The sequence below is a fragment of the Nanorana parkeri genome, unplaced genomic scaffold, assembly GCF_000935625.1.
Source record: "Nanorana parkeri isolate BGI_ZX_2015 unplaced genomic scaffold, ASM93562v1 scaffold565, whole genome shotgun sequence".
Lineage (NCBI taxonomy): Eukaryota > Metazoa > Chordata > Amphibia > Anura > Dicroglossidae > Nanorana > Nanorana parkeri.
The window spans coordinates 412,591-477,903 of NW_017306833.1; the positions used below are offsets into that span (position 1 = coordinate 412,591).

The 65,313-nt window shown below is 44.6% G+C and overlaps 1 protein-coding gene across 1 annotated transcript; it reads left to right on the top strand.

Annotated features, from left to right (window-relative positions):
* The first annotated feature begins 26,122 nt into the window (after window positions 1-26,122).
* LOC108791659 (protein-lysine 6-oxidase-like) lies at window positions 26,123-57,297 on the top strand. Its single transcript, XM_018562200.1, has 8 exons — window positions 26,123-26,276; window positions 34,146-34,254; window positions 37,429-37,566; window positions 37,653-37,809; window positions 51,620-51,715; window positions 51,834-51,949; window positions 52,689-52,745; window positions 57,027-57,297. Exons 1-8 carry the CDS (start codon window positions 26,123-26,125, stop codon window positions 57,295-57,297), a joined length of 1,098 nt encoding a protein of 365 aa, XP_018417702.1.
* The last annotated feature ends 8,016 nt before the right edge of the window (window positions 57,298-65,313 follow it).

Here is a 65,313-nt window from a genome sequence, read left to right on the forward strand (position 1 = left end):
TCCTTTTCCAATACTTGAGTATTTTGTACTTCCCACCATGGAACAGAACACTATCGGGGAAATTTATCAAAGCAATTGCGACAGTTGAAAAAATGTTCATGTTTTGACCAGCTTGGACAATTTTTTCCAATTGCACGTGTTTTGCGTCTGTTTTGCACCTGTTTTGCGAAAGTTCGCAATTGTTTACATCTGCACTTGTCCTGCAGCTGTCTGAACTGGAGCATCACCTAAAAAAACAGTCGCTACTTAATCACTTGCTGATTGGGCTGTTAAACCCGTTTCAAACCCGTTTCATGTCCAGGCCATTTTTCAGTATTCAGCGCTGCGGTACTTTGACTGACGTTTATTCCGTCATGCAACGCTGTACTGAAATTAATTTTATACCCTTTTATAGGGATAGATAGAGCTTTCTTTTGGTGGTATTTAATCACCACTGGAGTTTTTATTTTTTACTATATAATGAAAAAAGTAGCGAAAATTTTGAAAAAAACCCTGTTTTCCGTAAGTTATGTTATAAAACATTTATCAGCACCCACTTTTTTGGTAAAATATTAAATATGGGGTCACGTCGGGTAAATAGACACCAAACATGTCAAGCCATAAAATTGCCTGCGCCCACAAAATCGCAAAAACCTACCATGCCTAAAATTGGCCATAGGTGACACTTTAACAGCTTTTGCATCAGTTTAGTGTCATCAGGGACTAATGGCTCTAAAATTATTTATGAGTGGGAAATCATCTTGAAATGTAAACAGCTGTAAAATTGTCAGTTTGTGTTGTCACTCCGCCACTGGTTGGCAACAATAAACTACAATTTTGCTGACATTCGCGGCGCCATCCGCAGTCACTGCGAGCACCCCCCACTACAAGGGACATATCGGTAAGGAGTGTGACAAGGATAGTACTTACCGCCCATATACAAGCCCCTCCCGCACTCCCCACCTGCATAGACATTCTTGTGTCACAGACATTTTTTCTCCACAATATTTTTTAAATAGTGGGCCAATTCACCAAGAGATGAATTGCCCGGGAACTGGTAGGAGAATCTCTAAATCTAGACCAATATAGGCAATTTGGAAAGTGAGCTAAATGGCAGAATGCATGGCAGACCTCAGACCAGAACCAATACATGTCACAACTCAGGCCGAAACCAATACAAGGTAGACCTCAGTTTAGAACCAATACAAGACCTCAGACCAGATCCAATGTACGGCAGATTGGGCATTTAGAATGACACATACACAGCAACATCTCCTGGATCAGCCATCACACACAGTCTGATCCCCATGGGATGTCACCCGCACACGCACATTACTGGGCAGTTCCTTCCATTCCAGCACAGGTGCTCAACTTTAGCAGGTCCAGCAGGTGAGTGCAGCAGATAGGGAGGGTCTCAGCAGGGGCAGATGCGGAGGTCTCTCCAGGGGCAGATTTTTTATCTGTTGTCGGTATTATATAAGTTAGGTGATTATATATGCTGATAAACTATGTTTCCATAAACATATAAAAACTGAGCTATGGAGTTCAGCATGGGTGAAATTATCAGCAAGTCTCTTTTCAGTCCTCAGAGCAATAGGCAGGAGTAGACCAAATGTTTGAGCTTCTGGCAGTCATAGAACAGGCAGTAATGCTGAAGTCTGCTCTCAGTCTGTACACAACCACCACAGCGTGACCACCCCCTCCTCCCGCACTATCTCTGTGCTCTTTTCAACCGCGGCTGTGTTAAAGCGGCGACGGCAATGTCTGTTGGACCCGGGAGGCGGGGGACACTGCCCCTGCCACTTTAACACAGCCGCATCTACTAGTTTGGCTGCGGCTCAAAAAAGCAAGGAGATGGCACACACAGCTGCCTCTCTTTGAGTGGTGACTCTAGGAACAATATATGTGCACATAAGATACCACAGTCAAATCTGGGGGGCACTAATAATTATCATTGCATGTCGCAACCGCAGGTCGGCTGAGAGCTGTTTTAATTGCGGATGGCATCTGCGCCCCGCGGTTGCGACATGCAGTCCAACACCGCCCACATTCCTGAATACCACAAAAGCCGGGCGCCGTTGCCACCCGCAATTAAATCAGCTCTCAGCGCCCGGCAGGTGCGGAATACAGCAGGGGCTGACTGGCAACTTTTAGCCCAGGGGCAAGTACAACCCAGAGGCCCATGGTGCAGCAACTTGGCCCCCCACCCTGCCTCTTCTCCCGCCTTCTCCCCTGCCTGCCACTTTTGCCATCCATGTAACGCTAGTGTGAATGGTCGGGTGATGTGAGGACTCACTAGTAAGTCCATGAAAGGGGTGACTGGCTGGGGGATGGTGCTCTCCTCCCACTGGGCTCCCTACATAGTTCTGGCCTTACTCCGCTCCATGTCCGGTACTCATGCACTCTCACCCACTGTAGACCACTGTTGGCTGTCCATGCATCTGGGCTGTGAGCTGTGGGAGGATAGTGGGAGGGGCCGAACAGTGTCAAAATCAGTGTTCTATAATTTTTCTCGACCCTATACATTTTCTCGACTGTGTCACTTACGGTGGGGCCACGTCATCCAAATCAGATGTTTTCATGACCCCCTTTCTTCATGACATGCGCACCTGGAAGAGACGTGGTAGAGAAATGTATGGGTTGAGGAAAATTATAGCACACTGGTAGTGGAGGGATGCCTCGTCAGTGCTATGCACGTGCATGACTGCTGTGACTCTGGTAGTTTTGCCACTAACTCCAAGCTGTAGAGGGACTACAAATCTCAGCACATTATACAGCAATGCAGAATACCACCAACAGCTATAGAGGGCTATATATCTCAGAAATACATTGTACAGCAATGCAGAATGGCATTGGCTATAGAGAACTACAATTCCAAGCAATACATTACACAACAATGCAGAATACCATCAGCTGCAGAGGACTATAAATCCCAGCAATGCATTATACAGCAATGCAGAATGACATTAGCTATAGAGCAGGATTTTCTTAGGCTTTATCATGCAACTTTACCGTTGGAGGCCTTAAGCATGATTTTCTTCTTCATAGATCTGATCAAGATGGCTCTCCTTCATCTGATGAAAAAACAAATGTCTTCTTTAAATAAATTATTAAACATCATAAAGCAACCTGAATATAGTGTTACTGATCACAGGATTAATTCCCATCCAAGTTTTAAAGGAAAATGTGTAACATTTTGCAGATTCACCTGTCAATGTTTTCTTGTTATCATCCTCAGGCTGATATTCTTTCTAAATAACTAGGCTGCCCTTTTATCTGTGGTAGAATTTGTTTATAATAATTCCAGATATTCATCCATAAACCAGTCTCCATCAGTTATAGCTTCTACCCAGCCTAAGTGCATTTCAGAATCTTCTTTGCCTATTGTTCATGATCAACTTACTTTCCTAAAGACCAGTACCAAGAAGTTGCAACATATGATTAAGCAAGCTACAGCCAAGATGAAATCCAACTTCTATGAATCAAGAAGTATTAATTTGAAGTGGAAGTGTGCTTTGAGTGTGCAGGGCAAAGCAACATGTTTACTTTAAAACCGACCCTTGCAGCTGCCTATACTTAGCGTACCTTCACTCTTTAAAGTGACATTAAAGCCAAAAAATGTTTCCCCTCCCCCCCATGTAAATGTTAGCACTTACCCCAAATGATGTCTCTTATTGTGATCTTCCTCTTCTTTCCCCATGTTTTCATGTGTCCCTCCAGCGGTGTGACGTCACTCCTATCCAGCGCTGACTGCTCTGTCTCTCCGATCCAGCGGTGTCTGCAGGCGGGTGCACGCGTCCATAGACTTACCTTGCGTCTCTGCTCGTCTCCCGGCCGAGAATCGGAACTGCGCATGCGCCCGCCCCAAGATCCTTTGCGGCCGTACGATCACTTCCTGATTATCGGCGCGGGATCGAGCAGCGATAACGAGGTAAGTTTAAAACCAGTTCAAGCGGGTTTTTTTTTTTAAACTTCTTGCCTATATCTACTGCTTGCTAGCAGTAGATATAGTAAAAAAAAACGGAGCGTTTAGAACCCCTTTAAGTCATGACTTGCACAAGGCTGTGGACTCTCCCCACCCCAATGTGACAGTGATGGATGCCTAAGTTTCCAGTCTCCAAGCACTGGTGCATGGGAGGATATGCAGTAAATTGCATTCTCCCCCATACTTGGCAATACTGGTATTTAATTTTTCTTATCTGGGTGAACACAAGAGTGACGGAGTGAAAGGGAAATAAGTATAAGCATCTACTGGTTAAGCACATGTTCAGTTTAAAATTCAAATCTGGTGACTAGCTTGTTACCATGAATACTAATCTGAAGCTACCTGGAAGATGTACTCAAAGGTTACTCCTTCCTAGTGTAAAGAGTGAAATTAACCTTGTTGCCTATAAACCTTTTCTGCCTAGATCTTACAGAATGCATCCACTATGTCATGTATCTTTATTGAAAGCAGCAACTCCTAACTCCAGATTAGGGGTGGCCAACAGTACTATGTAAAAAGAAAGGGGTTTACCTTAAAGGGTTTCTAAACCCTCTGTTTTTTTTGCCTATATCTACTGCAAGCAAGCAGTAGATATAGGCAAAACGTTTTTTGTCTTTTTAAACCCTGCTTTAACAGCAGTTTAAATTTACCCTGTTTTCGCCGCGCACTCCCACCCGAGAATCAGAAACTGTTCAGGCGACCGCAAAGCATCTTGGGGCGGGCGAATGCGCAGTTTGGATTTTCGGCCGGGAGACGAGCAGAGACGCAAGGTAAGTCTATGGGCGCTTGCACCCTTATGCAGACACCGTGGGATCAGCAATGCCTGCAAGCAGAGAGGAGTCAGCGCTGGATCGGACAGCTGCCGCAGAGCTGGACGGACAGATGAAAACATCAGGAAAGTGGTCATTGTTAAGAAACCTTTCCTTCATTTTGTGCTGCAGTGTCTTTTTGTAGCGACATTTAGAAATGTCTTGAAGATGTAATAGGCATTTTGTGAGTTTTGTAATTACAGAGCAGACCATATTCAAAAGGAGACTGAGCATCCCCGGAAGATGTGCAATAGTGTGCCTTCTTTGTTGTTGTGGTACCAGCAAATGTCCAAGGAGTTGGGGAAGAGTTTATGCAGTTTTTCTGGAACGTGATATCAATTGGCTAGAAGTTCATAACTATTTCTTGGATCCTATTGGCGATGGATGCCTTTGCCTTATGAAGTTAAAAACATATTCTCTTCGGTGTTTAGTGAAGGACAGCTCCAAGTCTTTTTACCAAAGTGTTATGTAATGTGGGGTATAGTCTTCGGAGGGTTGTGTAAGGAGAGCACATCTTTGGGAGGGGGTATGGCACCTTTCGTGTTGGAAGCATGAGCAGAGCTTTGACGATGCAGTGGGATTTAAGAGACTTAAGACTAGTAGCAAGAAGTTGTAACATATGACTTAGCAAGCAAGAAAGTTATCTCTCAGTTATGCTCCTCTGCTCAGTGGGCAGGTGCAATAGCCAGCCTGCTATTGGCTTTTGCAATTTGAAATAGACGGGGGCGCCGTGGGGGGTGAATGGTCAAGGCTGCGCCCTAGTTAGCAGTGTGCCCTAGACAGCAGTGCTCCCTAGGCGGCCACCTAGTTTGCCTAGTGGCAGCACCGGCCCTGAGGGCAAAGCAGCATTTTAAAACCACCTCCCCTTCCCCCTGCAGCTGCCTAAACTTACATTACCTTCACTCTCTAAGCTCTAAGTCATGACTTGTGCAAGGTTGAGAACTCTTCCCACCCCCATGTGACAGTGCTGGATGCACTGTGAAGTCTCCAAGCACCGGCGTATGGGAGGAGATAGGGTAAATTGCATTCTCCCCATACTTGGAAATACTGGGTATTTAACTGTACTTCCCTAGGTGAACAGAAGTGTGGGAGAATAAAAGGAAGAATAAGTAGGGATGCAGCGATATATCGGCCGCTGAAACACGTCGGCCGAAAATGGCACTTTTGGCTAAATCCCAGGTTTTTTTCTTCCCCGCTGGTCGCCGCTAGGTGTCCCAGTGGGGAGGAGAGAAAGTGACAGCCAGCCGAGCACTGCGGGAGGAGAGTGCTGTGAGCGGCCGGTGTCTCTCCTCCCACACCGCTCAGCCTCCTAGGACAGTCCAGCAGAGCTGTGTGTGGGCGGAGACAGCCCGCGCTGTCACAGGAGGCTGAGCTCTGCGTGATCACTGAGTGTTTCTATATAATTGAGGACATAGTATGATTACTGTGTCCTCAATTATGAATGAATGGGAAGTGATCTATATCCCCTCCTGTTCATTCATAGTTGTAGTTATAGTAAACACACAATGGTCTCAAGAACAGGAACATTCATAGAGGATTCCTGTATAAGCATCAGAATGGTCAAGGCACAGGTTTATTTTAAAATTTAAATAACGTGACTGGCTTTCTACTATAATTACCAATCTGAATTTACCTGGAAGATGGTTATTCCTTCCCAGCGTAGTGGGATGCAGTGGGATTAGGATCCCCATTCCCTGGCTGCTGTGGTTCTGTGCTTGATTAGCTTTAATAGAGTGCAGGGGTGACATTAGGGGTCTACTAGATCTCCATAAAGTAGCCTTGCCAGCCCCCTAATATGAAAGAAGTAAAGCACTCCTGAACCATAATAGGCTACATGCCCTCAACAGGGGGCAATGGCAGCTAAGCCTCCCCCAGACAAGGTACCTTGTCCCCAAGGCTTAATCCCCAGATCCTCCCAAAAGGAGTTGGGGGGACATACTAGAATCTGGAAGCCACCTTTATGATAAGGATAACGGTCTGGTATAAATTTTAAAGGAGGAGCCCCACGCTGTTTTACTAACTTTGTGTGGGGTTCCCCCTCAAAATCCATTCCAGACTCTTTTAGCGGGACCCCACATTTTTAAGGGCTTTTTTTTATTCAGAACAAGTGGTCCAGTACGGTTCAGGAGTGGGGGAGCTTCATGCTCTTACTACCCTCCCCTTTCCTGGCCACCCATGCCTGGATAAGGGTTTGGTATATGCAAAAAAACATAAAAAATGGCGTGGCTCCCCATCAAAATCAATGCCAGACTGAAGAACACGCCTCAACAATACCCAAACAACCATTAGTCAACTAAAATGGGCGCTCCCTTATCCTGCAAGAGGTACATTTCCCCACTTTACCCTGGCCTGAAGTCTGGGGGTGAGATGGTGGTCCTGGCAGTTATGTCAAAATCTTTCAAACACCTAAAGACTTGTGACGGAATAATGCCTTCATACAGGAAAATGAGCGCTGGTCCATGGAAAGACCGGTGCTCTGGGGATTTGTGCTGTTTCTGGGTCCCTCGGTGTCCGAGGCAGACCCTGAACAGCAAATCAGGGGGTCCCAGCTCTGTGATCATTGTGATAGCCAATCGCAGTGATCACAGTGCTGTTACAGCCACTAATCCGCCTTGCAGCTCACTGTGTTGTGGAGCTGCAAGCCGGATCAGTGTGTTACAAAGTGACACCCAAGACGGATGATGGAAAAGAGGCCGGTTACCTGTTCTGCCATGAAGGTTGGAACAGACAACAGTGTGGGGCATATGCCAGTGGTGCTCTTCCCTGGTGCCAGTGCTTTTGCTGGGAAAACCACATCCTCGGCTCTGGCTTGCAGTTGGGTGGGAGGATGACCAGTCTCCCAGACTGCTGATCTGCCGCAGTGAAGGGTGGAAGTCTTCCTTCTCTCCCAGGATCCCAAACTGCCATTAGGGAGCGAGGACAACTTGCTCCTCTCCCTGAGTCTGGAACTGCCGCTGGGCAGATAGGCCTCCTGCTCTCCCTGGATCCCAAACTGCTGCTGCTGGGGGGGGACGTTACAGCTTCCTCCTCTCTTTGGATCCCAAACTGCCACTGGGGAGGGAGGATGACCACCTCCTCTCCCAGACTGATGATCTGTTGTTGTGGAGGGAGGACGGCTTCCTCCTCTCCCTGGATTCCAAACTGCCACTGGGGAGAGAAGCCGGCTACCTCTTCTTCCTGGAACTCCATCTGTCAGTGGCAAGATAGCAGGTTGCCTGGGGTCCCTATGCCAGGGTGTTGGGGATCTGGGCCGACTGCCCAGCATCCCTGTACTCCAGGTGTGGAGACCATGGTCCCATCCACACCTCCCAGGCCAACATCTTCAGGTGTCAAGTCCATTAGATCAGAGTCAGAATTAAGTAAAAGGACCACTTTCACACAGTGCCAGATTATCCACCTTAAAGTGACATTAAACCCTCAGATTTTTTAACATAAACCAATACTGTAATGTGTGCCTTACTGTAATCCACGGTTGTTTCCCTTGTCTTTGCTGCTCTTCCTTTTAAATCCTCATGTCTTCTCATGCTCTGCAGAACTTCCCTTTTCAGCTCAGGGCCTCTTCCTGTAGTGCTGGCTCAGATTACAAGCCTATACAAACCTATACACAGACACCGTGTATCCATTCCTGAGACAAGGCAGTCTGCTGCAAAACAGAAGTTCTGCAGAGCATGAGAACAGATACAGATTTAAAAGCAAAGAGAAGGTAAACAACCATGGATTACGTAAGGCACACATTACACTATTGTTTTATGTTAAAAAATCTGAGGGTTTAATGTCACTTTAAGGTACCATTCTTGGTAGACCAGCCATGTGTAGTCGGGCACTAGGGCCAGTGCTTCTAATGGCTGCAATATCTCCCATCGCTTGGCTCGAATGTCCAAGAACCAATAACCTTCAGGACTTCCAAAGTAATTTCTCTCCTCAAATGCCTCCCACAATAAGCCGGGACCGCTGAAGTCCTCACCTTCCGGGAAATGGTGCATTTCCGTCCTCGACTGTCACCGATCTGCAAACCAATATAATGCTCGATACAGATCCTTGAGCTCAACCTCTCTTTTCACTAGACATTTCCGTTCGGCTATCTCTTCATCTGTGGGCTGTCCTTCCAGTAAGTGGAGCCGCCAATTTACCTTGCCCGTGGAGCGCTGTTCTGGGGTGGGCAGAACTCTGCCTCGGCAGCTGTACCAATTCTGAAGAGTATCTTCCACATTTCTAGCCGAATCAGGGCTCTCCATTCCAGCACGTCCTGGGCAGAACCAGGTTCGTTCAACTGGGTCAGCACTTTCTGCATTCTCCATCGAAACTCCTCTTCCATGGCTGCAGGCAACTGTGGTGCTTCTCCTCTGTCCACAGGAAACTTGGTCTTGGTGGTGATTTGAACTGCCCGTATGGAGGAAGCAGATCCCACCGCTTGCCACCAATTGTGACAGACCGCCTGGTACCCTGACTGGGTACCTCTATCAGAATTCAGCTTCCACCACTCTGGAACCAGATGATAGGGAATACAGCAAAAACTACACCTAATTATCAGGCACAACTAGCATATTAGGGTAGAACCAAGAACTGCCTTTATTGAAAACCAGCACAGTATTTATACAGTTCTGGTGGTCTAATCACATAATGCAATCAGGCATTAACACAACGCTAGCAGCAGTCCCCTGCTCAGTGGCTTAATCATAGAATAGGGAGATAAAAGCCACATATGATAGGATTATCTACTGAGTGTCTATCGTATACCCTGTTTCCCCGAAAATAAGACCTAGCCCGAAAATAAGACCTAGCCCGAAAATAAGACCTAGCCCGAAAATAAGACCTAGTACTATTTTTGGGAATTGCTAAAATACAAGACCTACCCCGAAAATAAGACCTAGTTGTGACTAGACATGTGCGATTCGGTTCGTTTTGAACTAATTATCGGAAATTCGGAGATTTGGATGCATCCGAATTACAGCTAAGACGAATGCAAACTAATCCGAAATTCCCGATTTCCCGAAATTCGTTATTGGACGAATTTCGTTGCAGCAAAACGACATTAGGAAAAAAAATGACAACATTTTCCCTCTACAACATTTCCATGGTTAAAGTACAGAGGCAGTAGTGTAGTGGTTAGAGGACAGGTTTGCCATTGTCAAGGCATTTTTTTTTCTTTGCTTTTGAATTGGCATTCTCCTAACATTCCTACCAGACCTAAAGGGTCTGGTATGAATTGGGGGGAAACATCAGGCTTTTTTTTTTTCATCGCGCGAGCGGGAAATGGCCGTTTTTTAAAAAAAGGCAGCGATGCCTGTTACCATACATCGCTTGTATGGTGTGCCGATCGGTCTCCCCCTCCACTGCCCCCCCCCCCGCCGTTGTCCCGCTGATCCCGGGCTCCACTGTGCCCGCTGAGAGCCCGGGATCAGCATGTCGCCTGTGTCACAGGGGATCAGAGGGAGCTCGGTACACGAGCTCCCTCCGGTCCCCTCTCCTCTGCAAGAATGCGAAAGTGTTGTGTAATACATAACTTCCACATTCTTGTGTCACTCTCCAGCTTCAGAAGCTGGAAAGACGCTGATGGAGCAGATCTCTGCTTCATCAGCTTCTTTTGGGGGGTCCTAGGTGCCATTAGGGGTCTTGGAGAGACCCCTGATGTCTCCATAAAGAGGACCTGTCACATATTTTGCTATCACATAGGGGAGTCTAATTAGCCCCCGTATGTGATAGCAATAAAGTTTAGTGGGGGGAAAAAAAGGAAAAAAAATGTAAGCCCCAACCCCCCCCCAAAAAAAATTTAGGTTACACATAAAAAAAGAATAAAAAATAAAAATAAAGTCCCTACCCATACATACACGCATGCAAACATGCGTCGGGGGGGCATACGTGCAAAAAAGACGATTGCACCCATTACGACGCACATGTTACATATCGCCGCGAACGTTGGAGTGAGAGCAATAAATCTAGGGCCATCAATCACTGATAACACTAAACTGATGAGCGGTAAAAGCTTTTAAAGCGTACTATTCATATCAAATGCTTCTATGGTTAAAGTACAGAGGCAATAGTGTAGTGGTTAGAGGACAGGTTTGCCATTGATAAGGTCACAGGTTCTAATCCAGGGCAGGTTAAGGAATAACGTTTTTTTGTTTTCTTTCTTTGCTTTTGAATTCGTCCAATAACGAATTTCGTCCGAAACTAATTTAATTTCGGACCCGAAAAACGAAACTAAACTAAATGAATTTTTTTTTGTTTCAAGACGAAACTAAACAAATTTTTTTTGTTGTTTCAAAACTAAACGAAACTAAACAAATTTTTTGCTGGTGCACATGTCTAGTTGTGACCATTACCAGGGACGGTGGTGGCATAAGGCGGAACTTGGAAGAGCCACGGGAGAAGCAGGAGAGAATCACGGGTGCCAACGAAGCCAGCAATAGAGGAAACGAGTGTAACGTTATCGGCGTCTTGCGTTCCACCCTGGAGCGCAGCGCCTATACATCTATGACGACGGTCGCGGCTTGCGCTCCAGAGTGGAACGCAACGGCCCCAAGAACGGCACTAGACTCCGCCCCTTTCTGAGTCAGAGCCGTTATATACCCGGAAGGAGCAAAGCAGCGGCGTTCCACTAATGGAGTGTGCGCCATGCTAGCTCCCCCACGACGAAGGTCACAATCTACTGGGACTTACAAGATCAGGAAAGGAGAGATCCTTCCACAGGAACAGGCTATCACCTCTGGCTTAACTGGCTCAATCCTCTACAAAAAACCGCAAGTACCATAGTCAGCAAGGCTGACCAAAATAGACTTTGCTCACGCTTCCACTGGCAACTGGTAAACTAGGTATGATACCTAGCACTCTCAGTAACGGAGTTATAATCATTGATACTGTTTGAATACCTGCCATATCATTGCTGCTGATTGAATACTTACCATATCATTGATGTTGATTGAATACTTGCCACATCATTGATGCTGATCTAATACCCGCCATATCATTGACGCTGATTGAATACTTACCACTGTTTAGGGACTCAGACACTACGAGGTCTGGTAACCACCCGTAGTTAAAGCGAACCAATAGCAACTCTTAAGTGTAAAATCACGGTGTATGATGTTAGTAACTCCAAACTCTCCGTATTAAGATTGAGAGAGACGCCTGGAGTTTAGACTGAATAGCTGTTAACAGCATCACCCTACTCCTAGTCTCTTGTACCTCCTCTTGTACAGGTTAATGTTACACACCTCTGCCGTTGAGATCCTAACAGCGCAACTAGGAGCGTTACAACGAGGTGGCATCAGAGGGAACAGAGCCGCACAAGCCGATGCCTCCTCTATAGCGCCGGCTCCTGTCACAGGCGGAGTGATACCAAATGTACTCCGCCTGTGAGGAATCGATAGTGAAATTGCGCTTCGCTCATTCTGGCCAGCAATTGGTTAGCAAATTGCTCTTGGAAAGGTACGGCACCCCTGATTGCCCTGATCACCATATTTTTGTACATGAATAAGTGTGGATAGTTGTACATTAAAAAAAAAATAAGACCTACCCCGAAAATAAGACAGTTTGTTTTTTTGAGCCAACAAAATATAAGACAGTGTCTTATTTTCGGGGAAACACGGTATTAATTTATTCAGTTACATCTAGTGTCAAGTTAATCCCATTGTTAATTCAATCAGACAAATGGACAAATAGACTTGACTAACGGACTAGCAAGTTTAATGGAAGTCCAGAGTCTGGTCCATGACAGGATACTGGAGTATAGGAAAACACAGTCTCAGCTTCCCATGTATCCCCCACATAATTAGGAAATAGGTCTCTGGAGTCCTCTTCATCCATGGAGCGTAAATAAAGGATCCCACACAGCCCAAAGCACCATGGCAAGCCCTTCTCCTAATCAATAGAACCCCCTCCACAGCCAAGGTCCATAGTCAGTGGGAAGGAGGCATCCCTGCAGTCCCCTCCAAATAGCAGAGTAACGGAGGCTTCCGTCACAATGATCAGCTTCTTCCTCTCAGTCCATTGTGCTCCACTTGCAGACCAAGTCCTAGCTGTTGTGCTTACCAAGACTGGAGGAGTATGGTAGCCGGTGTGAAACAGTCGGGCTGAGCAAGTCCTGACCATTTCAGGGTGCAGTGTCAGTGTTTTAGAGAAACAGCAAGATGGTAGGCTCTTTTTCTTATGGTGGGAGAGTTGTTTGGCTACAAAGGGGTAGGAGTGATAAAGATAAAGGTAGAAGGATATGGAAGCTCTGCAGGGTGACGAACAGATGTGGTTGTTGGGGTCCTGGGGGAGGTAGCTGATGTGGTTGGAGAGGGCAGCACTTTTTGGGGGAAATACTGCACATAGTCCCAATTGGCCACCAAAATGTCTCACTGCTGTGCTCTTGGTTACAGTATTTGGAGGAGGGGGAAGGGAGCAGCGGATATCTTTTTTTTTTATCGCAGTGCTGATAACAAGAACTGTGCATCCTTATGTCTGATGGACCATGTATATGGTCAATACAAAGAAAACTTTTAAAGAATGTATATTGCTATTTGTTGTCCACCTAGTTTAAGAATTGTTTATTTTAAGCCCACATACTAATATGATTGCTCATTTGCAGCCCACATATTGTCATGAATGTGACATACACACTTTTACCTTATGTGCAGAGATTTTCCAACTCACTGGACAACAATCTAAGCACCAGCAGACTGAGGGTAGCCATCACTAGGACAGGTCAACTGAGTTAACCCTTAACACACACACACAAGCAGTAGCTGCCTCTGTGAGTTTTAATTGAAACACTATTCACAGCAGGTGAATCTGGGAAAATGGAATTACCACCTCAATTCTGGCCCCCTTCCCCTTCCCTATATACTTACTTTTTTGCAAACCATTCTTCCCCTCCGCCGTTATGGGTGTACCATCCTACCCCATACTACCGTGTGGCACAGCCCTGCGCTCTGGATTTTGATTTTCACTCCTGACCAAGAAGCAAGAAGTTCTTCTTATTGGTCAGTGCAGTCACCAATGAGTGCTCGCCATTCAGGAGTGAAATTCAAAATCCATAGTGCAGGACAGTGTACACGGCAGTACAGGGTACAGGTAGTACACCCATACTGGCAGAGGGAAAAGAAAGTTCACCAAAAGGTAAGTATAGCAGAGCGGGGGCCAGATTAGAAGAGGTAATTCGATTTTCCCAGATTCACCTGGGAAAGTGGACTTACCCTTTAAAAAATGTCTATCACTTGCTGTCTTGCCCAGGCAGGAACATAACAGAGTTTACATTATGGTAGCCTCTTCAGAGAAGCAACATTTCTAAATTTTTAGCTAGTGCATTTCAGAGATTGAGCCCAATGATTTTTAAATATCGTTTAATGAAAAATGCAACAAATATTTACAAGAAGGGTATTTGAAAACATAACAGTAAAATAAAAAGGTATAAAAGGTATTGTCCACCTGGACTTTGGTATAGTGCAGGGTTCAGAGCACTTGAAGTCCAATCTGATGTTGCAAGAGTCACAGGCCCTCATAAAATGACTCTTAGTAATTCCTAATAGTTCAGTGTGTAAAATGAGAGCTCCCACTGCTTGTGCAGAAACCTTTTCTTGTCCCCTGGGCAGAGTGATCTAGAGTTTCCCCACCCAATCATAACATTTGAGGGGTGTGCTGTAGGGGGGGTTGGAGTGTTTTATAACACCGAAAACACCCTTATGTCATTTGTCCTGGGTAAGTCTATATTTCCACAGGACAAGGCTTCACAGTCAGTAAACTAGACCAAACATCATGTATGTGATGTGTATTTTACTTAGGGTGTCTAATGTGTCTTGCCTTCTGGTTATTGTGAGTTGTAATTGGTATCAAAACTGAGTTGTATCCTCTTCTACATTAATGGAGCCACGTTTTTGGAAGGTTACTTCATTAGAGTAAAAATGATGGAATATGTATTAAATTTGGCTCTGGGGAGTTCAGCTATAGGCCAATACCCCAGCATCACAGCTGTATATTCCTAAACTGCACACCAGACCAATTACAATATGACTATTTACGACAGGGCCTCATCATAAATATTTTGAAAGGACCTAAGCTAATTAAGGCTTTATGATACCTCTGCATTCCTTCTAATTGGACTCATACATTTTGTTAAATGTTCCAACTTCCATGGTTTCACAGACAGATTTTAATTTGACCATCTTGTTACCGACTCTTGAATTTTGGGGAAATGAGGAAGGCATTATGTTCCGTACCACAACCCCATTTTCCTCGCACTGTTTGTGGGGGAGTTTCAGACCTCACGATCATTGCAATAAATGCCAGAGTATTGTCAGTCAGTGTTTGCTCATTTGTTTAGAAGATCACATTCCTATGGAAAAATTTTCTCGGTCAGGGCATTATATCTGAAATAATTTCAAATTAGCCAATAAGGAATCAGTATACAAGCTAGCTTTAAAATGGTTAACCTGAAACAAAAATTTTTAACCAGAAACATTTGTAGATGTAAAGAATATTTATCACTATCCTTTAGAGCAGTGGTTCTCAACTCATGGGTCGCGACCCAAAAGTGGGTCGCGACACCTTCTGCAGTGGGTTGCTGCGTCCTTCCTGGAGAGGCGGAATAATATCGAGAGGAGAATGAGCTGGTCCCTCCTCTTAGGGGCGGAGCTAAGAGGGACATCTCTTAGCTCCGCCCCCTGGTCGCCAAGACGAGGAAGAGGGCCATGGGCCTGAAGGAGAGGGAAGGTAAGTTTGGAGTGGGAGGGGGTGCTGGGAAGAGAGAGAGAGAGAGAGAGAGTGTGTGTGTGTGTGTGTTTTGCTGGGACTTGTAGTCCTGCATAGCTGGTGGTAATCTGCATTGCTATATGATGATTATACAGCAAAGCAGAATAGCACCATCTATGTAGGACTACAAGTCCCAGCAATGCATTATAGGGTGGGGTTTGGATGCTGGTGGTATTCTGCATACCTTACTTTTATTATAATGTATTGCTGGGACTTGTAGTCCCGCATAGCTGGTGGTATTGTGCATTGCTGTATGAAGATTATGTAGCAATGCAGAATAGCTCCATCTATGTAGGACTACAAGTCCCAGCAATGCATTATATTTTTTAGTAGGGATACACCAGTGTTAATAGTTAGTGTTGCCTTCCCAGAGACCATGGAAGCTGAGAGAAGTAGGCAGGCTGGCAGGGAGAGGTTTGCAGTTTTGTTAATAATGTGTGGTGAACAGATAAAAACAGATCATAATGTCCATGCTGCTAGCTCTTCCCCTGTCAGTGCAGAAGCTGGGAAAGGGGGGGGGGCATTAGCAGGGGCTCTGCTCTGCTGCTCATTTTCCGCCCAGATCACTTGTAGCAGCCTGCTTGTGTGGCGTACCATCACCACCACCCCCCCGCACCTCCACCCTACCATCTGCCTGTGCCTGCAAATAAACACGTGCACATGGGGCATGCGTGTGTACTTAAAGGACGATTGTGCCATACAGGTTAGGTATCACTGCGAATGTGAAACTATTTTTGGGTCGCGACTTAATGACCAAGGACAAATGTGGGTCCTGAGGTTACACAGGTTGAGAACCACTGCTTTAGAGAACCTTGGTCAATGAAATGGCTAAGTGATCCCTAATCTGATTTAAAGCCCTCTGCTGCCACCTTATGGTAAATAGTAAAAGGAAACTTGGTAGAAAAAAACTATTAAACACTGTTTAAAGCAGGGGCCTCAGAGTACCTGCCCACGGGCCAATTCCAGCTGGTGAACTGGTACCATGCGGCCCACAGCCAGCTGACAAGTCAGGTATGCAGTCTGTGAGAGCAGTCTGTTAGGGGAGCAGCTACATGGTCTGCATCTTTGTCATATGAAGACCAAAAAGTTGCTCTTGGCGAATGTGTGTGCGTGTAAATGTGTGAATCTGTTGGTCTTTTATGTTTAAAATTAGGGATGCACCGATACCAATACTAGTATAGGTATCTGTGCCGATACTGAGATACTCGTACTCGCCTAAATGCTCCAGATACCAGAACGTACAGTATCAGGAGGCCCGGCGGCAAGTCCTTACATGCCACCCGGCTTCCTGATTGGTCAGGAAGAACACAGAAACATTAACACACATACCAACATCACTCACAGAAATCCTGACAACACACACACAAACCATCACAAAAAATATACTGACATTGCATACAATGAAACCATAACAAACACATATACTGGCATTATAACATTATAAACACACTGAGACATTAATATTGGTACCATATATAGTTACATTTTATTTTGAAGTATAACATTTTATAACATTTGGCAAGCGGCCCAAATGGGAGAAGCAATATTAGCAATATCTTTTCTTTTGAGCTGTTCCTACATGAAACATATCAGTAAAGGAGGAGTGAAAGGAGCTTACTGATGATCTTTTTAAAAGGAACACAAACGTGTCTGACCTTAACTTCAACCTTAAGGTCCATTTCCAAACGTAATAAAAAAATTCAAATTAAGGGTGAAGAGAACACTGGTTGAATGTGATTGAAATATGGTGGCGAGAGAACTGTGAGAAGTACTATAAAGGAACTTTTTTCACTGTGGAGAGCAAAATGGGAGGTTTCCTTCACTCCTCTTTCAAAGAGGGGCGTCATGCATTTCCATGGTGCGGGACGGACTGACCGACATTACCATAGCAACATATAATGCGCACAAAGCGTGATATTACAGATCCTTAAACAGAAAGCATTCCAGTTTTAGGTGTATTTTGGCAACGTAACACATGCTATGAATTTTGCAGTTGACGTTTCAGATTGGGTAAGATTTCATTTTATGCACTTTATTCCATAAACCAGGGGTGAGCAATTAATTTTCTCAAGGGGCCACCGGGACTGTGGTGGAGGGCCGAAACAATAGGTTGAACTTAATTCTTCTCAATTAACGCACGATACAGCGCAACTGACCTACTGTGCAGTACATTGTGGCAGATTTGTTGTATTCCATTCATTTGACAGACACCCCAAATGCACCTCCCAGCTGCAATGTGATGGACTGTGCCACAATACCATGTATTGCAGTGCGGTTGAAAAAAAGTAGTGCATGCAGCGCAATGCACCTTCCACACTGTAATGCAGGTAGGTTTTATGTGCAGCACCATGCGTTAAACACACAGAACCATGCTATTAACGCACGGCATAGTTGTGAGTGGGCCCTGAATGAAGCCTTATTGTCTCCTCATAGTATGCCTGCTTATTTTTTTTTCTTGACAGGCCACAGGTGGGTGGAGATGCAGGAGAGTACGGAAACCCAGCATTACGGACATCCTCCTGTAATGCTGGGGGTGGGAAAACATTTGTCACTGGTTGTTAGGACCACCCAGTGATCCTAGAAATCCATGACTGCAGAGGAGGACCCCTGACATCATTGTTTGCTAGGACACCAGCAGTCCTAGCAACCAATGACTGAAGAGGAACGTGGTCTGGACACGGACCGATCACCGACCTGTGCTGGGCTATGGCTTTCAGTGGGTGCACCAGCCCTGGAGGCCGGTGCATCGACTGTCCGCCAGCCATAACAAAGCGCAGGTCAGCGATCGGTCCGGACCTCGGGTCAGACAGGGAAATGCCGTAAAATGCCCAGGTCTGCCGCAATTGGTGGTGGGGTCTGCTTCTTTGTATATAAAGCGCTACATTTGTGATTTTTTTATATGTTATTGATAAACAAATACTGTTGGAATGTAGGGGTGGGCTTCTGTTTGTTGTTATGCAAGATTGTTGTTCCACAGGCGAACCCAAAACAGCACAGCCTGCCTAATACCTATACCTTGTTGTTTTTGCAGGATAGTGTTTATTAGGAGCCTTAAGCTGAAAACTGGCTTCATTTTTGCTTTTGTCAGTAATTGTGCTAACAGGTGCCTTCTTCAAAAGCATGAGGCTACACAAAAACAAACTCTAGGTGGCTATATGCCCAACTGACTCCCGACAGGCAGATGTTAAACAAACTGAATTAAAGGAGAACTATGGGGTCAGGGCTTTTCCCATAGTTCTCCTTAGGGTAACGGGAGGACACAAACTAGCATCCTCCCGTCACCCTAAGCTCAGTAAACCGCGAGCTGTAGCTCGCGGTATACTGAGACGCCGCAGCTGAAGCGGATCCCGACAATTATGTCTGGATCCGCCCAGCTGCGTGACTGACAGCTGGCTCTGCCTATCTAGAGGCAGAGCCAGCTGTACCCGCCCTCTCCCCCGTCCGTTCCGCCAGTCAGCGCTGGCAGATCGGAGCGGGGAGGGGGGAATCCAGCCCCTCCCCTGTCACGGCAGAGAGCCGTGACAGGATCGAGAGGATCGAGAGGATCGAGAGGTGAGCAAACGCCGGTATGTGTTCGCTCACTTCCCGATCTACTGAGTCGGCTAGAACTATGAGGTGAGTGAAAAGCACTCACCTCATAGTTCTCCTTTAAGAAATAAAGCAAACTATTTAGTATTTGCTCCTGAAGTACTGTATTTTCAAAATTATATTGCCTTAAAAAGTTTATCATCAAGATTTTTAGTTAGTTATGAATAGACAAAAATATATCTTCAAGTATATAAATGTAATACTGTTAAAGGCAAACTAGGTGGTTTGGAAAGCTTGGTCTCATGCTCTTCAGCATATGTGGTGTTTGAATGTGTATTCAGAGTTCAATTCTCTGCATAAAGAAATAGTTGTGCACCTGGTGTGGACATGCCACAAGTCACACAAAAGGCAGTATAAAAGATCCCCTCAGTTTCCTTTTCTCAGCTAATATACACTGCAAGAGTTAGCATGGTTGTGAGAAAGAACACAGGGGAGTACAACGGATTCTTGGTGTAAAGTATTTGTGTATGGAAAGTGTTAACATTCAAATTGAAAGGTGAGGAAACAGAGAAAAATATTCTGCTTAAGACTGTAGGTAACTGGATAAAATGCATATTAAAATGCAGGTACTTTGTCAGTGCCTGAACTGTATTTAAACATAGACAGCTATGTTCCATTAAAACACACACACATGAAAAAGTGTAGAACAAATTGCATATTTCATTGTATATTTCATATGTGAAAATGAAAACATTGTTCGAGATACAGACAATCAATAGTGGTACTGGTACCACAAACACCTTGTATAATTGTTCAGCATGCTGGACTCCAGCACCTTTGAAAAGCCTCTGCACAGGCTGGATTTTTCACAAAAGGTCCACAGAAAATGGCCACTGTTCCTGGACCTGATGGTCTGCACATATGCACTCATATACAACCACATGAGCCTATTCCTCTGTTCACAAGATTCTGCAGAAATCCCACAAGGAAGATTGGGCTTCCATTTTCGGCATTTGGTAGTGTCTCTCATTAACATCATAAATCTACCTCTATGCCCTGGACCATTGCCTGCTCACCAAGAACATTTCTCATGACTCATTGGAAGCAAGATGAGGACAAGGGGCATTGCCCTCTAGCATGTTGCTTTTAACTGAAGTAGAGGGCAAATCTGTATATATTTTTTATATTACTAGTAAAGTGTGGCTGTTTCCAGATCAGCTCATTTGGAATGGTGTTTTTTTATTTACGTGTGATTAATTATGCTGCTTATGTAAAGTTCTATAATAATTCTGGGCAACTTTGGAAAAACACCAATCATTTTAACGACTTGAAAACTGGGTGTTTACACCCCCTTCCAGGCCATTTTTCAGTATTCAGCTCTGCAGTACTTTGACTGACATTTATTCTGTCATGCAACGCTGTACTGAAATACATTTTATACCATTTTTGGGTGGCACATAGAGCTTTCTTTTGGTGGTATTTAATCACCATTGCGGTTTTTATTTTTTACTACATAATGAAAAAAGTACCAAACATTTTGGAAAAAAAACTGTTCTCCCTACATTATGTTATAAAACATTTATTACTACCCAAATTTTTGGTAAAATATAAAAGACGGGTCACGTCGGGTAAATAGACACCAAACACAGGTCAAGCTTTAAAATTGCGTGTGCCTGCGAAATTGCAAAAAACTACCATACCCAAAATTTGCCATAGGCGATGCTTTAAAAGCTGTTTCCGCTCTTCAGTTTAGTGTTATCAGTAATTGATGGCCCTAGACTTATTGCTCGCACTTGGACGTTCGTGGCCATATGTAACATGTGCGGCGCAATGGGTGCAATTGTCGTTTTTGCACGTAGGCGCACTCATGTTTGCATGTGTATTTGGGGGCGGGGGACTTACACAAAATTAAATTAAATTAAAAAGTCACATTTTTTAAACCTTTTTTTTTTCACTTAACTGTACTGCTTTTACATAGGGGGGTAACAAGCCCCCTGTGTGATAACCAATTTACAGCGACAAGTCCTCTTTATAGAGACATCAGGGGTCTTTAAGGCTCTTAATGTCACCTAGGAACCCCCAGAGAAACTGATGAAGCAGAGACCTACAGGTCTCCTTTTGATCTCCGGTCACAGAGCTGCTGTGCCAGTCCCGGGCCCGCATCGGGTACAGCGGAGCTCGAGATTGCTAGAACTCGACATCTACAATCGCTGGAATGCCTGTATGTAAACAGTCATCGCTGGCTGTTTACATTTCAAGCAGATTACACGCGTTTCAAGCAGATTAGCGGCGTGCATGAGCGTTGAAAACGCCCACCCACATCCAAGAAGCCTCTGTCTGGCTGTTTAATTACAACGGGCTGACAGCAGGTGGTTAATTACAGGCCTGGGAGATATGAAACAGTGTGATTCTAACGGCACCAGTGACACTACTTGCTGGTATCATATCATTTAAATGTGTATACATTTTTTTTTATTTTTACAGTATTGCTTTACTTTATTATAGCAACAGCAACACCCCTTTCTGATAAATTATTATAAAATTTTTTTGTAGTTTTGGATGCAACACCTGATTTTTTTAACCAGCAGTAATAGGCATGAATTGACTGGTGAGAGTAAAAAGTGCACCAAAACACTTCTGGGGAGCTGGGTTTGTTTTCATCACATCACCGGCTCCTGATTCAGGAAGCGTGCAACGTCTTTCAAAGAGGTGACTGGAAAGCTGAGCCATGATGATGTAGGAACTTGTAGCATGATCCCTCTGGTGTTCACACTGCATGGTAAAAAAAAAACAGGCAGTGGAGGCACAGTACCAAGATGCTGAGGAGGCCTTCCTTCTGTCTCAGGACCAGCAGAATCCTTTGCCTACCACCCTCATCCTTGTGAGGCAGAGGCAGCAGGAATATGGGAAGGAGGAGGAGTGGTGTGTCAATGGTAAAGAAAAGGAGTAGGATTGTAGTACTGATGGTGAGTAGGAAGAGATTTTGGGCCCCTCCAGGGGACATTTCCCCTCTCCACATACAAAAGGAAAATGGGGTCTACTGCCACCATCCAAGTGGGAACACATAGTGCCCCACTCTGGGGTAGTGTGGCCTTGGTTTTCTACCTGTGCTGAAACTAGCAAAGCTGCCCTTTGTGTGTGACACATCATCGCACAATTCTGCGGAACAGAGGTTGCTCCAAAGCATCCCCTATTTCCTCCCCTACCCCTTTGCCATAGCTGTTATTATATATATTTAATCTGGTGGCTTTTTTTTCCACTGCAGTGGAGGCATAGCTGCAAGGGGAAAACCAAAGGTCACCTGCCGGCTGGCAGTACTCCCATGAGGTAGCGTTGGTTATGCCACTTCCAGTTGGTTCATAACACAGGCAAACCTCCTCATTGTGTGCTGCCCTTTTTTAAATGTAAAAGAAAATGTTCTTACTTCTCTGAAACAAGAAAGAATGGGCTGAAACATAACCTTTGATAGGGCTGAGAGACAAATATTGACTTGAGTCAGACCAAATAAGCAGCTTTAGTAGGCCTTGAGAGAGGGGGATCGTGGAGGTTTTAAGAAAGAAATCACAATTATAGTATATTATTTTAAAGAAAAGGGGCATACATATTGTGTTTGACTCCATTGTTTAAGCATTTTCTCTAGGACACATTTTGAACAGCACTCACACCAGCCAGCTTTTAAAAATAAATAAATAAATTCAACAGTACAGTGTATTTAAAAAGAAATCATACTTTTTTTTCCGATTCTTTCATTTTCTTAACATATCTGAAAGAAACAAAAAAATAAAACAAGGGGAGTATAGTAGTCATGCAGCTGATGTTGATGGCATATATACAAACTGATGGCAAACATAAAAAGGTATAGCTCCTTGGAATAACAGAACAAGATTTCACCAGAAATCTGCAGGAGTGTGCAAAACAATGTGTCTGTGGCATTTTTAGCAATGACCACCAGAATCTAACTGTCCCTGTTGGGCTCGGTCAGGGGTCCTACAGCCGGTGCCATTCTGCATTAGAATGTTAGATCCTCTGTACAGAAGTTAATATAACTGGCTCAGTGTTCTCTGTACAGCACTGCAGTATATGTCAGAGCCATATAAAAGTATAATAATAGTGTGAGTCTGTGGGGGAGTGTAAGCTCCTCTGGTGCAGAGACCACCGGGGGGGTTGGGGGGCCAGTGAGATCCGCTCCCACCCCCCCTTGAGTGGGATAAAAATATTGCACCAGGGCCCTTTGTTCCTTAGGTCCGCCACTGATTAGCATCATCACCTAACTTTCCCTGCAGTCTATGAGCTTTCCCTAACCACACCATGCCGCCTCTAACATACATTAAACAAAGCCTGCTGCAAACCCTCACTTTTATAGGGAGACGAATGCCACATAAGAAAATCTCCACAATTGGCCCTTATAAGCCACCTAACCACAGTTCAGTGGCCCATGATTGCTAATTGGCTGCTGAGGTGGCAAATGATCACAATAGCTTGCCATTTTCTCAAACTTCGAATGATTGCAAACTCATGGTCAAATCAAACCTGAAGCAAATACCTAGAGAGACAGTGCTGTCCTTTGTCAGAGTAGCCTACCTCTCATTCACTGATCCATACCTACTTGCTAGAGGCCCAGTCTGCAGGAGCAGCCATCAGAGGACAGACTGTATCCAAGAAGACAACGTGTGGATATCAGTATGCAGCCTCTGGCTGAGCTTTATTTAAATAGACCATCCCGCCCTTTCACTGTCAGTTGTGTATGGTCCTTTTGTGAAGACATACTTACCCTTTTAGATTACAAATACCATCATTTGCCGGTTGAGCAATCCACCATTTCAAGTTAAGGGCTCCACCACTGGCAGACTTTGTGGCAGATTTACTTACTGGTCAGTGGTTAACTAACTTCTATTAAAGTGTCATTAGGCCCCTTAGTCCAGTGCCTCCCTTGATTATTACTTGCAGTGTCATTATCCCCTAGAGTGTTTTAGGCAGGGCCTCTAACAGGTGGAAAGATAACCAACATCAGTTTTGCTCACTTCATTGTATTATTGTGTTATTGAACTACTGCATGTATTATTGCAAACCTGTTCAACCAACAACTTTTCTCTTATTGCTGTTTTTACAAAGTCCAATATTGCCATTGCTGTGTCAGTGTATTGTTGGGTTGCAACGGGAGTCATTACTTGAAACTTTCAAATCCAGCAGCTCCTGCAGGGCTAGTGCTACATAAACAACATACAACCACATAATCAATGAAAAAAAAACTAATTTTGTTCCCAAGACCCAATTTTTTCCCTAATGGGCACTGCCATCTTGTCCTTTGTACAGCTTAGAAAAGGTGAAATTAAGGTATTCAGTCAGAGCCTGCATGTAAAAAACACCTCAGTCCTGTGACAGTCATGTGTCACTGCTCTCTGCACATGTCAGTGGGAGTGGTTAGTAAAGTAGATGAGGGCTTAGTTATTCATTATTCGACAAAAAGTCTGAATTTGCTTGTTAGTAGTAGGGATGCACTGATACCGGTCTTTCGGTATCGTGTACGAGTGCAGATATTTTTTCCCGGTACTCACCGATACCGAATACCGATACCGTAAGTCCAATTAAGGAAGCCAGGCAGCGTGTAAAGGCTCGCCACCCGGCTTCCCGATTAGCAGGAAAGCCGTCTCCATGCTTCTCATCACTAGGTGACGAGAAAGCATGGAGCCGGCTTGCTGGCCAATCAGGAAGCTAGGCGCCATGTAATCATGAGGTAATGAGGGAGCATGAAGCCAGCTTCCTGTCAATCAGAAAGTCGGCCGCCGTGTCATTACACGGCGCACGGCTTCCTGATTGGCCAGCTTCCCGACCAACCAGGAAGCAGGGCAGCGAGTCATTACACGCTGCCCGGCTACCTGATTGGCAGGGAGGCCAGCTCCATGCTCCCTCATCACTTGGTGGTGAGGGAGCATGGAGCCGACTTCCCGGCCAATCAGGAAGCAGGGTGGCATGTAATGACTTGCCTCCCGGCTTCCTGATTGGCCAGAAAGCCGGCTCCATTGCTAATCATGAAGCCGGGCAGTGAGTCATTACATGCCGCCCGGCTTCTTTAATGGGACTTCCAGTATCAGTATTCGGTATTGGCGAGTACCAAAAAAAATATTGCTACTTGTACTTGATAGCGTAAAACCGTTATTGGTGCTTCCCTATATTAAACGTTTGGTTTTGGCTTTACATACACTTTAAACTAAGTATTATATATAATATTTTTACCAAAACCAGTACAAATCTCTAATGGGAGTTGGAATTTATATTTCTGCCAGAGTATAGACAGCCTTACACTAATACAGTAGGACAACTGATGCACTACTTCTGTGATAACTACGTTCGGTAGTTTAAAAATCTTGAAAAAAGCTTTAAACATTTTACCAATTTTTTAAACCTATGATCTTTACATAATGATTTTCGGATATCCACTAGTCTACTCAAAATTGCTGAACTTATAGGTAGCCAATCCATCAAAGAATGAATATAAGCTAAAATAATAAATATAATAATATTTGTGAGATTATTAGACCATTTAATGGGAAACAGTAAAAATTAGAATAAGTTGAACAAAGTACAAATGCTTTCCCTCTGAAAACATTTTACAAATCCAAGAATGGAATTCTTATTGTGTGGGTGTTATGTTTGTACAGAGAGACCTGAAAGAGGTGAGACACACATAAACAAAGTATGCAAGGCTCAGTTTGAAAAAGGAGGTGTCATCGGTGGAGGAGGAGGTGGAAACTAATTTCAGAGAGGAGAGAACTGAACCTTTGATTCACAAGAGAAAAGAGTTTATAATGTGAAAAAGATTCCCTACAACTAACAAGAGTCACCACCATGAAGAGACTTGCGGTCATTTGAAACTCGAATTACAAGTGACAAATAGTTCAGGATTTCAAGACAACTTACTACCTTGCCTGATGCAAATGACAGCGATATAAACCTTATGAGCCAAGATATTCATTATTCAAGAGAAGGGGAAATAGGAAGAGTGGACGTCCAGCTACAATTTGCGACAGATAAGTGTTCAAAACTTGAATAACATTAAATCTACAGTGTCTGTAGAAGTCTACTTAGAGTAATGCCTCCTCTCATCTTCATCCCTTTCCTTTTACTGCTCATGTCACGTGGAGCACAGCTTGATGGCCCTAGAGGTTCCTGGCGTCGCAGATTTCGATGGGAAAGTAATGGACGAGTTTTTAGCCTACAGAGCTCAGGTTCTGACCACAGAGCTGGTACTTTCCACATTTCTGAAATACATGACCCTGTTAAACCTAGGAAACCTGCAGGATCTCAAACTGCTGATTTAATCAGTAATAGTAGACCAAGTCAAGTTAAAGAACAACTTCACCTCAGTCCAGCTCCCACCCAAAGGAGTGATACTGCTTTGAGAATTTACACAAGCAACAAAGAACATAGGTTTTCTACCCACAGCACCAAGGGAATTCAGCAAGAGACATCCCAGAGAAATGATATTACACAAGTGCACCCTACAATATTTAAAGGTGAAACACAGGCTTCAGCTCACTTCTTCACGCACACAGAAACAGCCAGCACACAGAGAAATGAAGGTATGCACAGATTATATATGCAGAGCAGTGCGATGCAAACAAGTGAAGCTACTCCACAGTCAGCATCTCAAAGAAATTATATAACTCCTCCACAGCCGAACAAAGTGACCCAGAGAATCCCTACAGTGGTCAGTGATGTTCTACTGAGGAATAATATACCACTTCATAGTGCTATAACTCAGAAAAATGATGCTACACAGCAGAAGCTTGTCACCCAGAGGAATGACATTACACATCGGACTCCTGTCACTCCAAGGATTAACATGACACAGTTGAGTCCTGTCACCATAAAGAATGATGTATCGAAGAGGACTGATATCACTCAAAATACTAATGCGATACAGAAAGCCATCTCCACGCAGAGACAAATGAATACTGTGAGCACTAATGACATTTCCAGGGAGACACCAACAAATGCCAATCCAATAGGGTCCCCTCCTGTGGTGCAGAGAATGGCTGGAGATGACCCACGAAACTCATACAGACCACGAAATGTTTTGACATCCAATTTAGCTCCTGCAGGCAGAAGACATGGAGCACGGCCCTACCAATATGGTAAGTTTATTTAGGGTTTATTGGGTCAATTTACTAAGTTGTAACTTTTTTAACATATGATAATTTTCTTACCAAAAGGTACATACACAATCAAAATGTCCCATACAAATTAATTGCATAGGAGTGTAATTGCTGTTTTATGCTTGCAATAGGCATATAAACTTGGCAAGAATTTATTTCCCATAAATAAACAACTTTCTCATAATAAATTAAGTTACCTTTTAAGCAAATGGCTCTCTGTTTTGTTCTTCTCAACAAACACCTGATAGATCCTCATAATGAACCCCAGTCACCAGCTAATTATATTTTAAGTGGTAAAAACCCTTCAAAAGGATTTTTGAAAACTATCTTTGACACACACAATACCTTAATAAAACCTTTAGAGAATTTAAAACAGATTGATCTCAATTCACAAATGTATTAACACGCGGGTAAAGTCCTGTGTCAACAGGCTTTGTGCATGTGTTGATTGCATCAGATTGAGATGCTTCTGAGACAGGTGCATTTTACCTGCAGTTGCATTCCTTCTGACCCATATTTGACCTGTTCCAAGGGGGTTTTGCACCTCCATACACTTGTATGGAAATGCAAAACACGTTTATATCAAATATAAGCCAATAGACACAGGTCCAAAAGGATCCCTTGGTTAAAAGAAAGATCTTCATTCTAGTGTGATAGCTTTGTGAGGTCAGCCTAATGTTTGACCAAAAAAATTAGCAAGTAATGTATTTTTTTGTGAGCGATTATATTACATTTCTCAGTTAAGGGGGTGGTTTCTAAGAGTCATGTCACACTAGTGATCATGTCAATGTCAACTTGCCAGTGACAGGATTGCTTTGCAGAAAATATTTACCTGGTTTCACATGCTGCTTCCTCACTGGGAGGATGAGTAATCCGTCAATGGCGAATGTCATTTTGGAGGGTTTTTTTTTTATCAGCAATGGAGATATGTCTCACTCATTCGGACACCAAAGGAGCAGACCTAGGGAAGTATTTACTCTCATACGGTCTTGCTCTGCATAGCAATCCTGTTTTGTCACCAGGGGCAGATTCACTAGTGTGACATGGCACTTATACATAATAATCGGGTCACAAAGTCAATTTGTTTCGGGATTTAGACTAAATTCATTAGCGGTAGTCTGTACGAATTTTCGTGTACGTTTCGAGTGTGTTTAGTTGCAGCAAAGTAATATTAAACATTTGTTTTTTTTTAAATGTCACTTTGCTAAAATAAAAATTCGTCCACAAACTAAATTTCGTACAGACTACCGCTAACGAATTTCGTCCGCAATCTGGTTTTCGCAAATTCGGATTCGTTTTCATTTGTCATTTCTGTTATTCGGAAATTCGGATACAACGTAAATTCTTCCGAAAAACTAATTTTTCTGAAACGAATCGCATGTCTACCATTTGTGCAGCTGGTAGGAAGCCTGCGGAAGCTAGGAATAAGGTAAGTATTTTCCATGGGTTCAGCTTTAATGTTATTTTTCATTAACAAAGTAATGTTCAATTTGCTGAACATAGTATAAATGTATAAATTCAAACTCAGAGATGCAGTAAAAGAAATACATTAACGCATTGACATGCATTGTGTTAAGTCAACACATTCATTCAGAATAAATGGCACTGCTGCACACTAGTGTGATTCAATATCAATGTATTGTGATTTACATTACACAATACTGTAAATCCAACCTAAAGGGATTTCAGTGAAATCTTCCCACTGGAATTAATAGAATACGATTCAGCATTGTTCCTAAACTATTTTTCCTAAATTGTAATATTACAATTGTAATATTCCACACCTTATGTAAAAAGTATGTTCTCAACCATTTTTCTACATTCTAGTATAGTTCCTAGTACCAGTTCTTATTCTGTTTTATAAGAGAGTTAAAACCTAACCCAAACCAATTTTATTTTGAATTTTAAATGGAGTGGGAAAGAGTTAATATATGAGAGTTAAAGCCTAAACCAAACCAATTTTATTTTAAATAGAGTGGGGAAGAGTTAATATATTTGTGTCATTCTGCCTGCGACCCCTCTGGGGAAATTTCCCCTCACTACCTGTTCCTGTTATGCCTGTGCATAAAACGGGATGTGGCTTCACAGCTGTAGGAAGACAGACAGCAATAAACACCATTGTCAGAAGTTCTAACCCTTCCTTCTCCCTAATAGGAATACAGACGGCAATAAAAAGCTGTATTAAATAGATAGATTGCATCACATACAACCTGGTGATTGTCACAGGTTGATAGACATTCAATACGTGTATATGTATAAGCTTGTTAATTCAGAATCTGAAGTATTATGACCAAAAAGGTTGCAAACAAAGGGATAGATAGTCAAATTCCTACATTTGGATGCATTCGAATGTCTTAATGGGAAAAATAAGTAATTCAAACATATCCAAATTTCTGATAACGAAAATTCAGATGCATCCAAATTTTGTCTGTTAGAATTGGGGGGAAAAAACCTCATACCAGACCTTTTAGGTCTGGTAGGAATTTTAGGGGGGACCCCATGCAAGGCAAGAGTATCACGGGCCTGGTACTGAGGATTTTGGTGGGCCTTTTTTTAGAAATGGCAACGTTCATAGAGCCCCTCTTCTGTGATTTGTAGTCTCTCTACAGCTTGCAGTCAGTGGTGGAGCGCCAGGTCCCGGTTGCAGCTGCAACCCTGGTAGATCTGCCATTGACTTGAAGCTGTAAAGAGACTAGAAATCCTAGCAATACATTATACAGCAATGCAGAATACCACCAACTATAGAGGACTACAAATCCCAGCAATACATTACACAGAAATTCAGACTATCACCAGCTATAGAGGACTACAAATTCCAGCAATAGATTATACAGCAATGTAGAATATTACCACTAACTATAAAGGACTACAAATCCCAGTAACGCATTACAGAGCAATGCAGAATACCACCAGCTATAGAGGACTACAAATCACAGCAATACATTGTAAAGCACTGCAGAATAATGCATCAGCTATAGAGGACTACAAATCCCAGCAATACATTGTAAAGCACTGCAGAATAATACCATCAGCTATAGGGGACTACAAATCCCAGCAATAATTTATACAGCAATGCAAAATTATATGAAGCTACTCTGTGTTGCTCCGGGTTCGTGGCCTGATGTCTCCAGGGTCTCAGGAGAGCTGTGCAGGGTTTAGGGGGGGCGGCTGTGCAGACTCTCAGGAGGCTGTTCAGGTTCTTAGGTGGCCAGTGTGGCTCTATGAGGACCACTGGGGGCTCAAGCGGTCAGTGCGGGCTCTCAGGTGGTCAGTGCAGGCTCTCAGGTGGTCAGTATGGGCTCCAGGTGGTCAGTGCGGGCTCAGGCGGTCAGTACAAGTTCTCAGGTGGTCAGTGTGGGATCCAGGTGGTCAGTGAGGGCCCCAGGTGGTCAGTGAGGGCCCCAGGCGGTCAGTGTGGGCTCCAAAAGGTCAGTGAGGGATCCAGGCAGTCAGTGAGGGATCCAGGTGGTCAGTATGGACTCAAGGTGGCAGTGCGGGGTCTCAGGTGGTCAGTGTGGGCTCCAGGGGGGTCAGTGCGGGCACCCGGCGGTCAGTCTGGGCTCCAGGGGGGTCAGTGCAGGCTCCAGAAGGTCAGTGTGGGCTCCAGGCGGTCAGTGCGGTCTCCAGGATGTCAGTGCTGGCTCTCAGGTGGTCAGTGCATGCTCCGGGGGGGGGGTCAGTGCGGGCTCCAGGGGGATCAGAGCGGGCTCCAGGGGGGAACAGTGCGGGCTCAAGGAGGGGGATCAGTGCAGGCTCCCGGAGGTCAGAGAGACTGGCGACTGCAGCCGCAGCAGATGTGACTCTCTGCTCAGGCATACCAGAGGCCCCTCTGATATGCCTGAGGGCTGGTTCACACCACAAAGACTTTGTTCCAGAGTGTTCAGCCTGTGGAATGCAAGACGGCTGGCTCCCTGCGTTTAGGGACAGGAGGGCGTGGCAGTGCATTGAAGTTAATGGCACCGAAGTCACGCCCCCCACCCGCTGTGCGATCGATGGCACATTAGTGCCTGCATTCCTGTCCAGTGCGATCTGCAAAAATAGTGCATGCAGCATTTTTGCAGATTGCACTGGACCAGAACCCAGGCACTTATGTGATCACACCGCAGGCAGGGGGCGTGGCTGCTCTGCCATTATCTTTAATGCACCGCCATGCCCCCTCTGAACGCAGGGATCCGGCCGGCTGGTGTTCCAGTGCTTCCAAGGGGCCGTACACTCTGGAAGGCAATCTTTGACCTGTGAACTGGTTCTGAATAGAGGGCCGCGGCTGCATGGTCGACTCGGCCCGGCCACGACCCAGGTCTGGTCGGGCCGGCCGCAACTGGGGTTGTGATAGCCACAACTTGCATCAAGTTCTGACAGCCGTGACTCGCGTCGGGGCCTGACGGCCGCGACTCGCATCGGATCAGCCCGACCGTGAGTCTGGTCAGCTCGGCCCAGCTGGGCCTATTTGCAGGGGCGGAGCTCCACCTGCCCCTATGTTAATCCAGCCCTGAGCCCATGCCAAAAAAAAAGTGTGGAGTCCCCACCAAAATCCCTTATCAGGCCCTTGATCCGAGCAGCAGCCTGGCAGAGGAGGAAAGGGGGAGGGAGTCTTGCGGCCCCTACCCTACTGCACCTTACCTTGCCACTTGCTCCTGAAGACAAGGACCTCACCTCCACAACCCTGGCCCTGGGGTTGTGGGAATATGTGGGCAGAGGGGGCTTCTCTGAATCTGGATGCCCCCTTAGTTGTTACCCTTACTCATTCACCAAATAATCATTACGATCAAGTACATAAACACACCACACAGTTTTGGCGAGTCCTTTATTATTAAAATTTAAAAAAGTCCCACAATGTAAATCCATCATCAATTACATTGTCCAGCAATGTAGATCCTCATCAATCACGAGGCCTGCCGCTCACTGACCTGACATTGACGTCAAGGACTTGCTCCGCCCCTTTTATTTACATTCAGAAGCACAGCTGTCATTAGTAGTGATTGGCTCAGGCGTGTTTGCAGCTCCACGTGCCGAGCCCGCCAGGAAGCTGACAGCAGCTCAGCTCCAATCACAGGCACTGAGACATTTCCAGATCTCTGCAGCTGCGGACCGGGATAATGTCCCAGTGCCTTTGATTGGCGCTGTCAGCTTCCTGGCGGGCTCGGCACGTGCAGCTGCGAACACGCCCGAGCCCATCACTAGTCATTATCAGCGGGTGTTTGGTTAGTGTGGACGAGGCGGTTGGTGACAGGGATTTTTATTTTTCTTATTGGGTCATCGAGCAGCGGGCCTTGTGATTGATGAGGATCCCCATTGCTGGACAATGTGCATGCACATGTCTAATAATCATGACATAAGATCCCACGTATTCCAAAGGACTCATATAGTAATAACTCAATACCATGTACTCACGCTGAATGGTTCACTCGTTAATGAATATTTACAGTAGTGGTGATCTGCATAGAAATGATACTATATTGTATGAACAGGTTGTCCTACAAGTGCTCTAGTGAACCACATATATACAGTAAGTCAACTACTTACAAACCTTCAAGTTGCAAACTTTCAAAGATGCGAACGTGCATTTTCATGTCCGTTAAGTGTTCATGTGTCTTGCGTACATTGTCACATACGTCCGCTACAAGTGGCTGTGCTTTTGTGTACTTTATTGTATAGTACTGTACAGAGTACAGTAGTAAAGTATCTAGCCCAGTAAGTTCGGAAGCAAGCATAAAAGCAGCGGTGATGCAACTTGTACTGCTACTGCTAAAAAGCGCCAAGCGATAATGATGCAAACAAAAGTAAAACTAATTGAGAGACTGGAGCGAGGCGAGAAGATGATAGACGTCGCTCGTTTTTATAAAAGTATATTATAAAAGTATTCTAAACCTATCACAGTACAGTACATTACAGCGAATTGTGCTAGTTGGGTACCTAGGCTAAACTTTTTGGACTTTCCAACAAATTGGACTTATGAACGCTCTCTCGGAACGGATCTCGTTCTTAAGTAGGGGACTCACTGTATCTTTCTTATGTTATTATTTACAAAGGCATTTGACTCCACCTACAAAATTCTAGTTATATATTTTGTACTGGATTCCCTTTGGCATTTGCATCTTTTGGCTGCAGTGTATAAATTATCATTGGTGTATATGGGTCCTACCACAGCTGCATATAAAAAAGGCAGCATGGCTAAAAGAAAGTGGTATGAACTATATTTAGTGATATCAGCATTAACTGTGTGTTCTTTGCTCTTTCATTTTCTTTGGACGCTACTGCTCAGTTATTTTCCATATTAAAAATAATGAATTTTGATAGTGTAAAATATTGTGGCTGACAGTTCTTATTAACAGTTCCAGTTGTTATACTGTATATCCATTCTAATACACTTAAGTAAGTACAAATTGATTTTAGATGCAACTTTGGCTGCAGCTGTCACTGAATTTTCAGATACAGATACAAGCATACCTGGGAACTTTCCAAAGTCAGTGTTCCTGAGATTGGGGCGTGGTGAGAGGTGGGGCAAGGGGGGTGGCTAATCACCACATTCACACTGTGTTAAAGTGGAAGCAGTGGTTTCACAGCAATGCATGTAGTACATGATTGCCAAATGGAGAGCTAACGGCGATATAGCTTAATACTAGCAAGCCTGCAGATAAATAAATTATATAATGATGAATACATTTCACATCAGAGCTGCCCCTTCACATCTTAAGCCCCTTCCCTTCAAATCAGAGCCCCCTCATTATAATGACATCATTATGACATCAACTATGTTGCCCGGGGAAGCATGCTCCCTTCCTAAAATACCTCTAATTGTAATAACAAATGGCGGAACACTGCCTATTGAATTTGATTACAATTATTATATTAGTATTCATATGTCAGTTATCTTTCTTCTACTGCTTTTGAGTCCGCCATACCAGAATTGTTACAATCAAGTTGTGGTACATTTTTCATGTTAGCTTTAATTTGCAGGTCTTCCTGATTTGGTTCCTGATGCTCTATTTATCCAAAGTGCCACTTACATACAGAGAGTACCTATGTACAGCCTTCGGTGTGCAGCAGAAGAAAACTGCTTGGCCAGGTATGATAAAATGAGGCACATGTAGCCACAAGTTACAGTAGACGTTTTACACTGACCAATGCAAACTGGACACTACTTGGACAACTATTACTATAAGTATGCTGCAACATTTAGGTATGCATAGTTTATTAGCACAAATAAGCATGTTAGGGTTTAAACTGGAAATGAGGAAACTGTGTACAAACACAATATTTTCATTAGAATCACAAAAACTGGGCTTTACATTAATTTAATGCACAAATGATCATACTGAACTGAGTTGAAGCGATGTTCTATATAAACTTGCTTGATTAAGTCAAACTTTGGCTTGTTTTACATGACAAAGCATCTTTAGTTACAAATATAATATTGGTATAACACAAGTATAGAATGTATAGAGGTAGCCCCTTCCAAAAAAGAGACACTCTTAAAAGAGAACTATGGTCAAACCTGTTTGGGCTGTAGTTCTTTTTAAGGTCACAGGAGGACAGATTAACAGAAACAGATTAAAAAGTATGATAAAAATAAAACTTTTATTCAAAGGTATTAAACTTGTAAGCACAATATAAGTATTCTTATTAAATAAAAAAACAGTAGCCAAACAAGTGGTTAACAATACATTTTAAACTAAAATAGAGTCTATAAAAATAATGTGTCATTATGTCATCCCGGCTGTTTTTCAAGTAAGTGCATCTAGAAAAATAAAAACAAAAAACACCACAAAACCTAGACTACATGTTAAATAGTGCATACTGCTTACTAAAACAAAGTGCGTGATGCACACTTGATGCACACTGTTGCATGTGTATATTATGTAGCCATGTGAATTTGGATTCGGAAGAAACCTGCAAATCGACAAAATTCAGATAATTTGTCAGTTCATCTGAATCCGAATTTACTAATTACTATATGCCCGAATATACAAATTTTTTTTATTCGGGCACATTATAATTCGCTTGAGAAAGCACGGTGGCCATATTGCCCACCAGTGTGTTCTGCACATTCGTGCCCCCATCTTGGAAGCAGGGCGCATGGCGTCAGTTGACATCAGATGCTGGTATAGGCGCCGACATCTTGGTGTATATCTAGATCCTAACAGGTGTGTGACATCACCAGACTAGGTGCACGTGGGGCGTCATGCAACGTCACATGCTCACCCTCCAGGATGGCAGCGCGCATGTGCAGAAGTGGCCGGATCCAAAATAGCATAAAAATTTGTTTCATTTGCTGAAACGAATAAAAATGTTATTAGTTTTCGTTCATTTTGTCCGAAACAAATTTTTAGTCTTTGCACAAGTCTAATAATATGTGTGTGCGTGTATGTATGTGTATGTGTGTGTGTGTGTGTGTGTGTGGGTTCCTTTTGTTTTTTTATTATTATTTTTTACTGTTGGTGGGGGGCTTCGGTAAAAAAAAATCAGGGGTCTACTGATCAGATCCCTGACATTTCCAGTTTGAAGTAGAAAAAGAAATTGAGTCCTTCACCTCTTTTTCTGCAGCCTCAGCACTGAATGAATGGAAAGCACGCAGTACAGAGGCTTCCCATTCATTCACAAACTCGTGATATTTTTATTTACTATCAACCAGTTTATGAATGGGTAGAATCCTCTGTACTGAGTGCTTCTGCCCATTCGGAAAGTCATGAATGAACAGGAAGTGATGTAAAGCACTTCCTGTTCATTCATAACTGGGGACACATAGTAAACAACGTAGTACTAACACTGGAGTGATCAGCGATCACTACAGTGTTTGTGCTGCACACAGAGCATCACAGATATTTACAGATCCTCCACTCGGCCACGCACAGAGGCGATGTCATCCTGTAACCGACAGGATGACAGGGGCTCCGCTCTCCTCCTCTCTCCTCAGGTTTGGCCATCCTTACAGCAGGCATCGCTCCCTCCCCGGCCTCACAGCCAGCAGACATTTTCTCCTCCGATCCCCGCTGCCTCAGCCCATACAGGCGGGGAGAGCAGCAGAAAACCGAGGAGAAGCTGCAGGCTGTGCCGTCCCAATATTCCCTGCTGCCCAGAGGCCGAGCTGTGTCAGCCGCCTGGGATCCCTGTTCCCCCTTTCGTTTCGGCTATTGGAAGCCTTTCGGCTTTTGGAAGCCTGCTGAAGTCATCACGTCTAATGCAGGGTCCATAGCCCTACATTATATGTACGGTTGCTGAGGGACAGTCCACGGGTCAGAGTGGAGGGGAGGGGAGAGAGGTGAGCGCTCACCAATGGGGAAGCAGGGATCAGGTAAATAAAACTGCTTTACAGAATCCCCCTAAACAAAAATCTATTAACTCTTGCAGTGCGGGATAGCCCCACTGCAAGGGTATTTTCTTTGCCCAGAGATAGGCTTTAAGGCTATACAACTATAGAGACTATTTAAAATAGTATATTCAGTCAGTAATATTTGCATTTGATCATACTTTTAGAAGTTGGACTAATTAATGGTAGATGTTACACACTATTTAACAAATATGGTTTAACGAGTGATGATGCTGATCCTACAACTTCAAACAGGATGTTCACTGGATTAATATTTTGTTAAAAATCAATAATTTAATATGAATGTCCAATTTTGCTGGAACAATTAAATCCCTTCAGGGTGAACTATATCCATCACAAGAATTTTAGACAGTTTAATTCAGATTAAAATCTTCTCTTTTCTGAATAAATTGTAGTATGTTTTAGGAAGAAGCTAGGAACAATAATCCCAGATCATATAACCTTATATGTCTGCATCTATTTTGTGAATACTTAAAGTGTATCTAAACCCAAACACAAAAATGTTATACTGTATATTGAAGCTTACCAGCCCTTACCAGCTCTGTTAGTTTGTTTTTTTCAAGTTTTTCTTTCTCTTTTTTCCCCCTGGTGATTCTGCCAATAACACACTTCCAGTCAGAGATTGGAAGCACTCATGTACCCTTCTCTATCAGAACAACAGAAACAAGATAGCACTATAGAATCCAGCTCCATTATTGTCCTTAATGTAGCACACTTTAAACCTTCTTTAATTGTCCAAAGCAGCTTTGTTCTGTTTGTTTGTTTGTTAGTTGATGCCACAGCCGTTGTGCATGGTTCCTATAAAGAATTGGTCTCTCTTTGTCTCCCTTGCATTTCATTTACTGCTATTGCATACTCCATCACATTTTTCTTGGACCCAATTGGCTTTAAATATTTTTCTCTGTTTTCTAGGTCAGCCTACTCCCCTGACATCTCAGATATAAGCTTCCGGGTTCTTCTGCGCTTTCCACAAAGGGTTAAAAATCATGGCACAGCAGACTTTTTACCAGTGAAACCAAGGCATACCTGGGAATGGCACAGTTGCCACCAGTGAGTAATGATTGCTTTTTATTACATTATCACCCTCTTTATTAAGGTTACTATGCACTTATCCTCCCTCATATTTCCATTCAAAGGCATTATCACAGCATGGATTCATTTAGTCACTATGACCTTCTGCATTCTGCGACCAATCGTAAGATGGCAGAGGGACACAAGGCCAGCTTCTGCTTGGAAGATACAACATGTGATTTAGGAGTGAGACGGCGATATGCCTGCACAGCACACACCCAGGTGACAAAAAAACCTCTGTACCAATATTCATTTATGGAACTCATAACATAAATGTAAAATAAATAATCTGCGCTTCTTGGACTAACTAAAATATATGAAAGCCTAAAGCAGCTAAGAAAAAAGAAGAAAAACTCCTTAAATTAACCGAAAAAGATTGTATCAAAGTGCTAAAGGTGTAAACTGTGAAGATAATAATATTGAATACAATCAAGTATTCAAGTGAAAAATCGAGTGATCAGGTGAAGATAGTAAGTGGAAAGGGGCTGCGTATTTTAACCTCAGCCTATAATATGGTTAAAATTATTATAAGTATCAATAAATGTCTTAAATAAAATTGTATCAAAAAAACTGTGAGAAACGAAAAAAACAAAGATCCAAAAGGTAACACATAGGTGAATGGTCGTGAAGAACTAGTGATAGTAACAAATGTAAAACAAAAATGATAAAGTGTTACATTAGGTCATCAGTCAGTAATATTTAACAAAGATCGTGGTAGCCTTTCAAAGTCAATCAGCAATATATAACAATTTATAGGCTGATCTACAAGTAGCACTCTTTCAGTGAAGATATCAGATCGACGAAAAAACAGTGTTCAGATGATGATTTAAAAGCCGGGGGAGAAAAACACAAGGCAAATAATTGTTGATTTATTTCAGTTGTAGTCCGACAGCCCCCCTTATGGATGGGTACTCACCAGAATGTAGTGAGTAGACGGCTTTTTAGGTTAGCGGCACTTTGGTCTGCGGTCCTGCTCCAATTTGAACACGGTTATTCCCGCTTTGAGACCCGGCAGGAAGAGAGTTTTTTTCCTTGCAGTGCTGGAGGTGTCTTACAGGCACAGTGATGAATTCTCCTAAGTGCGCTGTCAGCGAACCTTCTCTCAGGAGCCCCACGGTGTTTAGGAATTAGAAAAAGAAAGAGCCCTCATGGTGCAGTAAATAAAAGCATTCAGATTTATTAAAAAAGTAGTAACTCACATGTGCAATATAAAAAATCCGGCCGGGAAAAGCAGCTCTGGAACAGTTTAAGAGACTCCTCGTGTGGACTTTGACTAGGCCACTCCAAAGTCTTCATTTTGTTTTTCTTCAGCCATTCAGAGGTGGACTTGCTGGTGTGTTTTGGATCATTGTCCTGCTGCAGAGCCCAAGTTGGCTTCAGCTTGAGGTCACGAACAGATGGCCACACATTATCCTTCAGGATTTTTTGGTAGACAGCAGAATTCATGGTTCCATTTATCACAGCAAGTCTTCCAGGTCCTAAAGCAGCAAAACAGTCCCAGACCATCACACTACCACCACCATATTTTACTGTTGGTATGATGTTCTTTTTCTTAAATGCGGTGTTACTCTTACGCCAGATGTAATGGGACACACCTTCCAAAAAGTTCAACTTTTCAGTCCACAAAGTATTTCCCCAAAAGTCTTGGGGATCATCGAGATGTTTTCTGGCAAACGGAGACGAGCTTTTATGTTCTTTTGCTCAGCAGCGGTTTTCGTCTTGGAACTCTGCCATGCAGGCCATTTTTGCCCAGTCTCTTTCTTATGGTGGAGTCATGAACACTGACCTGAACTGAGGCAAGTGAGGCCTGCAGTTCTTTGGATGTTGTTGTGGGGTCTTTTGTGACCTCTTGCATGAGTCAAAATTGTAGAAATTTCACCAGCACACCAGTCCTTTTAGGATAGCAAAAGCTTCATTTATTTAATTTTTTTTGTATATGACCAACAAGCGCTTTCGGGACAGCACAGGGTCCCTTCATCAGGGTTTAGCATTGCTGACATTCGCAGTGCCATCCGCAGTCACTGCGAGCACCCCCCACTACAAGGGACATATCGGTAAGGAGTGCGACAAGGAAAATACTTATACTCTTGGATGAGTCGTCGCTGCACTTTTGGGGTAATTTTGGTTGGCCGCCCACTTCTGAGAAGGTGCACCACTGTTCCATGTTTTCGCCATTTGTGGATAATGGCTCTCACTGTGGTTCGCTGGAGTCCCAAAGCTTTAGAAATGGCTTTAGATCCTTTTCCAGACTGATAGATCTCAATTACTTTCTTTCTCATTTGTTCCTGGATTTCTTTGGATATCGGGATGATGTGTAGCTTTTGAGGATCTTTTGGTCTACTTCACTTTGTCAGTCAAGTCTTATTTAACCTCCCTGGCGGTAATCCCGAGCGTGACTCGGGGTTAATTTTCTCTGCCAGGAGCGGTAACCCCGAGTCACGCTCGGGGTAACATTGCAGAGCTGTCAGCGGAGTTTTCTTACCTTCTCCTGGCGATCCAGCGATGTCATCCGCTATGATCGCCGGCGAGAATGATCTATGTCCTCCGCCATGATCGCCAGCCAGCATCTGACTTCCTGGTTCCGTTCCCTGCGAGCAGAAGCGGCGCATGGGAGCGGAACTGGGCGGCAAATTCAAAAGTGAAACACACATAAGAGCTGATACAGTGTAATCTGAGAGGACTACACTGTATCACCTCAGATCTGACACTTGATAACTATACATTGCCCCTTGCCTGCCATTTTACTGCCATTTGTGCTGTCATTTGTGCTCATAAAATTTTTATAACATGGCATCAAAAAAGCGCCACTTTACTACAAAAGCGTTTTTGGACCAGTTGAGTGACAGCGACACGGAGGTGCTCGCAGAAGTGAGCGATAGTGAGTCGTGGGGAGATTTGTCGTCTGACACGTCTGACACTGATCTGGCAAGTGACAACGGCGATGATCCTGCACCTGACCTCAGCGATGTGCGCACTTGGTGCCCTATTGACTGCGATACGGACCAGGTAGCGCCCCCAAGATTCCCGTTCACTGGATCACCTGGGATGAAGGTAGATGTTGAGCGTGACAACCCTCTGGCATACCTGCAATTATTCCTCACTGAGGAGGTAATTGAAAAAATTGTCACGGAGACAAATCGCTACCAAGAGCAGCAATCCGCTACGCTGCATGCCAGGTTTTCCAGAAGCAGAAAGTGGGAACCGGTGACCAAAGAGGACATCTGGCAGTTTCTGGGACTCATCATTCTTCAGGGGGTGGTGGGGAAACCGCTCCAGAAATGGTACTGGACCACCAATAAGTTACTGGCCACTCCGTTTTTTGGCACCGTGATGTCAGAATACCGGTTTTCCCTCATCATGAAGTATTTCCACTTCACGAACAATGAAGAATTTGATGAGGCCACGCATCCTGCGCCCAAACTAAAAAAAATCTGGGAGGTATGCCAAATGATTGTGACCAATTTCCAGCGGACCTACGTGCCAGAAAGGGACGTCAGCGTGGATGAAAGTTTGATGGCCTACAAGGGACGCCTAAGCTGGATACAGTACATTGCATCCAAAAGAGTGCGGTTTGGCATCAAATCCTATATGCTCTGCGAGTCATCCACTGGGTACATCTGGAATTCGGCCATTTACACAGGTAAAGGCACGAAGTTCAACCCCAGGTACAGCGGTTATGGGATGGCCACATCATCTGTCCTTACACTGCTGGAGCCATTGCTGAACCAGGGAATTATTAATTGCGAACAGGTGTGGCAGTAATCAGGCCTGGGTGTGGCTAGAGAAATTGAACTCAGGTGTAATAAACCAGAGTTAAGTTTTAACAGAGGGGGCAAACACTTTTTCACACAGGGCCATGTGGGTTTGGATTTTGTTTTCCCTTACTGATAAAAACCTTCCTTTAAAAACTGCTTGTTTACTTGTGTTATCTTTTACTAATATTTCAATTTGTTTGATGATCTGAAACATTATAGTGTGGCAAATGTGCAAAACAATGAAAAATCAGGAAGGGGGCCAACACCTTTTCACACAACTGTTTATATGTATATATATATATGATGTAATTTGGCAACATAGTCCCCAAGAACACTCAGTTAGAGGGGCTGAGAGGTTCCAGCATGTGAATACCTTTGCAGTGAAGAAACTGTTTTTTCAGTTTCTTCCAGGTTTTCTGGACAATAGTGGGATGGAATCTCTAGTCCCGGGTCCAGGTGTTGCCAATGACCAGTATAGGTGGATCAGGTAGCTGAGATAAGCCTTATTAGGAGGACCAGAGCTCAGGGGAGTTGTGTGTGCTGGAGGCACACGGACACAGGCAGACTCGAGTGCGTGCTGGACGCACGTGGAACAGTCAGGGGAGGCTGGGAGAGGTCAGGAAGGTCGATGACCCAAGGGACCTGTTGGACACTGCTGAGAGAGTCAGTGACCCACGAGGGGGAGCAGTGTGAGCATCACACAGAGGTGTGATGAGAGGCTTGGAGCTGAGCTGAGGAAAGCTACTGATATGCTGCATATGCTGATGAAAAGTGCATGAGAATGTTTGCTCTTTTGTGAACAAAAGACTGTCCTTTATGTTGCTGCTGGAAGTATTCTAGTGTAACAGGAGAAGTCTACACTATTGATGGAAAGAGACTTTTTGTGCTTGCCCTTAATAAATTGACTAAGTATAGGACTTATACTTTTGTTTATGAAGTTAGTGCCGGGATATGGTAGGTTTTATTTTTCTTGTGAACCCCTGTACAGCAGCTGTGGAGACTCTTGTAAATATCACCAATAAACACTGCACTGTTTGCCACTACTCCCTTGGATTTGGTATCTGTGCCCAAGAGACTGCTTATTCCCAGGGGGCGTATGTACTTTTTCCCCTATATTAAATATAACACATTTATTATTACCCAATTTTTTGCTAAAATATAAAAGACGGGGTCACGTCACGTAAATAGACACTAAACATGTCAAGCCTTAAAATAGTGCGCACGCGCGAAACCTCAAACTACAATACCCAAAATTGGCAATAGGCGACGCTTTAAAAGCTTTTACCGCTCATCAGTTTAGTGTTATCAGTGATTGATGGCCCTAAAATTATTGCTGTCACTCTGACGTTCGCAACGATATGTAACATGTATGTAGCGCAATTGTCATTTTCAGCTTCATAAGCTTCTTCTCTCTGGCTATAGCAGCCAGATGACTGACAGGTGAATGCAGAAGTTATGTAATACACATCACTTCTGCATTCACAGCACGGAGGGAGATCAGCAAGGAAGAAGATGCTGAACTCCCTCCCATCCTGACACCTTCACGAGCCGGTACCGGGTCGCAGATGGGCTAGCGCATCACAGGATTGAAGGTGAGGGGTCAAGACGGTGCAGCACTCATGGCGGCAGCGGCACTCGAGCGGGTGGAGGGGGGGGCGAGCAAAACACAACATACAACCGATCGGCGGCTCTATATGTTAAACAGCTGTTAATGGCTGTAAAGAACAGGCAGGTATTTTCTGCCCCTGCGCGCGCGCAGATTAAAAAAAGCCGTCTAATTACGGCAACCCGCCCATGTGAGTTTGCTCTCTGTCCGTTTTTTCACAACAGGTGGGCGGCAAGCGGTTAAGAACAACAGGCAGGGGGATATCTACCTCCATCCATTTATTTTAACCCCCCGGCAGTTCAATAATTGCTCAATTATTGTAAGCTATGATAAGAATTTGGACATTGTTTCTTATTTCAGCTGTATATGGTTTCCCTAAGAATAAATTAGAGTCATTAATATGGAATGCATTCCAAGGTATACCATCGCACTCCAAACCGACGTATCCTCATGTGTACCTTAAATGGGTGCTGGAATGGGCAACACATGGCGCCTTAAGACTAAAGGAGATAATGAGGTCACCAGCACACCAAGGTCCACTTCATCGATCCGTCTTTTATTGACGTTTAAATAAACAGGGTATCACAAGCAAATGCAACGTTTCGGAATCACATACGGTCCCTTTATCAGGCAAAACAAAGTGGACAAGATGGATCGATGAAGTGGACCTTGGTGTGCTGGTGACTAGTGTTGGGCTGGATGTTTGAGTCGACCGTGAGTTCGACACGAACATTGCTAGTTTGTGTGTTCGCCGAACACACGAACTATAAGGGCGTTCGGTGGTCTGTTCGACCGCTGAACGCCCCACAAGGCAATGCGCCTTGTGAAGCCCTAATTGGCTAAAGGCTTGCACCTGACCTGTGGTGTGAGCCCTGTGCCAATCAGGGCTCAGTACTCTGTCATGATGACTTTGCCCAATCATGGCTCACTGCTAAGTCCCAGCAGCACAATAAATAAGGCTGCTTCCATCACAGCCGTACGTAGTGTGTTGCTGGAATTAAAAAAAGAGCGGTTATAGCAGAGTTATATAACAGAGTTCTATACAGCATTCTATATCAGAGTTCTGTACTATAGCAGTCAATTATAGTAGTCGATTATAACAGTCGATTATTGCAGTCTATTGCAATAAGCATCATCTCGGAAAGGCCAACAAGGACGGGCAGACGCTCCCATGCAGCAATAAGAGGTCAAGTAGCCTCTGTGTCCACAGGCCAGAGTCGTGGTTATAGTCGTGGATGTGCTGCATCTTCTACAAGCAGGGCACGCTTGTCCTTTTTATCTGGTGGTGGCCATGTTACTCAGGCACAACATACAGAAGAGGTGGTGGATTGGATAACTAAGCCATCCTCCTCCTCCTCATCCTCTGTCACCCAGGCTCATACTGGTTCTTAGTCCACCACAGCTGCCAAAGCGGCCTACTCTGCCTCCTTGTCCATAGCTTCTCCTGCCCTAGCCCTGCCATCATGCATGGAGGAGTCAGCTAAATTGTTTGAACACACCATCAGTGACATACTGCTGGAGGATGCGCAGCAATTACAATGGTCTGATGTTGGCTCTGAGGTTGAGGAAGGTAGTGACATGAGCCTAGAGGAATGGGGTGCCAATGATGGACAACAAACTGCCACTCATGTTCCTGGAGCTTGTTCAGCCACCACGCCTCCAAAAATCTGATGATGTGAGATCTGTCTGCTCCACCCCCTCCTCTTCGTCCTCCATGATGGCCTCTTCTGCAGAATTGTCTGTTGAACCAGCAGTTCACTGTAAGTGTTTAAGTGGCTACGCAACGGGTCAAGCAAAAAGATGCCATGCAGTGCTTGAGCTGGTTTGTCTAGGGGACAGGAGCCACACCGGGGCAGAGATTCTGTCAGCTCTGCAGGGGCAGGCCCAGAGGTGGTTAACACCACGCCAGCTTGAGCCAGGAATGGTTCTATGCGACAATGACAGCAACCTTCTCTCCGCCCTACGCCTGGGAAAGTTGAAGCATGTACCATGCTTGGCACATGTCCTCAATTTGGTGGTACAGCGTTTCCTAACCAGGTACCCAGGGCTGCAAGGTCTTCTGAGGCAGACCAGAAAAATCTGCAGACATTTCAGGCGCTCATTCCCAGCCAGTGTTTGTCTGGCTGAAATTTAACGTGAATTCCACCTGCCTAAAATCTGTCTGATTTTAAACATGCTCACCAGATGGAACTGCACTTTGGCAATGATGCAGCAGCTGCGCAAGCAGCAGAGGGCCATCAACGATACCTGTGTGAGTATGGCACAAGGACAGGCTCAGAGGACCTTGGCTTTTTTTCCCCACGTTAGTGGCTGCTGATAAAGGATGCATGCACTGTACTGTCACCATTTGAGGAGGCGACGAGGATGGTGAGCCGTGACAATGCATGCATCAGTGACACTCTCCCTCTTGTGTTCCTGCTGGAGCATACTCTGCGGGGAATTATGGATAGGGCACTTGAGGCAGAACAGCGAGAGGAAGAGGGGGACTTCCTTACCTTTCAAGGCCCCCTTTTTGCAGAAACCATTCCTGCGGGGCTGCAGATCACACAATAGGAGGAGGATTATGGCAGCCGCGGGGGGCATTGAAGCAGAGGATGACATAAGACAGTCTTCAAGGGGGGTTTCTGTCCCCAGAAACCCAAGGAGCAATACGTGGCTGGGAGGAGGTAGTGCACGATAGGGTCATCCTCAGTGACCCTGAAGACTCAGAATCTCATGCCTCCTCAAACTTACGGTGCATGGGCTCCCTTATCCTGCAAAGCCTAGGAAACGACCTCAGGATACGTGGTATCAAGGCGAGGGTTCATTACTGGTTGGCAAACCTTCTTGATCCGAGTTACAAGTGTAAAGTTGCAGAGCTCATCCTACCCTCACAGAGGGATCACAGGATGGAACAACTTGAGGACGCTTTGAACAGAAACTTGTGTAACATCTTTCCAGACACTGGTAGGTTACCAAGTCATAAAAGAGGTTCTTCTGAGGCTTTAGTTGGTCAAAGAAAGAGCAGGGGAGAAGGGGGCCACCTGACTGATGTCTTTAGAAATTATTTTCAGTCCTCAGCGGCCAGGGATGTTAACTTTAGGCACCCATCGCGTCTGCATCATATGGTGCAGGATTACCTAAGGGCAAGAGCAGACCTGGAGAGCTTTTAAGCAGACGATCCACTGGCTTACTGGGTCTTGAGAATAGATCACTAGCCAGAACTTAGCCAATATGCCAGCGAGCTACTGGGCTCCCCTGCATCCAGCGTGCTTTCCAAAAGGACGTTCAGTGCTGCTGGAGGTTTTGTGACAGATAAAAGAGTGTGTCTGTCCACAGACTCAGTTGACAGCTGACATTTACCAAAATAAATCAGTCCTGAATCAGCAGCATCTATCAATCCCCTGATGCAGATGTCACAGAATAAATTTATCGGGGATCCCTGGAAGACTGCCTAGGCTGCCTAACTTTGTGGGCAATTATTCGATCTTCAAGTAATGTTCTCGGTGTAGTGCAACCACCAACGGCCAAGGCCCAATTTTTCCGCACCCGCATGTGACAGGTGCATATCATTTGAATTTTTTGCAGCAGGGTCCAATCCTGCACTCGCCGAGAATAACTCTGAAGGGTTACGGTCTGAAGGCACTTGCCAACACTAAAGGCCCAATTTTTTGGTGCACCTGTGTGACAGGTGCATATAAGTTGAACATTTTACAGCAGGGTCCAATCCTGCACTCGTCAAGAATAACTCTGAAGGGTTACGGTGTCTCAAGTTTTGCGCACTGGAGCACCAAGAATTGTAAACTCAGGGATAGTGTGACCGCACAACAAACGTAGGTGTGCCAGAGTCCCAGGATCTGAGGAGCTGCCTTGTCTTCACCAGAGCCACTGATGGTGTGGATGTTGAGCTGCGGGGCAGTTTCCAGGTTACGGCTCCCTGACACACCCATGCAGGCACAGTGCCAGCGGGTACACAGGGAGCACAGCACACTGGACCGGACACAGGGTGCATACAGGATACAAGGTACAGAAAACAGGCACTAGAGGGAAGACGCAAGGAACATGTGTGACACAGGGAGCAGGTAACAAAAGGGAACACACAATATGTGTACCCACAGAGACAAGAGATACACAGGAACAGCAGAGGGGAATGCACAAGAGAAAGAAGGGAGGTGCACAATAGTGCAGAGCTAAATAACCACAGGAAGCAGGAGACAATTACAAACAGAGCAGAAAACAATGCTGTGGAGAGAACTCATAGCCACAGCAAACCAAAGAGGTACACGGACAGAAAACAGAGGGAATGCAAGAGCACAGCAGGAAGGGAACACTGAAAACAACAAGAGCAAGCAAAGACTCAAAATACAAGGTATACTCAAACTGCAATACCACAGGAAACAGAGAGGTCCGCCTAGTAGCATGGAGACACGTTGCTCTAACGCTAAAGCACAGGTGCACAGGCCTTTTAACACCTAGGTTCAGGGCGGATTGACACGAAATCGAGCAGCTCAGACAGGAGGCAAAACTCGGCGCCTGATCAATGAACAAGGAACTATGACACAGTGTGAAGGTATCACCAACACTAAAGGCACAATTTTAAAGCACCTGTTGCTACTTTCATCCAACGTCTGCAAAAGAGGCACCAGAATTTATTCAAAAAATCTCTAACCTTGTTCTGAGTGTCCTAAAATGTGTCCTCTTCATACAGGCTGCCTCCCCAAGCAGTTGTTTAAAGGATTAAAGGAAAACCAATTACCGGCAATTGAAATGTCATTTTTTTTTTTCTTTTTAAATGTCACTTTTTGCTGCAGCAGGTTCTATATTTTTCATTTTATTCTTACCCTTTAAGTGATGTAAGTACATTGCAGAGTACATAGACTGTAATATACAGGGATAAAGGTACACTTAAATTCTAGACCACACATGGAATCTTATACACACATGCACGCACAAGACACACATGGACGCACAAGAGACACGCACACACACAAAGGTTGAACTTGATGGACATGTGTCTTTTTTCAACCTCAAATAATATGTAACTGCTCCTTTTAAAAACAATTGTTTTTTTTTTTATTGATTCCTGTCCCCTAGTGCACTACCCGGAAACCCCATACCTTTTATGGTCAATAACTTGTATATAAGCGCTCTTAAAGGGGACAATTGTTTCTGAAAGTTCTACACCCATTGACTTGCATTGAGTTCAAGTTCGAACTTTTTGGATGTTCTAAATTTCGAATTCGAACTGAACTCAGGCCTGTTCGACCCATCACTATTGGTGACCTCATTATCTTCATTTGTAGAGAATGCTCATCGCATTTCCATATAAAAAGTATATTGAGCACTATAGGGAACATCTACAAATCTCTATATGATAAAATCCAAATGTGGAACAGCAAGCAAGTAAAAATCTAAATTTTTACTTGCAGAGTCAGCGGTGTGAGGCAGAGGTCAGCAGTGTGATGCAGAGCGTAGAGGTCAGCGGTGTGATGCAGAGGTCAGCGGAGTGACGCAGAGTGCAGTAGTGTAACACAGAGTGCAGAGGTCAGTGGTGTAATGCAGGGTGCAGAGGTCAGCTGTGTAACACAGAGTAAAGAGATCAGTAATAATGCAGAGTACAGAGATCAGCGGTGTGACGCAGAGCGCAGAGGTCAGCGGTGTGACGCAGAGCGCAGAGGTCAGCGGTGTGACGCAGAGCGCAGAGGTCAGCGGTGTGACGCAGAGCGCAGAGGTCAGCGGTGTGAGGGAGAGGTCAGCAGTGTGAGGTAGGGCGCAGAGGTCAGTGGTGTGAGGCAGGGCGCAGAGGTCAGCGGTGTGAGGCAGGGCACAGAGATCAGTGATGTGAGTCACAGTGAAGAGGTCCGAGGTGTGATGCACAGTGCAAAGGTCAGCGGTGTGATGCACAGTGCACAGGTCAGCTGTGTGATGCAGAGTACAAAGGTCAGAGGTGTGACACACAGTGCAGAGGTCAGCGAGGTGACGCACAGTACAGAGGTCAGTAATGTAACGCATAGTGCAGAGGTCAGTGTGTAACACAGAAATAATAGGGACTTATAGTGCACAATTGATCTGATTAAGGTGCCCTCTTCCTGATCCACCCCTCAGAGGTGAGGCTTCAAATCACCTCATTCTCTAGTTTCCCTTTGTTAATTTAGGAACCATTTCTGGGCTTGCTTCTATTTTCCCGGTGGTGCCTGTTCTAATCTGTCGTGGAGGGGAGACTTCAATTACAAGCCTCACCTCCATGGTGGATCAGGAGGGGTGCTTTTGCACCAAAAGAAAAGTGCATAGAAGCGGGTCTAAAGACACTGATCCATCTCAGTGGTCCATTATGAAGCAATTTATTATACAGCAGTGCAAAACACCACCAGCTAAAAAGAACTACAAATCCCAGCAAAACATTATACAGCAATGTAGAAAAATCTAAAACTTCATAGTCTGCGTTGCTCCGGGGTGGCGGCCTGATGTCAGTTGTAATGCAGAGGTCAGTAGTGTAACACAGAGTGCAATGGTCAGTAGTGTGATTCAGAGGTCAGTGGTGTAATGGAGGGTCCAGAGGTCAGCTGTGTAACAGAGTACAGAGATCAGTAATAATGCAGAGTACAGAGGTCAGCGGTGTGAGGCAGAGCGCAGAGGTCAGCGGTGTGAGGCAGAGGTCAGCGGTGTGAGGCAGAGGTCAGCGGAGTGATGCAGAGTGCAGTAGTGTAACACAGAGTGCAGAGGTCAGTGGTGTAATGCAGGGTGCAGAGGTCAGCTGTGTAACACAGAGTACAGAGATCAGTAATAATGCAGAGTACAGAGGTGTAATGCAGACAGCAGAGGTCAGCGGTGTGACGCAGAGCACACCGGTGTGACGCAGAGGTCAGCGGTGTGACGCAGAGGTCAGCGGTGTGACGCAGAGCGCACCGGTGTGACGCAGAGGTCAGCGGTGTGACGCAGAGGTCAGCGGTGTGACGCAGAGAGCAGAGGTCAGCGGTGTGACGCAGAGATCAGCGGCGTGAGGCAGAGCGCAGAGGTCAGCGGTGTGAGGCAGAGGTCAGCGGTGTGAGGAAGAGGTCAGCATTGTGAGGCAGGGCACAGAGGTCAGCGGTGTGAGGCATGGCGCAGAGGTCAGCGGTGTGAGGCAGGGCACAGAGATCAGTGGTGTGAGTCACAGTGAAGAGGTCAGAGGTGTGATGCACAGTGCAAAGATCAGCGGTGTGATGCACAGTGCACAGGTAAGCTGTGTGATGCAGAGTACAAAGGTCAGAGGTGAGACACACAGTGCAGAGGTCAGCGAGGTGACGCACAGTACAGAGGTCAGTAATGTAACGCATAGTGCAGAGGTCAGTGTGTAACACAGAAATAACAGGGACTTATAGTGCACAATTGATCTGATTAAGGTGCCTGAGGGCGTGGCTGTGGTGCCATTGACTTCAATGCACCACCACGCCCGCTCCCGCCCCTGAACGCAGGAAGCCGGCCAGCTTGCGTTCCAATGCGTTCTAGAAGCCGAACACTCTGGAACGCAGACTTTATGGTGTGAAGCGGACCTCTCTTCTCTCTCTCCTTGCACTCTCTCCCTCCCCTGTTTCTATCTGCTGTCTCTCTTCTCTCTCTCTGCTGTCTCTTCTCTCACTTTCCCTGCTATCTCTCTCCTCTCTCTCTGCTGTCTCTTCTCTCACTTTCTCTGCTGTCTCTCTCCTGTCTGTCTTTTCTTACCTCCACTGCAGCAGCTTCCCAAGTCTCCTCTCCTTCTCGTCTGCGGCGTCTGACACATTCAGCGGCACGAGCACTGCGGGAGGACAGGACACAGGTCAGTGAGCCGATCGCGATCTACAAGTGTTCGCTTTGCGATTTACTGGTAGATTGTGATCTACATAATGGGCACCCCTGCTTTATGGTATCAAACAGCAGGGATTATGACATTTCCAAGGTGACCTGCAAGGTGGATAGAAAATGTTCGTGATGTCTGGCTCCAAGAACCATTTTGGGGAATCTGCAGCTTAAAAAAAATTATGTGAAAAGTGAGGTGCAGTCTGTGCCGTAGTGGACCCCACTGCTGGAGAGCCAATAAGAAGTGCCCACGTCACCCAGGAAGTGACATGGACACCTTACTTTTCACAGTGAAGAAGAAAGAAAACCTGGCAAACCATGGGAACATGGACTAAAAAAGGATTTAGCTTACCTTTGCTTATTAGTTGGGCGGTTGAACGGACAATATGAAGATGAGGGGTGAAAGTGGGCAGCCCTGCCTGGTGCCGTTGGTTATCGGGAATGAGGGTGACAACATCCCGTTCACGCAAACTCTGGCCGTTGGACGTGAATATAGGGCCATCACCCATGACAGCATGCCCGGACCCAGCCCCACATGCTCCATCGTGAGTCGGAGAAAGGACCAGTCAACCCTGTCGAAGGCCTTCTCTGCGTCCGTGGACATAATTAAACTCGGTATGGCCTTCGACAGGGCCGAGTGTATGACATTGAGGACCCGGGTGGTGTTATCCCGGGCCTCTCTGGATGGGACAAACCCTGCCTGGTCTGCGTGAATCAGAGATGGGATATGGGGAAGCAGTCTCATGGTAATTCAGCTTTAAATGTAGTTTGCAGTATACCATTTAAATAGTAAGGCATGATGTCTGTAAATAATATAATTGTTGACTCTCTACATACAAGATGTTATTTAGAGTAATAATGTTTCCTTGTGTTCCAGGGGCTTAGTCCAGGATGCTATGATACATACCATGCCAATATTGACTGTCAGTGGATTGATATCACTGATGTTCCCCCAGGAAAGTATATACTCAAAGTGAGTAGAGAAGATATTTGTGTCTACTTGTATCTATACAAAATACAAAAGTTACAAATACAAATACTCTATATACAAAAGTTAATGTGTTACAACCAAATCAAAATTGTTATTTCAGGTCTCTGTGAACCCCAATTTCCAAGTCCTGGAATCAGATTTCACTAATAATGCTGTGCATTGTGACTTGATCTACACTGGAACCTATGTAATAACTCGTAATTGTCATCTTTCAAGGTAGGAAGGCATTTAGCATAAGTCACCATTTTCATTAACTTGACTTGATCTTTTGTGTGTGTGTTTGTAGGGGGGTTAGGGGGTTGGGCAGGGGAGGGACGACAGAGTATGTTGGGGGTCTGTCATTTGTTTATAGTGTCTTGCATCTCAACCAGTCCTGAACAGTATCTCCTTAGCCCTGGTGTTCGCTGGCACAGTCACGCCCCTAAAGCTATTTGCAACTTCACGGAAAAATTATTTGCTGCTATCACAGCAAAATGACTACAGAGCAATTTAAAAAATGAAAATATCAAAAAAAATAGCCAGAGAGGGAGAAGACCCTTCTAGAATGTCTCTCTAAATATTTATTCCCTTATCCACTGGCAAACAGTTCCCAGTAGCAGGCAGAAATAAACAACGTCCTGGGCTTAGGAAAAACCCAATGAACCCAGATAATGTAAAGAATCAGAGCTCATGCTGGCTACAGCCTAGCTGCCAGCGCTAAATTTAGATGTGGGACACAGTAGCTTATGGCAGGGTTCCTACATCAATAAGCTACCATGTGGTGATATAACAATTTAAACATTTTCCTTTCTGCACATAAACCATGGCTTTGTAAATTAGCCCATATCTATTAAAAAGAACACAAAGGCTTTACGTGGTTGTTCCAAATTTAGGGTATTCTGTCAAGTTCAATGGATATCTAAAGTTTTGGGTAGAGTTGGCAAAGGTTACCTCTGCCATTTGTTTGTCCCACTAGGGATATTTTCTTTAATTTCCTGTCCAAGAGACACAACAAAGAGGAGATCTCTCAAAAGTGAGGGCATATCCTCTCCTAGACAGCTTTTACTGGAACAGATGTCACCAGCGGACATCTCTCAACAGCGAATGTTCTCTCTGTTTTAGTCCCAGTGACTACTGTAATTTTTTTGGATTTCATTCTTCTTTCTATCCTGGTCACAAACAGAGATGGTGAATCTCCCCAGTTGGTACAGCCAGCGACAGCAATGCAAACCTTATAAGGGTTTACAGTTCCACTGTTCCCAACTCTATCCAAATCTTTTTTTTAAATGGCTTTAGATATTCTTTAACTATCACCTTTATGTGATTTTGCCACACACAGGGCAATTTGGTTGCTAGTCCACATCAAACATAACTGCATTAACAATGGAAACTTGGCTGTCAAAATCAATTCCATTCAATTGTAATTTAGTCCAGTTTTCCCATAGAATTGAGTTTTCCCACAGAGTCCAGAATTGTTCATATTTGATGAAAACATATGCAGTAACCTTCAATATATGTAATACATATCTTTTATACTTGCTTTCCTATCTATTTTTAAGGTAAGTGCAATGTTTTTTTCTCCTTGCCAGTTAACATACCCAATACTGACACTGTTTTTCCTTAGCATTTGATGACCTCTGAGAATGTCTGTGAATACAGCTATACGTGAGTCAAAGTAGATGGACGATCCAATGGGATGATCGATAACCGACTTCAAACAGCAAAATAAATTATGTCAAAAAATGTGATATGTTGTCTAACCTAAACAATTGTATTGTGTTTTTTCCAGCACAAATAAAATGTATGTGATTATCACTGATGCCAGATTCATATTTCTCTGTTCTTCTTACTAAATTGATGTTCTATCATAACTTTAATATGGGAAATACTTTACTATGGCTTCACTTTTTTTGTATTTGACTAGGAACAAGCATGCAGATGGTGAAATAAGAGGGGCCCTGCATGCTTGTTCCAGGTTTTTGGCTGACTATGTAGTAAAGCCGTAGGCATGAGCATAAGCATGACAGCAAGGCAACTAGTGACTTCTAAGTGCTAAACTATGTGGCAAGTTTGAATTTTTTGCTACTAAGTGATTTAAACAAGCAAGCAAAATACTTTCTTGTATTAAAAGGGGTTTAGACTCCAGAGATAGAGACATAATCCTGCCCCTGTACAAAGCATTAGTAAGATCTCATCTGGAATATGCAGTTCAGTTTTGGGCACCAGTTCATAGCTTGGTGCCAAATGGTTCACTTTAAGGTCACTGCAAAGGATAAGGGGGCTACTCTGCTACTGCCTTTTCTTTAATATGTCTAGCTATCAACCTCTCAGTGATTAATCACTAGTGATTTTAGTAGCAGAAATGAGCTTATAAAAAATATTTTGTGTAGTTCTAGTCTAACATAGTGACTTCCAAGAATGCAAGGACTTTCTAAGCTGTGTGGAAAAATTAAAGATATAAGCTCACTGGTTCCTATTGTTGTCTCGGACACTTTTTATTAATTTCACCCATTGCGTCAATGAAATAGAGATTGGTTGACATTGGGTGGCAAGTGTGTATGTATCTCCACAATCCCCTACAGCTTCCCTTCCTCTGTAGGGAAGAAGTCAATGCCATAAAGAAACTGCTTGATTTTATCTTGTCATATACAAATCATGTAACCTTCCCAACGAATTTTAAGGAAGCAGTCTGAGATATGCGTTAAGAACTACCTGCCCTTAACTTTTCTCAAATTGATAATAAAATAGAATGAATCTGAGAATGCTGCAGAAAACGTTATAAAAATATTTGTGAGTCGCTGTTTGAGCAGAATAAGAGATGATGGTTGGAGGTCTAAAAATTTACAACTTTGCAGAGATTGGAAATTAATGTTTAAATGTTTAACTTCTGTGAAACTGATATTATGTTTTATATATTTTTTTTAAATAAGATGTACAATAAAATATTGAAAATGTTTTTAAACATTTATGTTTTAAGTATGGGACCTTAAGTCCTTACACTTTTGAAGGTTTACTGTGTTATAGAGAACATGTAGAACTTTTACTTGTGCCTAAGCAATACCCTGAAAAATTTACCTTTTTATGTAGAATTCCGCTGGAAAAATAGCAGTGCAATTTCTGGTATGTTAGGGTTCTGAGGTACTTCTGTGCCTACAACCTCATAGCTGAATACCTGCAATGTGAATCAATGGCACTGCTGCCGATGACTGCTAGTCTTAGGAGATTTGGAGTGAGAATGAGTGTTGTCACTACTGTACTGCTCTTGTTACTGGTGGCTCTGATGGTTGCCACCACACAGAGACACTGTGCAGAACAAAAAGGAAGATGTCACCAGCACTCCAACAACGTTAATAACAGCAATTAGGTGCTCATTTATTGACAGATGCTGTCTCTCATTGGCAAGTCTTTTCGGGGCCACACATGGTCCCCTTCGTCAGGCTCAGAGCTGCCTCTGCCTCCTCTTGTCCCCAAAACCTGTCCGGGGCCAGTACCAAGTAGGTGTGCACATTATCACTCCCTATTTCTGAGGTGGCATCCCTTGAGTATCCCAGCAATATCTTTCCCAGACACGGAAGCATCTGTAACATATGGTAATAATTGTCAGACGTTGCCCTGCACTGCCCTATTCAAATAGTGAATGAATGACATCTTCCAACTTGTCAGTCTGACCATTGCTATGCTATTCAAATGCAACGTCATATACAAACCTGGCTGCTGGTGGTGGTATAATGGTGTGGTCTATTTTAGCACATATTAGGGCCCTTTATGCGGAATGAGCATCATTTAAAAGCTTAATGTCACCCTATACTTGAGTATTATTACTGATCATATACACCCAGGGATACATGGTTATCTAGTTACTGTTATTCTTTTTTTCCAATAGCTGTTTCCAAAAGAATAACTGGCCATGTCACAAAGCACCCAAAAATCATCCTGGTTCCATAAATATAACAGTGACTTTGGAATATTCTAATTATCCATGGACCCAATGAAGCATGTGTGGGATAAGGTATACAGAAGGCTTGCAACATGTCTTGACTATGTCTGCATGGTTTATCTGTTGGTTAGAAATCTGAAGGAACTGTGTGACCATGGACCCAGATCTCTAGAACAACTTCCAGTATCTTCCTAAATCCACCAGGTCATGAAGAATTCAGGCTGTCCTAAAAGTAATGGGGGGTGGGGGGGAGGGGTCCTATACATAATGGCATAGAATAGTTGTCTTCCCTATGTGAGTAAGATAGCAAAGGAGTAAAGGAATTTCTTAGAGGCCTGTTCTTAAAGATCCAGAAGAGACCTGCTGTAATCATGGAGACTGTCCAAGGATCTTGACACTTCATCACCCACACTTGCGAGTTCTTGAGCCTCCCTCCTACTGCGCCAGTGTGGCTGATCAAAGGGTTAAAAAGGCTTTGGCTGCTCATTAACAGCCTGTTGGGTCTTGTGCAGGCATATCTTAGGGAGGTGGAATGAGTGTCCTTCCAATCCTTGCTGTACTCTCTTCTATGGCGGTATGTAACGCACAACTTTTTTACTATTAGCTCATTCAGAGGTTAAAGGAGAACTATGAGGTGAGTGCTTTTCACTCAGCCTCATAAGTCTAGCCGACCTTTGACAATAAAACTGCCACAGGTCAGCTCAGTAGATCGGGAAGTGAGCGAACACATACCGGCGTTCCCTCACTTCTCGATCCTGTCACGGCAGAGAGCCGTGACAAGGAAGGGACTGGATCCCCCCCTTCCCGCTCCGATCCTCCAGTGCTGACTGGCAGAACAGATGGGGCAGATAGGCAGAGCCAGCTGTCACTCTCGCAGCTGGGCGGATCCAGACATAATTGTCGGGATCCGCTTCAGCTGCGGTATCGCAGTATACTGAGCTTAGGGTGACGGTGAGGACGCTAGTTTGTGTCCTCCCGTTATACTTTGGAGAACTATGGGGAAAAGTCCTGACCCCATAGTTCTCCTTTAAGCAATGTATCACAACTGTGCAGTTGAACTGCTCACAATTTGGTTAAATGTTGACTTTTAAGACAGGGTAGTTGTAGTAGAGATTGACTTGAGTGCAATTTAAGGAATCTGTATTACCTCATACAGAAACAACAGGTATCAATAATGTCTAAAATTACATTGAGAAAGACAAATCCTGTGGTATGAGTAGGAATTGTAGAGTGTCTCTTTAGGAGAGAGGTATGCTAATTATAATAGAGTTATAGGCTAGTAATAATCTACTAATAGTCCGATGGATATACTTGCTGTTAGAAGGATCGGATATGCTGTGTCCACTGTATGAAGTCTTGGTGAATTAATCAATCCAGGAATTCTGCAGGGATCTTACTGATTCAGCAGGAGGTGTCCTGGCATAGTGGAGTATGGCTCCTAGAGTTGAGAGATCATCTTGTAGAGAACCAGCTTGTCAGTAGAGGAATCAAAGAGGCAGCTTGTCAGAAGACGGTCCAAAGAAGCAGCTTGCCAGCAAAGGCTGGAGGAGTCCTGAACCCAAGGACTCTTAATAGCGAATATGGTGTGGAGTGGAAAATGCTCGGCGTCCTTTGTAATCTAGGGAAATTTCAAATTTCCCGGCTTTAAGCTGACAGCCGGGCAGGAGCGGTGTGATGTCAGGGACGTGGGCGGCACTGGACTTCGTACACGGCGCGCGGCCGAGTAAGTATATTACACAGTGTGACCTTGTTTCTTTGCCCTTGACTGTGATTGAGCAATGGATAAATAACATTTCTGTCAGTAATATTTTCTGTTTTACGGCCTGACTTGCCTCCTGTGACCCTGCTAATGGTAGTCTCCAACTTACTGCTGAACAAGGTCTTGTCATTAGGGATGCACTGATACCAGTTTTTTGGTATTGAGCACGAGTACCGATAATTTTTTTCGGTACTCACCAATACCGATAACGGAAATCCCATCAAGGGAGCCAGGCAGTGTATATTGACTCACCACCTGGCTTCCAGATTAGCCAGGAAGCCGGGTGGTGTGTAAAGACTCACCACCCGGCCTCCTGATTGGCTGGGAAGCCGGCTCCATGCTCCCTCGTCACCAGGTGATGAGGGAGCAGGAAGCCGGCTTTCTGGCCAATCAGAAAGCCGGGGAGCGTGTAATAACGTGCCGTCCGGTTTCCTGATTGGCCAGCTTCCCAAACAATCAGGAAGTCGGGAAGCGAGTCATTAGTATCGGCGCATCCCTACTTGTCATCAATGTGGATTTAGCACCATGACTGCTTCGACATGGTTTCAGCCAAGGTGCTCATTTTCACATGACTGTATAGTGCATGGTTCTGGCCACACACCTGTTCGAATCCAAGGCTGCTTCCCCTATAAATCCTGCAATTTTGTGTTGCCCAGTGCCCTGACTATGTTTTTGGGTTCCATTCTGCTGGTACATTATGGGTTGGTTTCATTACTGTTGTTTTTGTTGGTTATGTGTTTAGATGAAGCACTGTTACGGATGTTGAGGAATGCAGAATTAAGTTGTACTTGCTTAGAAGAACATTACACATATGAAAACAGAATTGTGAAGAAAACAGAAAAAAAGACATGTCTCAATAAAATAATCTTTTATTAATCCAAATTAAAACATTTTCTTAAAAACAATGGTACATGTGTCCACCTTGTTACATTACAATCAATTTGCCTCATATAGATTCCAAATCATCAGGGCTTCAGGCTTTGACTATTGATACTTGCATGGTTAATCCACTGTGTTATACAGGCAGTCCCCGGGTTACATACAAGATAGGGACTTTAGGTTTGTACTTAAGTTGAATTTGTATGTAAGTCGGAACAGGTACAATTTGTAAGTGTAACTCCAGCCAAAAAAACATTTTTTAGTTTTGGATAGCATAGGGAAGGGTCACATTTGTTTTGCTGCCTGTTCCGGTTGTTCAGAAGATTATAATATAATTTTTTTTTAAATGTATTCAAAATGACACACCAAAAAAAGTTTTTTTTCTATTTTAAATTTTATTTTATATACCTAATTAATTTTTTTGCATTTGTAATTTTTATTTATTTAACCTTTTTTAAAACATTTTTTGTCTTTTTAATTTAATTTAATTTTTTTATACTTTTTAACTTTTTTATTTTAATGCTGGGAGCAATAGCCAGCCTGCCATTGGATATTTCAAATTGCAATAGCCAAAAGCAGGCTGGCTATTTCATCTGCCCACTGCCTGCTGTCAATCAGCAGAGGAGAAGCCTGAAGGAGAAAGTTCTCTATCAGGTCCTCCCATGCTGATTGACAGCAGGCAGTGGGCGGGTGCAATAGCCAGCTTGCTATTGGCTATTGCATTTGACAATATCCAATAGCAGGCTGGGTATGGCTCCCAGCCTGCAGACGTAGAGGAGGCAGGGGGGCGGGGCAAATGAGCCAAGGCGGGAGCGTCAGAGCGGAGAATCGGAGTAGAGGAGGCAGGGGGGCGGGGCAAATGAGCCAAGGCGGGAGCGTCAGAGCGGAGAATCGGCCGGACTGGGGAAGAGAAGAAGACGGACCATGGGAAGAGGACGCAGGGACATCAGCGGAGGTACGGGGGGCAGATAGGAATGCAGCGGTTTGTGTCCCCGCTGCCTCCACCAACACAGGCGTGGAGAACAGCGGGGATTTGAAGGGCCACAGGCCGCTGCAGCCACAGTTCTCCTAAATGTACCGGCAGCTGCCGGGACATTTAGGAAAACTATGGACCCTGGTTCGTAAGTACGGATTGTCCGTAAGTCGGACGTCTGTAACCTGGGGACTGCCTGTATATGGCTTTCTACTAGGATATCCACGGGAAAGATATCCATGTGGGTGCCTGAATAGGATTTGAGGAGGAGTACACTAACATCTTGGTAAGCTGTAATGCATACTGCAGTTGGAAATGGCAGTTGTTTTTAAGAAAATGTTTTAATATGGATTAATAAAATAATATTTTATTCAGACATGCGTTTGCAAAAGGTTTCTGGCACATAAAGAGCCCCATTTGATGCTATATGTTGTCATATTGTAATTGGCACGGGCGTGGTACCGCACTCTTACCTCTTCACCCCATATGCAAAATAGACTTCTGCTTTATACTATCATTAGTATATGCACATAGAGACTAGCATTGCACCACAGTCCCATCTACAGCTCAAAAGGCATTTCAGTACATTAGTATATGCTGTTGTATTTCCAACACCCCTTCTCAACAGCAAATGCATTGCTATATGATGTTCAGCTTCTCTCGAAGGAAACTGTAACGATCCTTTGGCAATAGCTTGGTGAGTTGGTGCGCAGTAATTTCTTCTAATGAGCAATGTTAAATGTTGATGATGGCTTGCTGTTGTAGATTGGCTTGTCCCTTAGTAGATGATACTTCACGTCAATGTGCTTAGTTCTAGGGTTGACCCTTTCTGATCGTGTCAGCTTTATACATCCCTGGTTGTCTTCAAAGATCGGGATGGGGTTTGACATTTCTATACCCACAACCAATTAAAGCTGGTGAATTCATATTGCTTCTTGACTAAGGATGGGCTGCCGGTTCGGGTCGAACGTAAGTTCGATTCGAACATTACCTGTTCGAGCGTTCGCAGAATGCCGAACTTTGTGGGATGTTCGCGGTCTGTTCGACCGGGCAATGCGGCCTCTGAAGCTCTAATTGGTTAAAGTCTTACACCTGACCACAGGTCAGGTGCAAGACTTTGCCCAATCAGGGATCAGTACTCATTTAGAGCCATGATTGGTCAAAGTAATGATGACTTTGCCCAATCATGGCTCATAGCTAAGTGTCACGTACCTTGGTATGAGCCTGAAGTGACGAGGAAGGCCTTCCCTTGCTGCTCTCGTCTGTGCCCCACTGGAGATGGAACAGTAGTTATACAGACAGAGAGGGGCACGAGTGACTGCTGGACACACTGGATGTGCTGATGTGGAAAACAGGACACCAGATACAGCTGGTGGTCGATGGCAGACCAGACGAAGGGCTTCAGGCTTTGACTATTGATACTTGCATGGTTAATCCACTGTGTTATACAGGCAGTCCCCGGGTTACATACAAGATAGGGACTTTAGGTTTGTACTTAAGTTGAATTTGTATGTAAGTCGGAACAGGTACAATTTGTAAGTGTAACTCCAGCCAAAAAAACATTTTTTAGTTTTGGATAGCATAGGGAAGGGTCACATTTGTTTTGCTGCCTGTTCCGGTTGTTCAGAAGATTATAATATAATTTTTTTTTAAATGTATTCAAAATGACACACCAAAAAAAGTTTTTTTTCTATTTTAAATTTTATTTTATATACCTAATTAATTTTTTTGCATTTGTAATTTTTATTTATTTAACCTTTTTTAAAACATTTTTTGTCTTTTTAATTTAATTTAATTTTTTTATACTTTTTAACTTTTTTATTTTAATGCTGGGAGCAATAGCCAGCCTGCCATTGGATATTTCAAATTGCAATAGCCAAAAGCAGGCTGGCTATTTCATCTGCCCACTGCCTGCTGTCAATCAGCAGAGGAGAAGCCTGAAGGAGAAAGTTCTCTATCAGGTCCTCCCATGCTGATTGACAGCAGGCAGTGGGCGGGTGCAATAGCCAGCTTGCTATTGGCTATTGCATTTGACAATATCCAATAGCAGGCTGGGTATGGCTCCCAGCCTGCAGACGTAGAGGAGGCAGGGGGGCGGGGCAAATGAGCCAAGGCGGGAGCGTCAGAGCGGAGAATCGGCCGGACTGGGGAAGAGAAGAAGACGGACCATGGGAAGAGGACGCAGGGACATCAGCGGAGGTACGGGGGGCAGATAGGAATGCAGCGGTTTGTGTCCCCGCTGCCTCCACCAACACAGGCGTGGAGAACAGCGGGGATTTGAAGGGCCACAGGCCGCTGCAGCCACAGTTCTCCTAAATGTACCGGCAGCTGCCGGGACATTTAGGAAAACTATGGACCCTGGTTCGTAAGTACGGATTGTCCGTAAGTCGGACGTCTGTAACCTGGGGACTGCCTGTATATGGCTTTCTACTAGGATATCCACGGGAAAGATATCCATGTGGGTGCCTGAATAGGATTTGAGGAGGAGTACACTAACATCTTGGTAAGCTGTAATGCATACTGCAGTTGGAAATGGCAGTTGTTTTTAAGAAAATGTTTTAATATGGATTAATAAAATAATATTTTATTCAGACATGCGTTTGCAAAAGGTTTCTGGCACATAAAGAGCCCCATTTGATGCTATATGTTGTCATATTGTAATTGGCACGGGCGTGGTACCGCACTCTTACCTCTTCACCCCATATGCAAAATAGACTTCTGCTTTATACTATCATTAGTATATGCACATAGAGACTAGCATTGCACCACAGTCCCATCTACAGCTCAAAAGGCATTTCAGTACATTAGTATATGCTGTTGTATTTCCAACACCCCTTCTCAACAGCAAATGCATTGCTATATGATGTTCAGCTTCTCTCGAAGGAAACTGTAACGATCCTTTGGCAATAGCTTGGTGAGTTGGTGCGCAGTAATTTCTTCTAATGAGCAATGTTAAATGTTGATGATGGCTTGCTGTTGTAGATTGGCTTGTCCCTTAGTAGATGATACTTCACGTCAATGTGCTTAGTTCTAGGGTTGACCCTTTCTGATCGTGTCAGCTTTATACATCCCTGGTTGTCTTCAAAGATCGGGATGGGGTTTGACATTTCTATACCCACAACCAATTAAAGCTGGTGAATTCATATTGCTTCTTGACTAAGGATGGGCTGCCGGTTCGGGTCGAACGTAAGTTCGATTCGAACATTACCTGTTCGAGCGTTCGCAGAATGCCGAACTTTGTGGGATGTTCGCGGTCTGTTCGACCGGGCAATGCGGCCTCTGAAGCTCTAATTGGTTAAAGTCTTACACCTGACCACAGGTCAGGTGCAAGACTTTGCCCAATCAGGGATCAGTACTCATTTAGAGCCATGATTGGTCAAAGTAATGATGACTTTGCCCAATCATGGCTCATAGCTAAGTGTCACGTACCTTGGTATGAGCCTGAAGTGACGAGGAAGGCCTTCCCTTGCTGCTCTCGTCTGTGCCCCACTGGAGATGGAACAGTAGTTATACAGACAGAGAGGGGCACGAGTGACTGCTGGACACACTGGATGTGCTGATGTGGAAAACAGGACACCAGATACAGCTGGTGGTCGATGGCAGACCAGACGACACTTGTGTGAGAGTCTGAGGCGTAGTCAGGGACAATCCAGATCGGTAACGTGCGGTCAGCGTGGTACAAAAGCAGGCGACAGAAGCAGAGTCAGGAACAGGCCGGGTCATACACTAATGAGCAGAGTGGTACCAAATCAGGAGGCAGGAGAATGGTCAGGGACGAGGCCAAGGTCACAAGGCAGGCAGCAAGCAGGCAGAGTCAAGAATCAAGCTGGGTCAAACAGGTATCAGGAGCAGAAACACAGGTTACAGCTGAAGATCTCTCAGCAAAGTGCAGATGCAGGAGCCATCTTTAAATAGCCTGCCTGGCACCAAGGGAATGCGTGTGCACGTTTTTGCACGCAAACGTACACATCTTTGCGCATTACTAGCGGCAACGTGACGATTATGCGCATGCGCTTAGCATGCAGTGGTCCGGGTAATAGCTGTACTATGGCTGTTGACTGATGTACCCTGACACTAAGTCCTATATAAGGCTGCTGACACTGCAGCAGTACGTAGTGTGTTGCTGGAGTTAAACAGAGATTGTTCTATCAGAGATCTACATATAGCAGAGTTCTACATCCGAGTTCTACATCCGAGTTCTATATCAGAGTTCTAAATCAGAGTTGTATACAGGGTTCTATACCTGAGTTATATACAGCGTTCTATACCTGAGCTGTGTACAGCGTTCTATATCTGAGCTGTGTACAGCGTTCTACTGTATATATTCGTTCTATATCCGAGTTGTATATCAGAGTTCTATACAGCGTTCTGTATTAAAGCAGTCAGTCATACTGGTCTATTATAGCAGTTGATTATTGCAGTCTATTGCAGTAAACATCAGGTCAAATGAACTGTTTTGTTTTGTTATGCTGAAAAAAAGCGGAATATTATGTAAAGTGCACGGATTGTTGGCCTTTGTGTGAAAACACGACTGTCCTTTGTGTTGCTCCTGGAAGCTGTCTTGTTTAAAAGGGGAAGCATACCCTGTTGATGGAAAGAGACTCCTTGTTCCCTCAATAACAACTAATTTTACTTGCATTTCCGGAATACAATCCAGTGTTCTTCTTAAAGGAGAACTATGGGGTTGAGGCTTTTCCCCATAGTTCTCCTTAGGGTAACGGGAGGACACAAACTAGCGTCCTCCTGTCACCCTAGGCTCAGTATACCGCGAGCTGTAGCTCGCGGTATACTGAGACGCCACAGTATACCGCGAGCTACTGCTCACGGTATACTGAGACGCCGCAGCTGAAGCGGATCACGACAATTGTGCCGGGATCCGCCCAGCCCGGTGACTGACAGCTGGCTCTGCCTATCTAGAGGCAGAGCCTGCTGTACCCGCCCCCTCCCTGTATCCAGCCCCCCTTCTGTCACGGCAGAGAGCCGTCACAGGATCGAGAGGTGAGCGAACGCCGGTAAATTTAAGGACTTCTTTACCCACTTTTATTAATTCACACAAAAGAGTCCACACTGGTGTTTCCCTCGCACAGGTCTTCAAGCACAGTACAGCAAAATAATGTTTTCCCAAGTCTCACCGACTTCAGGTTATCACAAAAAAAACCTCTTCCACACAGGCTTTATCGAGCTGACGTACCACACAGGCTGGTTCCAGGCTGGAGTCCTCCTGACTCCTGGACAGACGTCTCCCTTGTCTTCCAGCTGGAACCCTGAACATGAGCCACCATTCTTCTCATACGGGCTGTGCCCAGGTGCACAATCTTTCGGTGCTGGTCACCACTAGAGCCTCAACCCAGGAATTGAGATTTCTTCCCTCCCAATTCTCTTAGAAATCTCCCGGGTCCAGGATCCCAACTATAATCCAGAAAACCCCCGAAGGAGTTGTAAAGCCAGGTCTTCCCTGGTAACAGTACTTTCCTGGAGCCGCTCAGCTCCTCTTGCTGGGAGTCCTGGGTGACTTTGAGGCCACATTATACCGTGGTATTGCCACGCAATGCCACAATATATATGTATGTATGCAGGGGCGTAACTAGAAATCACAGGGCCCCATAGCAAAATTTTGTATGGGGCCCCGTGCTTTCTAGTTATACCCCTTGCAGAGCCCACTCGAGATCCCCCCTGAGGGTGAACCTGCAGAGCCCGCCGTAGACTCTCTATGGTGGGCTATGCAGGGTCAAGCTCAGGTGGGCTGGTCGCACTAGTTACCTGTCAGCCTCCTCTTCCTCCACGGGTGTTGATGGGCCCCGCCTCCTCCTCCACTGCAGCCTGCTCCACCGCCGCTGCTGGCTCTCATTGACTCTGTGGAGACGAACGGGCTGCTGCACAGATTACTGTCAGTGATATGAACAGCGGAGTGTTCGTCTTCAGCCGCCAGTGAAAGCCACCAGCAGAGGATCCCATAGCGACCAAGGCGGCCCGCACTGCATCTGGCCGGGCCCCACTGTGCCCCGGGCCCCGTAGCGGCCGCCTGGGTCGCTATGGTGATTGTTACGCCACTG

Excerpts from the sequence above, each read along its gene's own strand:
- LOC108791659 (XM_018562200.1), top strand. The coding sequence starts at position 26,123 with ATGCCTCCTCTCATCTTCATCCCTTTCCTTTTACTGCTCATGTCACGT. Across the intron at positions 26,277-34,145 it reads AGGTTCTGACCACAGAGCTG|GTCTTCCTGATTTGGTTCCT; the intron begins GTACTTTCCACA and ends TTTAATTTGCAG. Across the intron at positions 52,746-57,026 it reads AAAGAGGAGATCTCTCAAAA|GAATTCTGCAGGGATCTTAC; the intron begins GTGAGGGCATAT and ends TAATCAATCCAG.